We start from the raw sequence: 72,089 nt of genomic DNA on the forward strand, positions 1-72,089 counted from the left end.
GAATGTGAAACAACTAGATGTATCAAATTCTTTCTTACATGGTACTTTGGATGAAGCAGTCTTTATGATACAACCTCCTGGTTTTGAACAGAAGGGTAAGGAAAATTATGCCTGTCATCTCCACAAAGCTTTATATGGACTCAAACAGGCTCCTAGGACCTGGTTTACTAAATTTGCCACTTTTTCTACGAGTATGGATTTCAGAAGAGTAAAACAAACCACTCAATGTTTGTATATCATTCCCAATCACATATGATGGTCTTATTACTCTATGTAGATGATATAATTCTCACAGGAATCTCTAGTACTCAAATTTCTAAATTGGACTTTGATTTGAGTTTAGCATTCAAGATGAAGGACTTAGGAAATCTATCTTATTTTCTGGGTGTAGAAGTCAATAATGCATGGACTCAGTCAGGTATACTTCTTACTCAGAATAAATATACACTTCAGCTATTACAAAAAGCAAAATTATTAGGTTGCAAACCTTCAAAGCTTCCTGTGGCAAGTGGTCAGTGGGTATCTATCTTTGTTGGGGAAGAGTTTCCTTCTCCAACTGAATACAGAAGTCCAGTGGGTGCTCTTCATTATCTCACTTCAACCAGACTAGACATCTCATTTCCTGTCAATTACACAACTCAATTCATGCACAAATCAACAACAACAAATATGGTTATTGTGAAGAAAATTTTACGTTATTTGAAAGGGTCTATGGAGTCTGGAATTCAAATAGCTTATGGAGATATCTCCATCCTCACTGCCTTTTCAGACTCGGATTGGGCTGGATATCCTGATTCCAGGATATCCACCGGTGGTTACCGTGTGTTTCTAGGCTCGAGTCTACTCTCATGGAGTTCTAAGAAACATGCTACAGTAGCAAAATCATCCACTGAAGCAGAGTATAAAGCATTATCAACAACCACAACACAGTTGGTATGGTTATCTTACCTCATGGATGAGTTACAATGTGCACTAAAGCGTCCTTATGTCCTTTTTTTTGTGACAATATCAATGCAAAACATCTTGCTTCAAATCCTATTTTCCATGCTCGAACGAAACATATCAGAGTTGATTTTCACTATGTTCGGGAACTGGCTGACATCTTTACGAAGGGTTTACCCTTTAATCTATTCTCCTCTATCAGAGACAAACTGATGGTTCTTCAGTCGCCGTCACCATCAGTTTGAGGGGGGATGTTAGATCTAGGGTTTTGAAGAAATAAAAGGATTAGGGTTACATATCATCTTTTATATCACAAGACATTCGAGACAACCCAACAGAAGATATCCAAGCCCACATCCAACTTAATTGTGAAGACAAATTATACAGGCAGCCTCCTCTCTTAATACCTTAATAAAGGAATCAAGAATTAGTTAGAAGTTGTTAGAGTTAGTTAGAATTAGTTCTTAATTAATCTCTATATTTCTGTTATTAGGGTTAACTTTCTCTAACTAATAACTGTCTTCTCCTTCTCTCTCTAAAACTCTATATATTAATGTAATATAACTAGAGAGATTGATTGAAATAAAATTGAAGTGCTCTTAAGAAAACTCACAATAGGTATGTGCGAATTACACCTTTGAGAGAGTGTCCATAGCATTTCCTTATTTCAGATGATGTGCCCATGGACAGAGAGAGAGAGAGAGTTAGGTAATTCTGGTATCTGCATATTCAACCTTAGCTGAGTCTTCACTGACTTCTCTCTCACAACCCCCCTCAAATAAATATTTCAAAGTTGGGAGAAACATGAGTGTGCTTCGAATAAACTCCAAAGTAGAGAATAGAATCCGGTTTGTAAATATATCAGCAAGGTTTGCATCAAAAGTTACAAACTTCATTTCTAGTGTACTCTACAGAACTAGTATCTCTAATGAAACGAAAATGAAACTCAATATGCTTAGTTCTGGCATGATGGACAGGATTAGATGCCAAATACTTAGCCCCCATATTATCACAAAAGAGAATTATAGGCATCTTAACTGAAACACGGAGCTCCTTCAACAAATATGAAATCCATAATAACTCAGAAGTGGTTAAAGACCAAGCCCTATACTCTGTCTCAGTGGAAGACCTGGATATTTATTTAAAATGTCGTGTGTAAATATATTTCGTTTCTCATATCATATGGAGGGCTCCGATTAAAATTTTACATCGGATCACCAAAATCTCAGCCACGCCCCTGCTCTCTCACTTTTGTGTTATTTTTCTAATCTCCTTCAACTTACTATATCATTTCCCAACAACCATTGGCTGGAGTGGTAAGAGGTATAATCTTCCACCTTAGAGGTCAAGGGTTCGAGGCACACGCTGAACAATTAAAAAAAAACTTACTATGTCATTTTGAAAATAAAAAGGTGCAATCTTGTGAAAACACACTTGGGTAAAGCTTACTTTTGAGTTACACCGCTTTCAGAAAAACAGTATAGCAATAAAAGTTCGGAAGAGGAAACATATAAATAATAAGAGTTATTTCCTTTTTGGCCCTCCTTCTTGGCCCCCTATTTTTCATAAATTCAAATTTGACCCCCTATTTTCAAGTAAATGCCATAACTACCCTTCTTAATTTCAAATAAAACAATAAAAAAAGATATTAACAATATTAAAAAAAATAATAAAAAAAATCCAGGTAGTTATGGCGTTTACTTGAAAATAGATGAGGTGGAAATATCTCTTTTTTGATATTTTATTTTGAAATTAGGAAAGGTAGTTATGACATTTACTTGAAAATAGGGAGTCAAATTTGAATTTATAAAAAATAAGGGGCCAAGAAAGAAGCTGGTCACAAAGCAGGGGGCCAAAAAAGAGATAACTCAAATAGTAAAGATGGAAAAAAGAAAAAACTTGCCCTTTCCATCTATGAATCAAATATAAATGTCACGCAGTCCCTCTAAAAGCATATAGTGCTCTACTGAAGTATTTGTGCTTGGCGCCCTTGCACATCTATGCAGTAACTATTGAAAATGTATATGTTCTGTCAATTTTAATTTTGATGTTGTACGCAAATATTATGTGATTGTAGCACTTTCGAAATCAAAAAATATATTTAAACCCGAAGATAATATCCTCCTAAGTACTTAATTAGCAGCAGCCTAAAATACAGGATGCCCACCCGGTCCAGCTTGGCCAGCCCCCTGCCACTGTGCTAGAAAAATCAGTAATTTAAGTTTAGACAAGATTCAAAAATGAAGATATATGACATCAAGAAGTAATAATTTACAGGCTTGTACATCTAAAAACTAGACGCATGTTAATCTCAACAACTGTTCGAGCACAACATTATCCAAGATAACAATTCATATATCGAAGTAGTAATTTCGAGGAGCATCAACATCAAAACATCGATCTGACTAAATGAATTACCTGCAACACAAATACATATCTAACTATATTTATATTATATATATACACACACACAGAAGAAACACTTCTTCTAAGATGAATTACCCCTTCTGGCCTCTGACCCCATATTTTCATAGTTGAAAGATTATAGCTAAAATTTAGACCCTTTGGTGAAGGTTAAGCGACCCATGTCGGGGCTGTCCACCTTGAACCTGGTTTGATGACTGGGGTACCTGAGTTTGATGCTGTGGGGTTACACCAAACTGATGTGCAGCAGAGAGGACTTGTCTACGAGAGTTTCCGTGCAGCGATGGGAGTTCTCCAGCCACTAACCGAAGCCTATTTACTTCGTCCCTCAAAGTTTCATGCAGAGCTGTAATTTATCAAAAACTTCATATTTAGTGTCAAATCGGACTTCATTCTAAGTTGTTCTCGTCATTAAATAGTAGTACAATACGTCCTTTTTCCTGTTCAATTCGCTTAAGACAAGATACACTCAAAAACCTAATTTGCTGCTCCAAAATAAATTAGAGCAGGCCTAAATTTTTGAAGTAGAAAGAAGAAGAATTAATAAGAGACAAACGGACAGGAAATGTTCTCTGTTGAAATAGATATGGAACACACTTGGTATGATCAATAAATAATGAGATGTTCTAAAAATATATTTAAGCATTACAAGTTGGAAAGTATACACATACCGTCTCGAAGTTGTGCTTGTGCCTCAAAAGACTGCAAACGAAGCTTCAGTTCCTTGTTCTCATTGCTCAAACCAGTCTTGTCATTCTGCACCAACACCAAGAATGCGGAACTTGGTCAGCTTTTATTTAATCGTCTAATTATTACGATTTCATGTTAAGAAGGTAATCTAACGTTGCGATGTGAAATTGTTTGGAGAAACAACAAGCAACTACCCTGGATTTATTTCTGAAACTGGTAAGACGGAATATAATTAAGAAGCCACAATCGAATGAAGCACTATTAAACACATTACAAGATGTAGAAATCAGTTCATTCTTCTGTGCTGTCTCTTAGCAGACTCATCCTGATGTAGGCGCGGCGGAATTAAAGAAGATAATAAAAGTAAAGCGAAGAACGATTAAAGAACTGTAAATAATTGAATAAAACTGTAAACTTGATTAACTTCAAAGGGGTTTTTCTCTTCAACATGAATAACGAAGACAAACTGGACCTCCATTTAGGATATTAGACTTTCCTAGATAGACTCAAATTGGACTTTCCTAAATAATGGAAATACTGAAATAATGCAACTTCCTAAACCTAGATTCAAAACGATACTAAACTGGGACTCTTCCTAAAACCCAAATGCTATGGCCGACTGGCCTAAGTTGTCAAAACGGCCGTGAGACCCACGAACGGCGGGCCCGGCCGTGAGACCCACGAACGGCGGGCCCAGCCCAGGTGTGACTGCATCAGCCTCCCTTTCTCTCACAAGGTTCGTCCCGAACCGTTTCGATGAAGAAACCAATTTGATGCACCCGCATAAGATGAACCTTGTCATGGCAATTCGTAATTCCCACTTTGCAAGAAAGGTGCAAGAAAACCAAAAGACACCAACATGGTATATATCATCAGCTTCAATCTCATATTGCCAGGAATCTCTAAAGATCCATTGTGGGAAATAATCTTCCAACAAATTTCTACATCTCCCGTCATCTAGTAATTCGATGAAGAAGATTACACTCAACGCCATCGAAGAACCCAAATCTACACCCATCTTCTTCGCAATTTCATATGTTGTTGGAAGTCTTCCCGAACGACATAAAGTACTACTAACAACAGAGTAATTTTCTCTAGCTAACTCAACTATGTGGATATCCTTCATAGCCATGCAAATCTCTATGTCCTTCTCGACTAAACCACCATGAAGATAAGCAGAAAATTCACCAAGACCCACTAAACCTAACCCACGTTCGTTGAAGGTCCCTGAATTATGATGTCCACAACAAAATATGATACTAGGAAGAAAAATGGGCTTACCATTTGTTGAATCGAAAGTTAATGTCTCAAGTGCTACATTGTCTTCAGTGTGGGATTGATCACCATATCCATAGCAATAAATACAACTAGCTCTTGGTTCACAAGGACTAATTAGTTCTTGACATTGACGCGAGGAACATGATGTCTCTTTACATGGTAAGCATTGAATCCAAGTTAAATCAATTCCAGTATCAGCAATAGCTAGTATTTCATGCGATGGTTTTCCTAATCCAAACTTCATTAGATATTCACCATTGTTAGATATAATAATTGATCTAATAATGTTACTCTCATGAGAAGACAATAGAGAATACGAGTTTTTGAGGTAACTATGTCGATTAATTGAACGTTGAATCGATTGTTGGACTCGTTCGAACTTACTGAAATCTTCGTACACACCAAAAACTACGTCATCTTCGAACTCTTTTATCTCTGGAACAGAGATTTCAACCCCTAAATTAGCCAAATCCTTCTCATACTTACTAAAATCGTCGTGCTAACCAAAAACTAGTTTTCGACTGATATTACCAACAGATATGTTAGTTGACTCGGTCGATGGCTTTATAGATGTCTCGTGGTCACTTTGATCAGAATAGGGGACATTCTGCTGGGTTTGAGTATCATAAGAGTAGCAGGTTGAATTGTTACTATCATGAGAAAGACCTAAATTTCCGTCATAGTAGAATCTAGAAGGAGCATCGTAGTAGTAGCCAGACGCTTCATCCCATACAAACCCAGAGTGAGTTGGGGTTGAACCATCTCTTCGGACAGCAGGTTGTTTCTCATCAGGATTGTAGTCTTTTGGTGCCCAACCAACATCATCATACTGTTGGGAAAACGCGGATGCCTCCGCAGTAACTACAAACTTGCTTGGATTCATCAAGTACTCTTCAACTTTATCGGCTTTCGGGAATGAATAATCAGTAGCAACAGCAACAGAAAGAACCTTGTATGTATTGATAAACATGTGAGGAGCAACAACAAGTGTTGGGTATTAGATAGCCAAGGAGAGAGAAGTAACCATTGAGACACCAGATGCAAATTTCCCCAATAAATCTTCTTCTTTGTGGTAAAAAACTTCTTGGTTTTGTTGAAATTCTTGATTTAGATTAGGGTAAAAAGGTGGATAAGTTATGATTCTACTGTGAAAACATGAACTTGAATTGATGTTGTTAGAGAGAGAAGTAAAAGGTTACGGGTATGGTGTTGTTGGGTTTGATGATAACTTTATTTTATTACCTTTGGGACGACTGAATGCAATTAAAACAGATTGACCATTGATTTCCTTCCCGTTCCATCTCTTTCAAAGCTTTTGCTTACGAGTTTCTTCTTCTTCTTCTTCAGTTTCAAGAGAGTTTCGGAGATGGAGATTTGATAGAGAAAGAGATGATGTGGGACATCATTGATGCGGGAAAATTTTATGATTCGAAACAAGGATGTCTTCTCCCGGAATTGCATATGCATCAAATAATTCGCCTAGGCAATGGTGCTTCCGACTAGGGTTTAGGTCTAACGAAGGAAAATTACTTCTTTCTTCCTCCTCTGTCGTCGATTGAATTTTGTTCTTTGTGTCAAGAATTTCTCCTTCAATATCATCAATCACAGTGATCAAAGTAACTTTAGAGAACTGTCTTCTCGATTCAGCTTTGTTTCAATATATGACAAATAGTCATCGAGAGGAAGAAAATCATACCTAAGGATACTTTTCAATATAGCCCAATTATCTATGAATTGTTTACCTTGATCAATGAGTCTCCATTGCAGTGCATTGAATTGTTCATAGATTCTTTCGGACATATGTTGCTCAACCAAAAAAAAAAAAACTTGTCTTTGTCAAGAACATCTTGATTTATGAACCAATCTTCCATGTATTGAATCCAGAAATTTATATGGAATTGACCTTCGAAGAGTGGAATTTTAGAAACTGGATGAATTTTTCTTTCATCTTCTCGATCAATATAAAATTGAGTTGTATCTCGAATAGGATCCCAATATAAACGTGAAAAATTTTTCCAACATTCAAGAGGAGATGTATCTATAGGTATATATATATATATATATATATATATATATATATATATATTTTTATTTTTTTTGTGAGAAAAAAAAAAATCTAGAATTTTAATGGCTCTCAATACCACTTGATGCAGGCGCAGCGGAATTAAAGAAGATAATAAAAGTAAAGCGAAGAACGATTAAAGAACTGTAAAAAACTGAATAAGACTGTAAACTTGATTAAGTTCAAAGGGGTTTTTTTCTTCAACATGAATAATAAAGACAGACTGGACCTCCTTTTATAAGATATTAGACTTTCCTAGATAGACTCAAATTGGACTTTCCTAGATAATGGAATTACTGAAATACTGCAACTTCCTAAACCTAGATTCAAAACGAGACTAAACTGGGACTCTTCCTAAAGCCCTAATGTTATGGTCGACTGGCCTAAGTTGTCAAAACGGTCGTGAGGCCCACGGACGGCGTGCCCGGCCCAGGTGTTGCCTGCATCACATCCACAAGTTCTTTTCTGCATGCATCACATTTTCTCTTTTGAAACGTTGCTAACGGGGGGTTGCAAAATTTTTCAGTACAGATTTATCTCCAATTCCATTCGCTTCTAATAAACCTAAAGTAAGAACAAAATCTGTTTTTAAAGCCGTATTATCGAGGGCGACGAAGCAACAGCTCTAAAAGCCTGTTTATATTTTGGGCACGTTCTTTGTTTTGACTTTCTCTAATAGCAACAATGAAGTTAATGTTTTTCGTGGTAAAAGCAGACATTTTGCTTGGTCATTCAAACAACTACATTTTGTAATATACTTAGAGGTGGCCATCAGGCCGTGTCGCACTGAACACCGCCTGGTAAGAGAATATATCAATATGCACCAGTTATCACATAGGTAATAACTCAAGTATAAGCAAACAGTCAAGGATGAGAGGGAAAAGAAAAAAAATAGTAACAGCACCAGCTATCAGATTGGTGATGAACCGAATAGTACTGTAATTAGCACCGAACTTCTTTAACCTAAACAAATAGCAAACCCACTTCAGAATTCATACCTGCAGCATAGTAACCTTTGCTGACAAGGTAGTTGCTTCAGTCTGAAGTGTCTGCACCTTCCTTTCTAGTTCACTGGTGTATCGGGTCTTCCGCTCCTTGGACCTCGCTGCAGACTGCCTATTTGCAAGAATCCTGCAAGTCAAATATTAGTAATTTATAAGAAAAATAACAAATACTTCTCTGACTCAACTCAATCAAATTACCCTTTCACTTTGAAGACAATAAGAAACAAACACAGTTTAAATTCATAAAATATGAACAGAGTGTCTATAAGATTGGCGCGTTTAACATGTCACAACCCAGATCCAGGAAGAAAGCTTAGGATAATGGAAAAGAGTGCTTTGTTTTGAAATGTCCGGTCATTCCACATGATAACAAGGTGGCAAGTAGGAATTATACTCCTCCCTAATTTTATGATTTCTCAACTTTCAGCAGTTGAGTGATTCGTGTCTACTGCCACTTGGTCACAGCGAAGTAACCACACCTTTTTCTTTTGAGAATTTCAATTAATTGATTAAAGAGTGGGACTACACAAAGAAAAAATATGTGTTTGTCTATCCGAAGCACTCAGAAGATAGAATAAGTATCGAATAAAAAAGTAGGCAAACTCGTGAACGTTCAACCACACATCAATAATATTTGGGAAGTAAAGGAAGTTTATGGAAACTATAAAATAAAATAAAGAGAGGAAGCCAAAGTTCAAAAAGTTTGGCCATTTCCTGACTTGTGCATATCCTTTTAAAGGAAGCACGAAACAGAAGATGCAAGATTATAATCTTTGTGCATTTGACAACACCAAAATCTTTGAGGACGGATATAGACAGACTAGAAGAGTTATGAGAAGGTTTAGAGGTCCCTCTCTCTGAGCTCAAACAACGTATTTTTTTTCTTTCACTGTTGAACCAATGATTCCTTTCCTTTAGTTGTAACCAAGACCATACTTTACTTCTGAAATCACAAACTTCATAGTTTTGTACGGGAAGTTGTTTCAACTTTTTAGGAAAAAAAACTACAATTTGTTATCAATTATGGACTCATAATATATTATTTATGTCATTTGGCTGCTTGAGATAAGAGTCCCATTCGATATTTTTACAGATCTTTATGATGAATGAAACAATACGCTCAAGCACAAACCAGTTTACCTACGAATGCGTATATCACTCTGGTGCATGTACATGATATGCTACCATAGTAGTACAAAACGTTGTTCATTATGTCGTACTCCAAAGTTATATCTCTTGTTAATTTGGGCCTTCGAACGTTCCAAAAATTTTTCTTATACAATATGTATGATTTCTATGTTATGATGCATGTACTATCAAATGATTCTATCTCCATAAACTTCAAAACCTAAATTTCTTAACTAGTAATCCAAAAAATGTTGCACTTAACTAGTCACCTCGTTGACCATATGCTACATTCTAACACAAAATCGGGTTAATTGAGGCTAAAATTTTTGGTAAGCCAAATTAAGATTATTGAATCATCCAATTACCCATAACAAGAATCTTAACACTGACTCAAATGCATTTTCTTAGCATTAGTAACCATGTATGAACCACTTAATTCCATTTAAATACTACCCTTAAAAGTAAGGAAGAAAGAGTGGAACATACAAACCACAAACAAAAACAAAACCCTAATTTCACACAACCCAACAAAAGTAAGGAGTGAAAAAATCAAACCTTCTAGCTCTTTTGGGGTCAATCAAAGCCAACTCGGCAAGTCTTTCAGGTCCAGTAACCTTCTTCGAGTAATCCATGGACAAACAAGACCCTAATTCAAAAGATGAAGATGACCCATCCATTGAATTACTATGTCGATGCTTTCTCCTCTCCAAATTTCCTCCATTACCGCCTGATTCCTCCCCACCACCACCAGAACCACCACCAACTATCACCGAACTTTGAAGTCCTAACCCATCAAAAAAATCAGCATCAACCGACAAACTCCTAAAATGAGTAATCCCACCAACTCTACCACCATTATTAGATTCCACCGCCTTACCAGAATCAACAACCATCGAAACCCCACCACCACCACCACAACTATTAACACCAGAATCATCATTTTCTTCAGACATAGAAGGAATATCAAGACTAGCGAAATTAAAATCAGTTTCCATATCGAAGAAATCATCTCCCAATAGAAAATTATCCGATTGAGCTCGTCGATGATGAAATCCACGTTGTGGGGTTTCAGGCATCTTGTCGATATCGAATCTGTTAGTGTATAAACCAGAGAAAGGTTTTCCGGTGGTGGTGTTTCCGTTGGAGTAGTTGGGTTCCATTTTGATCGGAGGAGGAGAAAGTGTTTTATGTTGGTTTCAACAACTGTGACTCAAAAAGTCTTTCAAGTGTTAAACAAATGGTTTTAGGTGTAAGAAGAACGGCGTTGTGTCTGCTGTGACTGTTTAGAGAGAGAAAGTTAGAAAGAAAAAGAAAGAGAGAGACCACCACATAATTAGCAAGTGTCCTAAGTAGGATTAAACCAAAATTTAAGTGGGTTCCACCAAAATGGATGAAGTTATATTTCTTCGAATTTTATTTGGTCTTTTTAAGTGATAAATCATTCTGTCAGCAAAAAAAAAAAAGTGATAAATCATCGGCCGTCCACCTGGTGCTAATTGACCTAGAGTTTTAGTTGCTAGTTGTTCTTCTTTGTTATAGGCGCCCGCTTAGCTGAGCTAACTATGGTAAGGAAACTATTTTTTTTTTTAATTTCTTTTTGGGTTTTTTGAGCTTGCCCCCTTGTCACTCATTGGTAATTGAGTTTCCCCTCCTCAATGATGGGTAATTGAGTTTACCCTCTTAGACTTTTTTTTTAGTTGTAAACATCGTATTATTTATATAACAGAGTTTACATAATGAGAAGTAAACCTACAACGTTAGAGTGAATAATAGAGAAATAAAGTTCTAAGCACATCCTCCAACCTGTAACTTTTACAGTTGCATTTAAAGCCGTCATATAAAACTTCTCAGAACTAGCGGTCTCCCAACCAACTTGAGACCAAATCCACGATTGCTCGAAAGAAACATAAAAGTCCATAGGTGAGCAACTGCCAAGATACAACTTCAACCGTATCCACCACTTAAAAAACTGAATTAGTTCAAACCGCACCAGAAGAAATTTATGGAAAAAGAAATACATAACTTCGTAGAAGCCAAGTGATTTCTTAAATGCGAAACCTGAAGGTTCTAAAGTACCCCCATCAGAATTCTCTCAAGAGAGAAAGTATGCCCCGACACAATCTAAAGAGACCGTAACCAGACACCTTGAAACATGGGTTGATGACGAAGCCCAAGCTGAGAAGCTCGGCAAAGCCAGAATGAAGGTGCAGATAAACTGCGAATGGTGAGAGGTGAGACAAAGAACCAACATCAGTTAAAAGAATGGGCAAGGCTGAGGCCGAGATAATAGTGCTACCTAGAATGACAGCCGATAGTGTTTCCCAAAGAGTCGAAACGGTCTTATCAAGAATAAAAGGCTGTCCCATAAGGAATAGGGGTTGAGCACTACTTTGTTCTCCTGGATCTAAAGGAGTGCCCATAAGATATAACGGTGAGCCTAACCGTGTAGAGTATGACTTGATCCTGAACTAGGCAACTGGGCCCAAATAAAATGATTCCTTTTGAAGCTCAGGCCACACTGATGGCCAACTCAAGAGAGAGAACTAATCTAGGTTCAACACATGTGAAGAAAGGAAGGACAAGTGTGTCTCTCCTGATAATTGACTTGACCAAGCATAATACTGGTAGCAGATTGCCGTAGAATATGGATGTTTTTTGGCAAGAAATTCCGGCGAACAATTATGTCAGAGGAGGGGGAGGCTACTGTGCACCTTGATGGATCTAGAACACCCTCCTGGATCAAATGGCCAAGCAATAGGTTGTAAAAACCATAGGGAAGCTAATGAAGTATATACCTCATAGGTTAAGGTGAAGAAGAATAGAGTTGTATGCAACTTAGCCATGATGAGGGGATCAAAGTAGAACAAGAAAGCACAGTAACAATATAAACTACAAACAAAGATCCAGTAGCCAGAGTGAGAGATAAAATCGATTTGAGAAGAGGGAGAAAGTTTGTTGTAAAGGACGAACGCTATAAATCAGTTGAAGATCTATGCCCTGCTATTTGGTCAGGGTACCCTTATCTCCGATCACCTAGCCGGAAAGCCGGTGGTCAAGATCAAAATCCTTATCTACAAGTTCTTCTTAGAGAGATTTAGGCTAGAATCTGATTTAGCTTGAAGAATGACGATTCCCTCTTAGACTTACTATTATTGATAAAAACACAAAGGTTGTGTTTGGTGTATGCGAAATAATTGTGAGTACCAAGAGCAAAATCAATCTTTACTAATCATAGATTAGTAAAGATTGATTTTGTTTTATATTATTTAATGTATGATTTTATTATCCCATGCCAAACATGTCCTTAGTAGTTTTGATAAAAATTCTAGATTCAAGGGATTAAACTCAATTACCAATTAGTGAAGGGGATAAACTTAATTATCAATTAGTTCTGAGGGGGTAAGCTCAAAAAACATTTTTTTTCCTTTAGAGAATCGACTACGAGCTACGTTAGTCGTTATAAGGCATTGATACATCATGAAGATGTGAAGAGCACGATAACCGCCTAATTTAAACCACAATGAAAGAGGCCTAAAGCCCGACAACATGAAAGAGGCCTAAAGCCCGACAAATTATAATATTACTTACTCTATATATTGCCTAAATTAATGAAATAAATCTTGATGGCAAACTGCTTCCCCCGAGACTCGATCTCACGGTCTCATGAGCTTAAGAAGGGTGTCCAACCGCTGCACCAAAGGGTGGTGGACCATTGCAAGGAAAGGTTATGGGCGATTATATATATAATTTTTGGGTTCTTAGTCCAAAAATCTACACCTAAACACACATTTAGTACACCCCTAATATTTATATAGGGTTTTAAGCCAAAATAATAATAATAATGGATATTTAGTCTAAATTGACCCATCTCTATAGAAAAAACAAATCTCTATCGTTTCTATTTAATCATAATACCCATTATAACCTTTTGTATAAGAAAAAACCCATTTTTGAAAAACAATCCCCAAAATTCTCTTTCTTTTTTTTCTCAGATTTTTCGATTGATTAGACTTAATATCTATTTCTCAATAACATTATTTAGCAACAATTACGCATATTTCTACAACAAAACACATTTAGTATAGTTAAAGTATGTCCAGATGTCAAAGTTACAGTATTTTTTTGTTTATTGATTCTTGTTTTGTTTCACAAATAACGTGTTATTTATTGTTAAAGTTTCATACTCTTTTTCATTTTTTTATATTTGTCATACATAACACATTATGTATCAACAATGTTTCTTCCAAAAGGGAAAAAGACTAAAATCCTATTTTATGGGAAGATTGGACCTTAATCCCTATTTCAATTTTATTTTGGGTTAAAAATCCGTGGACCATTTTATATACCCTCATTATTTTTAGGCCGCGACTTTGGGTCATAAAGAAAAATCTCTAAGGAATAAAAACTATGGTCAACAAGATTTGACTTAGAGAGAATCTTCATTTTAAGTCCAAAATTGACTTTGTTATTTGTATCCCCCTAATCTTCATCTCCTCATATCCCTCACCATGGTTCTCGATTTCCCTCTCTCACCATGGTTCTCGATTGCCCTCTCTCACCATGGTTCTCGATTTCTCTCTCCCACCATGGTTCTCAATTTCTCTCTCCCACCATGGTTCTCAATTCTAAAATTTGTTTTTATAGTTCCCCTAATTTGTTCAAGTTCCAAAATCTGAGATAGTTTTATGATGTTCTTATCTAATCATTTTTTTCTTATCATCTGATTTGTTTACTTGGTGAAGGAATTGGATTGATATGGCAAACACAACATATAACTGGAGGGCATGTATAACCCTAAACCCTTTGGATCTCTAGTTCCCAAGCAAAACCGGTAACTGGAGAGCATGTTTTACCCTAAACCCTTTGGATCATTGGTTCCTACTATATTGCTTGAACACGATGAATCATGAACCATTAAAGTTTATTTAAAATCTTGTGTGGGTAATAGAGATTACCTGGAGAAAATTGATCTTTGAATATGAGATTAATGAAATTGGATTTGGAAAAGAAAACTCAGTATCCCGATAAACAACAAGAAAAAGAGAAAACTGAGTGCACAACTTTCTTGAGGGATAAGAAATCAACCAGGAAAATTTTGTTTGAATGGAACTTTCTGTGTCTAGAGTGAGATCTCTCGAAAACTTTGATGTGATGAGACTTGAGAGAGAGAGAGGTTTACATAGAAAGAGAGGTAGATAAGATCTAGAGAGAGTGGGGTAATTATTGGTACGAAATTGTGGTGGTGGGGGGATTGGTGGAGATGAAGATTAAGAGGTTAAGAGTAATGAAGTTAATTTTTGGACTAAAAAATAAATATGTCCCTTAAGTCAATCATGATTCACTAAGTCTTTATTCCCCGAAGATTTTTCTTTATGCCCCAAAGAATCCACTTATTTTTAAGTGTCACGCTCACGTTTGGGTTGACTTGTTCCATTTGTCTTGTTGACCTAGTCAAATTTCACTCACACTCACCACTAAGTCAGTATTGGCCGTCAGCACTTGATTACCCAAGTGGTTGAAAGTGTTGACATAAACTACAAAATCCTAGAGGTCCCAAATTCGATTCCCAAATGAGGTGGAATCCATGGGTACTGAATTTGGGTTATTAAAAGGTAAAAATAGTAAATTTGTCGAGCTTTAGGCCTCTTTAGTTTGTTGTTGGGGTTTAGGCTTCTTTCTTTCCTACTTTAACTTAGGCAGTTCGTGCTTATCACATCTTAATGATGTATCAATGTCATGTAATGACTAATGTAATCGTAGTCAATATTAAAAAAAAGTTAATATTGGCCAAGCTGATTAAAAACTTTTAACTTTTTTCACACCTCCCAAAACTTAGGAATTCCTCCATTAATCACACTCACTACCCCACCACCTAAAGTTTTTGTTGTTAGTGGAAACATCCTAAATTATACAATTATCTTCCTCTAAGATCATATTCAAAATATTGAATTTCTTTTACTAGTGTTCTAATGGTAAGAATCAGGAAAAAAGGAAAAACTTCACAATATTATATTGATCCAAATAAAATTATAAAGACGGAAGAATCACCAACTAAAAGGTAAAGAAACATCTGTGAATCTTCGTTTTAAGTTTTTTTTTTTTTCAATAAAATGATGTTATTCTAGAAAAGCAAATAAGTTCATGAAGGTAAACTATAGGAGACACCAGTCTGACATATTGCATTATAGGTCGACACAGAGCTAACGATATGCAATGGAACATATCAATTTTATCTTACCGATGAAAAACTTATTAAAATTTTCTTCAAAATTCAAATACCATTCCTTGTTATCTACAGTTAAGACTACCGATGCCTTATGTCACAAATCGGTTTCATCTTTCTAATAATTTGAGTATAACATTGGTTTTATCTTACCAATATAAACTTACTAAATTTTCTTTAAATGCTCCTCTCTGCTATCTGTAGGGACGACTGTACTGATGTCTTTGTCACACTCCAGTTTCATCTTTTCAAAAATTGAAGTACGACATTGGTTTCATCTTACCGACAGATATCAAAATTTTCATTGAATGATCCTTTCTGTTATCTGTCAATAGGATTAGGGGAGGTCCCACGTGGGTGCATATGGGGGCACGTGCCCCCACATGCTATAAGCTAAAAATATATCTAGAGTGCGTTAGTTTCACTTAAAGATAAACAACTATGATTAATAGTCGACAATGTGAGAGTTTTTAGTAATAAATAGTAGCCTAGTGTAGGGGTGGGAATCGGGGGGGTTCGGACGGGGTCGGGCAACTATGAGCCGGACTCGGGCGGATGGGGTTCGGATAAGCCGAGCTCGCGATAGGGAGTCGGGCGGATCGGGCCGAACCAAACACTCACTATAAGAGCCCGTAGCCCGTCCGAGCCCGCCTACTCGAGCGGCCTCGGGCCGGACGGGCTCGGGTTATTTTATTAAAGAAAATAACACCATCAAAATTTGTAATATAAAAAAACAGTATACACATCATCACCATCATTAAATCTTACATCATTACAATAATTAACACCATTTCTAAATTCTAATATACAAAATAAACAACTAATAACGAAAAGTTACATCTCTTCTTCATCAAGTTACATACCATCATCAATTCATCTTCACCACCATTAAAGCTTACACCATGAAAAAAAGTACATTTCATTACTTAAAAGATTAAGAAACTCAAGCTATTTGCAGCAACTAAATGTAATTAAATTTTGTGAGAGGATTCATTCACCAAGCTATTTTAAGCATTAAAAAGGAAAAAAGATGAACAACCCTTTATTCCTCTCATCTTTTTTAACAATGGGTTCTTGAGAAATCATTAAAAATCACATTCATCAACTTCTAATCTTCTGTTTACCAAAAAACCAATCTTCCAAAGTCAAAATGTTAAATTTCCCAATTCAACCAAAATTTTACTCACTAAGAACCCCACAAAAAGTAAACCAACCGATATTTCAGTTACTAAACTTTACCAATAAAAAATCCCTAAGACTGAAACACTAAAACCACAGGCAAGATTTTCAAGAAACTACAAAATCTTGACAACCCAATTCATTAAACCCTTTTATGAACACAACCCAGATCGAGAAATTTGATTTAAAATCAAACCCAAATTTACAGATAATCTCTGAATCTTGAATAAACCAAGTAAATAAATACCCAACTTAGCAAAAATGAGCAAAAACAGAAAAGGGAAGAAACATAATCGAAAATGCTGAAAGAATCTATAAGAAAGAGTCTATGAGATTGAAAGGTTTAACCGCGTCATTTGATCGTTAGATCATCTGCGTATACCCATTAACGATCTTTTAATCTTATCTTCAACCCACATGTAGAGATCTTAGTTGTAATTAGTAGACTAGAATCACTAGATCATAAAAATAACACCACAAATCGAAATAAGGCTTCGGTTTTCATCTTATCTTCAACCCATATGTAGAGATCATGGTTTAATGGAGTTTTGTTACCATGGTTTGATCATTGATGGAGGCAGGGAGAGATAGAGAGGCGGACACAGAGAGAGTTGGATTCGTGGAGAGAGAGAGAGAGGCTTAGGTTTAGGGTTTCTGTGAGGGGATGAGGGCTTTTATAAGAGTCGAAGGGTTAGACATTATGATCCAACGACTGAGAACGAATTTGAAGAGACGCCCTATCTCAGCCGTTGGATCTAAAGGAATTCACACGGATCGTGGGCACTCGGGCTCGGTAGCGGGCGGACTTCGTTGGGCTCGGGTAACGGACGGGTATAACGGGCCGGTACTCGAATTTGAGGTTATGTTCGAGTCCCGACCCAATAAGCCCGATTCATCGGGCCGGGTTAGCCCGACTCGGGTTGGCTACGGGCAGCGGTCTCTAACGGTCCGGGCCGAACGGGCCAGACCCGGGGTCTCGGACCGTTTTCCCAACCCTAGCCTAGTGGACTGAGGACGTGTTGTCCAACCACAAGGACATGGATTCAAGTCCACACCATTTATCAAAAGAAAAAAAAAATCATTTTTACCCCCTAGACTTTAGTTAGCTTATGTTTTAGCCTTTTAATTGTCTCTTTTCTATTTTCAATTTATTCTCATTTTTAACTTTTTTTTTTCTTTGTAAATTTAATTTGACCACGTTTATCAATAATTGCACCCAAATTTTGTTCAAACTAATTTTATTTTCTTCAACTTATTCTTGTCTTCCTTTTCTTAACTTTATTCTCTCTATTTTTTTTTCTAAAACTAATATGTTCTTTCTTTCCTTAAATTCTTTAAGAACGTAAACTGTAGTGATTTTCTTAAGACACAAATGACTCTTATTATTTTGACATATTCCTTTTATATAGTTCAAACGTGTATAAGACCTCAATTGTTCTCGTTGTTTGCACACTGAAACTATTGAGCACGCACTACTTCATTGCTCATTTGCAAGAAATATTTGATTCTATTTCAACATTATATTTACTAATATTACATTTCTAATAGAATGAATTAGTTCATGGAGGAATTAAAAGAAAAGAAGTAGAGAGTTTTTTGAGGAGAGAGAGGCTCCCAGGTGACGTAAGCCCTTCTCTCCTTTCCACTCTCATCGCCGATCGAGTCCGAGATATAGAAACCCTAATCTCCTCATCTTCGAGCACCCAGCTGCCTTGAGAATCACTCAAAATCCACCTTGAAACTCAACAAAATTAAGTGAGGCAGAGGATAATCACGATCTCAGACCGGGTGATTATCTCTCTACCCAATCGTTGCCGGCGCTACTCCCACCCACCTTATTATTACTTGCATGCAGGCGTGCTGCCCCCAAGAAGGAACCACGCTCGTTGGTGGAGCATCAACTCGAGGTTCATTCAATGCAGGTGAAGTAATTGACTCAAGAAGTAATCACTCACGCCACAGATTGAATTCATAGGTACGTCACTCAAAAACCTCTTCGTCTTCTCGGTCTTAATTGCTCTCTCTCTCTTATTCTTCTTTTGTTTGGTTCTTTAATTTGTCGTTTGGGTTTTCGATTGAGTTTTTTGAGTCATCTCTCTCTTCTCTTCTTATCTGAGTCTTTATGTCTCTCTGGATGTCTCTCGTCTTATCCGACGAGTAGACTAGACGGGTGGTAGGCGTCGGCCAATCCTTGAGCATGCACGGTGATCATTACCTCTTTTGGACTCTCTGCTTCTCGCCCTTTTTAACCCCCCTCCTTAATCTTTTCCCCCCCCACAAACATCTTCTCTAAACTCTTCACTCTATCTCCTTCTTCTTCTCACTACAGACTCTCCTTTTCCCTCTCACCCCTTACCCTAATGGCTACCCATTTTGCTATCTCTCCTCGAGGTCATCTCTCTCTCAGGTACCAAAAACCATCAATCAATCATGAACTTCAAGAGACACCACCGGGTTGGGTTGCTCGGTGGTGCTGTCCGGAAAACACCTCCCTTGCACAAATCAGGAGGATGTTGTTTCCTCTATCGGTGTTCTTCAGAGACTGTTTCTATTCTCAGGTGGAGGGGCCGGTCAATACATTCCTCATTAAACCTAAAAGCCTTTTCGTCCTAAACACCCTTAATGCAGGTCGTCCCTGGATTCTTAGGGGGAGACTATTAGTGCTTAAACAAGTGGAGCTCCCTCTCGAGGAGGAGGTGGACGATTTGTTTTTTGAACCTATGTGGTGTACACTTTACAAGCTTCCTTTAGCCATACAAAATAAGGAAGATGTGGATGTGATTTTTGAGAGTATGGGCAAAATCATCGAAATAAAACCTCGTAGTTTAGGGTTCATAAACAATAAGGTCATCAAAGTTCACTTCCTTTATGATGTGAGAACTCCATTACTGGCGGTCATAAACTTTCTGTTTGCCGATAGGGAATGCTCCATTAATATCAGTTATCAAAAATTCCCGGGTGCGATCTGCCAAACCTGTCGTATTATTGAACACCCTATCGGACCTTGCCCTGAAGTAGCTCCTGTCCCTCACTCTGACGATGGAGATGACTCAAGTTACGAGCCTATGGAGGACGACGAAGTGGACCCACAAAATTTCAGGATGGAAGAACCAATTCTAAGAGCACCCCCACCATCTCCTGTTAGAGACCATCACCAAGTTAGTCTGAGGATCAATACCACGGGCAAGAGAGTCAGACCCGGCTCATCCCACCTGTCCATCAGCTCTTCCGACGAATCCACCCAATCCCCTCGGCTTCGGGCCCGGTTGGTGGCTGATGCAGAATCCAGAAGCCTCCTAGAAGAATCCAACGTGCTGTACCAGAGCCTTGAATTGATCACTGCTCAAGGGGAGGAGGGTGCCTCTATACCACCTGTCTAGTCTTGTTTTAGTTTTGTTTTTTGGTCGTTAAGTTTGTGTTTTAGTCTTTGTCTTGTTGCTGTTTTGTTCTTGTTGGTTCCCTGGTACACCCGCAAGAGTTGGTTTTGTCCACTTGGGTGGTAGTGTGGTGGCTCGGTCCCCACCTTTTTGCTACTCTTGCCTAGTGTACCAGGTTATTTGTTGGCCCCTGTGTGGTTTTGGGGGGTTTTCTTGTGGTGTGTTCGGCGAGGGTGCCTCTAGCTAGTAGAGAGCCTTCTTTCTCTTTTCTGTTGGCTGTTCTTGGCCCGTTTCTAGTAGATACTTGTTTGGTTTATTTGTAGTGGTGCCTTTAGTTTTTATTTGTTCTTTGCTGTCTTGGTCCTGCGGGTGAACCTTGGCCTTAGCGCTTTTAGGGATGGCTACTGCCAGTCTGACTCTTGTGCGAGACCCGGGTTCTACCTTTACCAATAACCCTAACCCGAGCCCATTAGCCATTTTGGCCTGGAACGTCCGGGGGTGTGGAAGCTTTCTCAATCGGAAACACCTTTGGACGTTACTCAAAGAGCACAATCCAGATCTAATCTTTCTATCCGAGACTAAATGCATGAACATGAACATCGACAAATTGCTCAATCTCCACAAAAGCTACAAAAAGGTTACAGTTGAGCCGATAAACAAAGCGGGTGGTCTGGTTCTTTTCTGGAAAACGGATATTGACCTTACAGTGCTACAGGCCACTCAGAACATGATCCATGTGTCTTTGAATTTTGAAGATCAAAATGAAAACCTACTGCTCACTGGATTTTATGGTTGTCCCTATAACAAAGACAAACTCAAACCTTGGGGAGGCTCTTCAGAATGTCTCTACAGCCCAACACACCCCTTGGTTAGTGATCGGCGACCTGAATACCATCATGTATCCTTCTGATAAAAGTGGTTCTCCCAAACCTATTCCTCTCATGGCTAGGAAAATAGTATCCAGCATTCACGATATGGGTCTTCATGACTTAGGTTTCAGCGGTCCTCAGTTCACTTGGTCCAATCGGCAATTCCACGGTACATTGATTCAAGAGCGTCTTGACAGAGCGCTTGCAAATTTGGATTGGCTCTCCACCTATCCGTCTTCCCGCATTACACACCTCCCGGGGGTGGGATCTGATCATCTTCCTATTTTACTTTCCACCCATCCCCCATCACATCTGAGTGCCAAACCCTTCAAATTTCTTAGAACATGGATGTCCCACCCAAACTGTCAAAATTTTATCCTTGAAAACTGGAACCCGAACAACTACTTGATTCAACAAAAGCTCAACCAGCTCGCCATCAAACTGTCTCAATGGAATAGAAACGTCTTTGGTCACATTGAGAAAAAAATCAAAAACCTTACAACCCTTCTTCAGTCTTCGACAAACCCAGAGTGTTTTCTTCACTTCACATCTCAGCTGGAAGAGGCTTATAACCTTCAGGAAAGTATCTGGAAGGAAAAATCCAGAGTGGCACACGTTCAGCTGGGCGATAGAAACACTAAATTTTTCCACGCCAAGGCAATCACCAGAAATCGGAAAAATCACATATCATCCATCAAAAGAGAAGTTAACTCGTGGTGCTTGGATATCCCGAAAATTTCCAATCTCTTCACTTCAAACATTAAAAATATCTCCACCACCACCTCCCCTACCCCCACTAGCATTATCAAATCCCTGTTCACCACCCAGATTTCCGCCTCGCAAAACACCTTCCTCATTCAGGCCCCTAACGAGGAGGAAATCCGAGCATCCACTTTCTCCCTGAAACCCGAGGCCGCGCCAGGGCCGGATGGATTCCCACCCTTCTTCTACCAAACCAATTGGGATACAGTTAAGACAGATGTCCTCCAGATGGTCAAAGCCTTTTTCCTTACCGCCACCCTCCCTCCCTCCACTAACCATACTCATATTTGTCTCATCCCCAAAACCAAAGCCCCCCAATCCACAGCCGATTTCAGACCCATTAGCCTTCTCAACACAACATATAAAATCATCACCAAAATCCTGGCTAATCGCCTGAAAACTACTCTCCCGGACATCATCTCACCTTTTCAGGCCGCTTATGTCCCGGGGCGACAAATCACGGACAACATAATCATAAGCCAGGAAATATCCCACTCTTTCAAGAATAAACGCGGGTCGAAAGGCTTCTTTGGATTAAAATTGGATATGTCTAAAGCCTTCGATCGGGTAGAATGGCATTATCTGGAGGACATCATGGTTAACCTGGGGTATGACACACTTTGGATCAAAATGATTCATGCCTGTATTTCTTCTTCCTCGATGGCGGTTCTTATAAATGGTAGACCTGACCCGTCTTTTAATGTGTCTAGAGGCTTAAGGCAAGGAGACCCTCTTTCGCCTTTCCTGTTCGCTTTAGCCATGGAAGGCCTGAGTCGTCTGCTTGACTCCCCTGATAGTCCACACAAATTTCTCGGTTTCTCCACCCCTCGATCCACCTTCACAATCAATCACCTGCTGTTTGCTGACGACTGCATCATTTTTGGTAGGAATACCCTAGACAACATCACCAATCTCATCACCATCCTCTCATTATTTGGGTCGGAGTCGGGTCAAATCATCAACTACAACAAATCTACTATCTTCTTCTCAAAAAACACCCACCCCAAATTTAAAAGGTTAATCACCAAATCACTCAAAGTGCATCAAGCTTCGAGCTTAGACAAGTATCTGGGCACACATCTGTTCATAGGGGCCAAGAAACAACAGACTTTTGAGCCGTTGCTGGCTCAAATTCAGAATAAACTTTCGAAATGGCAAACAAACCTCCTCTCTCAAGTAGGCCGCACAGTAGTCATCTCGTCTATTACCGCGGCGGTTCCTCGATATCAGATGCAATGCTTTGCCATTCCTAAAGGCATCAGCAAACGCATAGAGACCATTCAACGGTCATTCTGGTGGGGAAAAACAAAATCCATTCATACAATCAACTGGGCAGCAATTTGTCGTCCTCGTAAATTCGGAGGTCTGGGACTCCGAATGCCTGCTCTTGACAATGTAGCTTTTTTATGCAAACTGGGATGGCGCCTTCTCAAATCTCCCAAAGCGCCCTGGGCCTAACTCCTAAAAGCCAAATATTTCCCAAAAACGGCAAAACCAACCTCTCCAAAACAGAATCATTCTTGGGTCTGGAAATCGTTGGCAGAACCTATCGGCAAACTTTCGAAACTTATCTTTTGGGATGTTAACAAAGGCACCAAAATCAATATATGGCAGGACTTTTGGATTCCAAACCAGGAGCCGCCACTACAAAACCAAAATAACTGCCCATTGAACACGGTGGACCAACTGATCGACAATAATACTTGGAAGACGGATCTACTCCAGAGATACTTTGATGATGAAACTTGCAATGCAATACTTAGCATAAACCTTCACCCGACAGCGGAAGATGAAATGGTATGGACTCTCACTACTTCTGGTCAATTCACAATAAAATCAATGTACAGGTATTTGAGCAATGGCACAAGGGTACCCGAAACGATGGAATGGGCGTTCATTTGGAACATTAGAACTATACCCAGAATCAAACTCTTTCTCTGGAAATGTTGCACCAACAGTCTCCCGGTCAAAGACAAAATAGGTAATTACATAGGCAACAATTACAGCTGCGCCTTCTGCGAAGAACGGGAAACCACAACCCATGGCCTTCTTCATTGCAATTTTGTCCGGGCAATTTGGTTCCATTACAACATAAGAACGGATGGAATTGGCTCGGTGATTGAGTGGATCACGAATTGGTCTTCACTGGATGACGCTACGACGGAGAATCTTGCAAAAATCATGTGGTTTATTTGGAAAGCTAGATGCGAGAAGTGTTTCGGAAAGAAAGCAATCATGCCTATGCAGCTTATTCGGCAGATTCAATGCTATGCTACAAACCTACCAGAGCAAAAGATTGCTAAAAATAACGCAGTCAAGCCCCAGTGGCTGCCACCTCCACCACCCTTTCTCAAAATAAATGTTGATGCTTCTTTCAAAACCTACACAGTCCCGGCAGGTATCGGCAACATTATCCACGATGCAAACGGCGAATTCATGATTGCTAGAGCAGAAAGCATCAGGGGACAGACAGCGGAAGAATGTGAAAGTGTAGCTATCCTGAATGCAGTCAAATGGGCGGAGGAGCTTCACCTTAACCACATCATAATTGAAAGCGACAACAACAACTTGATTATGAATATTCGGGACAGAAACAAAGCCATCAACTGGCAGTCACTACACAACATAGAACAGATCAGGGCCCGCCTAAACCATTTCGAGCAAATTCAATTTCAGTTTAGCCCGAGGAAAACGAATGGTCTGGCAGACGCTCTAGCGAAGTGGGGTAGGAAACACAGGGTCAATAGGACGTGGCGGTCTATGGACAATATGAAGTGGGATCTTAATTTGTAATTTCTTCGTTTTGGTTTCATTTCAACAAAAAAAAAAAAAAAAAAAAAGAATTAGTTCATGGAAACCGCTCCTTGAAGAAGGATATGATGTGAGAATCAACTTACAGGCAACCATATTGTGGTTCATATGGAAAGCGAGATGTGACTTCTGCTTTCAAGAAACCATAATGTCACCAACCAAGTTATTAAACAAATTTTATCCTTTCCCAAACTTAATGAAAAGATACACAGCATAGTACATACCATAAGTTATATAAATGGTCACCTCCTAAAAATCCATATATCAAGTTAAATATCGATGCATCCTTTATTCAAGTTAGTGAAATTATTGGTCTTAGCTGTATTCTTCATGATTACATGGTCCAATTTGTTACAGCTAAAACGAATACCAGTAGAGCAAGAAGTCCCGAAGAGAACGAGGCAAAGGCCATTCTACTCAGCATTCAATAAGCGATAGAGAACCAACACAATAGGCATACAATATTACGAGAAAAAAAAAAAGTAAATTCTGACTACAAAAGTATACACATGATTTGTGGACACAATGTTTTTCTCCAATTTGTTGTAATTTGTTGTCAGGCTGACAAACTTCATCTTCTTTACCTAGTTTTCTCGGGCACAGACCCAACTTCTGCCCTAACCTTTTCTATTTTCTCTTGTATTTTAGAGATAGTGAGTTTTTTGAAGAGAGAGAGGATCGAGACAGACGCAAATGAACGGAACTTGGGGAAAAGGTGAGATTTTATGTTAAGGATGATTTTTTCAGAAGGATAGATGGTATTCTACATTTAAATCTAAAGATGGAATGGGTTTTTGTGGAGTGGGTGGTTTAAGTGCCCAAAGAAACTGTGTGTGCCTTATGCAAAACTGTTTTGCCCTGAACATTTCCCAATTTTGTTGTATTTCAACACGGGAAAAGGAGGCATCTTCAACAACTATTTTTTGGATTTTATAAAATAAAATTAAAAAGTTCTAGAGTACCCCCTTCTAAAAGAAAATGATTGTCTAAAGGCCCCCTCAAAACCAGACTACTAAAGGCAAAGAAGATGAACGAATATGAAGAACATCACGCAGTTCTTCCGTGATTCTACTAGATTGATCCATGTTGGGAAAAACGGGCACTTAGGCGCAGCGGAAACAAGAGTTTTTCCCTTTGTGATAGTTACGAGGATAATACAGAAGAATATGTGAGAGCAATAAACAAAGAACTGAAAGTAAATAAGACAACGGTTTTAACGTGGAAAACCTCCTCAATGTGAGAAGTAAAAACCACGGGACTCGTAGTCCAACCAAATCAACTATAATAAGCAAAGTAGTTACAGACTACATCCACCCAAGACTCAGACCCTTCCCAAGAGAGTCAATCTCAAACACGAAGAAAACCTCACAAGCAAGAACAAAACAACCCAGAAATATTCAGTCTAAAATGACCCTAAATTCACTAGAATTCCGGCTACCAATCAACGATCCCACCGTACAAATACTAGATGAACAGGTTAAGAACACCTCTGCAAAATTTCAGCCTTAATCGGAGAAGAACTCACCGTAGGATTTTCCGAACAACGAAGACTGTGCACGCTGAAATAGATCAACCCTGCTCTTCTCGGCAACCTTCTTCTCTCTCCTTCTTCTCTTGTGCGTTTCTAATTGTGCAACTTACTTCTAATTAAGATTAAGGAAGTATTTATAGACTTCCCTTAACCCTAATCACCGACCTAAGTAACCGACCTAAGTCACCGACCCAAAGAAGCTCGACTTGGGTCCGGGTTTGGTTTCCTAATCCAAATCCAACTAGGTTTCCCCACTAGGAGGAAAACCCAACAAACTCCCCCTCTGACTAGGTGGGAGAAACAGCCAGCCCTGTTGTCCCCTTGACAGCCCTGGAAACAGCCAGCTCCGCTTTTCCTCGACAGCCCTGAATAACTGATAGGCCTAAAAATAGGTTTATTCCCCAAGTGTAGGGGTCAAGTTATAGTATTTCTAATAAGATCGAGTATCGTTCCAAAGGACAAGCTATTTTACCTAAATCTCGAATTAAACCCCCTTTCAAATTTTTAATTTGAATTGGAAACTACTTAAAGAAAGAAAACAATACTAATAGACTAATAAGAATGAAATCAAGATGAGAAAAAGGATCTAGGGATTTCGATTTCACCACATAAATGGACTACTTAAGACAAGCATTCAATCAACAAATCACTATTTGTTTATAACTCAAAACCTAGCTTAATGAACTAATTAGGTTTCAGATAATATTCTTTAATAACACAATTCAAAATCAAGAATGTTTGATTGACTATCATATAAAACTAAATTCCTACACTATCATTCATTATCTAAAAGGCATATCTCATCTAATAATTCAATAAAAGCATGAAATATCTAATTATAATGCATGAATGATAATAAGGTTATAGAATCAACATGAAATGACAATCAATAGGCATTGAAGCTCAATATAAGGATTCATTGATTTATAACATATCTCAAAATAAGCCCAAATATGGGTTTCCTCTACACCCTAGATACAAATTTAGCTACTCATGGAAACTAAAGTAATATTCATTGAATTTATAAAGTAAATGGAATTACAAAAGATTAATGGAAAGAAATCACCAAGAATGTTCAAACTCCATATTCCCATGTATCTCCATTTTATCCAAGATTTGCTCCATTTATGCTCAAGAATTTTACTCCAAGAAATCCAAGTAATAGCTATTTTATTGCCACCCAACTAAGAAAACAGAAGGAAAAGGAAGAAATTAGATGTAGAAAGAAGTTAGAAAGAAGAGATGAAATGGGATAAAGATGATAGAAGAATGTGGAAGGAAGAAGGAGAAGACTATTAATGGAAGAAAGAATAGTGGTAAGGAAGAAGATGGAAAAAGAATGGAAAAGATGGATTTAATAGAAGAGGGATTGAGTAAGAAGAGGTTTTAGGTAAGAAGAGGGATATATGAGAGGGTTTGCAAGTCTAGGTTTTAATGGAGGAGAAAGGTGCTATTTATAGATGGGTTAGGGTTTTGGTTGGGTTAAATGGTAAAAAGAATTAAAAGGAAGGGTTACTTTTGGAATTTAATGGGTTAAAAGGACAAAACCAGGTGGCTAGGGTTTTATGTTGGAAATTCGGATGTTATGGTGCTTCTCGGTCGATCAGTTGAGGTGCGGCATCAAGCTTGGACCGTTAGATGAAGGAAACACGGAGATGGAGAGATGATACAAGGCCACGTGTCCCGGAAGCATGATTTTAAGTTGTTTCGGGTGCATGGAAATATAAGAAAATGGGTCAGACGCTCAGCAGCCGTTAGATCTCGAAAACGCGGAAGGGAGCGGCTGAGATTAAAAGGTGAGATCAGGGCTACCAAATTAAGATGCGACGCGCTACATTGGATCATGCTCTTTGGGTCCTACTTCGCTGCTCAGCGGAAACATGGGATTTGGATGCACCGGCCTCCGTCCTTCGACACGTGTCGGCTATTGGTGCGGCATCAACTTCATCCGTTAGATCAAAGAAACGCGGAAGCCAACGAACCAGATTAAAACGTTGGTTCCTTTTCGATATTCAGCATAAACACGGAACCCCGATGTGACGACCTCCACATCGCGCCACGTGCCAAAAGTATACCGCGAGCCCGAAACTATGCCCGACATCGTCCCGCTAGTCAACCTGATTTGACTCCATCTTTGACTTTGCCTAGTTCGCTCATCCGAACTCCGATTTGACTTTCGTTTTCTCCTACGGGCTCGTCTCGACCTCTACTTTTCAACCACGCACTAACCTTGGCCAAATTACCAGAATGTCCTTGACTCCAAATGACCAAAATACCCTTCATGCATCTTTTCCTCGTTTTTAACCGTTTTTCACGCCTAACTCTGCAAAAGACACCTAATCAAGAAAACCAACCATTTTATTATAATAAAGACTCGAAACCGACTAACTTGTCTAAATTAAACGACTTAGATGAGACATTTTCATGACCCATCAAACATCCCCAAACTTAGATTTTGCTAGTCCTCGAGCAAAACAAAACAAAAGAAAAGACCTAACTCACTTTCGGAGGAATCCCGGTTGCATTTAGCATATGCAACAAGCCGTTAAACCCCTAGGTTGCCCTAGTGGACGAGTGTGGTCTCGTGAGGGTTTCCATAGATGACACCCACAAACATCATGGTTTCAAATACACAAGGGTCCAAAATCCAAATCATAGATAAGCATGTTCATATAGTGAAGGGTTTAAGCATGTCAAAACATAATGAATCAAGTAAACAAGTTCATGTGAAAGCTAAAGATCTCTTCACTAATGGTCTTACCCTAAAATGCAAGTGTCATACCATAATGAGCAAATCTATGTTCCGAAGTCACAAAACCTTGATTCCCAAGTTAGTACATTTCGCCTCGACTTCGGCCTCACGGACATACACTCCAAAAATGAAATCACTTAATGGTTCGCTCGTATGTGTGAGTGTGATCACTTAACTAGGACTCAACACATAAAAAGGGGTGAGGACAACATTTTGGAACAAATGATCTTCGAAAAGGAATTAGCCACTAATAGAGTGGGGAAGCTCACTCACCCTTCTCACCCATTCTACCCTCTAAAAATGCCTTCTAAAGGTTAGCGGATACTAGAGATGGATGATGATGGTAGATTCCCGAGAACGTCGAACTCTTCATGATAGAACCTCTTAAGCACTTCGACATTCGTTTCTTGCTTCGAATACTTATTCATGGACGAAAACACCAACACATATATACAATCACATCACTCACACAAAAGAGCTAATACATGCTCAAACATACACAAAAATCACTTTATTTCACTTTTTTTTTTTTCTTTCTTTTTTTCATATCACTTCTTTTTTCATTTTTTTTTTCATTCTCTTTTTTTTTTCTTTTCTTTTTCTTTTTTTCTTTTTTCATAACACAAATACAATCAACCAAAACAAAATACAACACACACAACTCTATTCTTGCAATCAATTTTTCATTTCAATACTTGCTTTTGACATTCTTCATTTTTTTATCTCATGTCTTCATTCTCGGGATATAAGATGATGGATGGTGATGGAGTATCCGCTATCCTCTAGTTGGCATTCTCATTGGGTTTCATGGACTACAAGGGCAAGGTTAATTTGCTATCCTAATGTCACTCCTAGTGGCTAAGGAAATTGAGCACACGAGATCAAATGAGCTCTTTTATAAGTTACGAGGTTGAGTAGCTCTTCATTCTACTCGGAGTTAGCGCGGAAGAGTACACTCGAATGGCAATTTAGGCTTTGAGCTCTCACATGGGTTAAGTCTCCACTAATGACTACTTTAGGTCTCTTAGAAATATTTCTTCTTCACTAAGATGTAACTCACATGGCACAACACAAATACTAAAAGACTCGACTTTCATGCAAAGGCCATTAGCAATCACAAAACTCATCAACTCGACACATATGCATCAAAATTCTTAAAACTATCACTAGAATCACATGCAAATCTACTCAAAATTTTCAAATTTTGGCTAATTTGAACCCTTTTGTCTTTCAAACCCATGGTCATGCATTGGTTATGGTCACATCCCGCATCCCCAAACTTAAAACTAACATTGTCCTCAATGTTCTAAGCATACACTCACCAAAAGATAAAGAGGCACATCAATCTAAAGAGAAGAGTGGAGAGATATTACCATAACCGAAGGAGATAAAAGATGATACTACCAAGGCTCATGTATAAAGAGGTTCCAAGTTGATGTCAAGCTCGCGCCATCCCCAAACTTGGAACAAACCACGCCTTAGAAGTAAAACATATAAGAATTGCTCCTAAAATATCAACAAATATCATAAGAATGAATCACATAAAAGACATGACCACATACAAATCTACCACTAACGTGGGTATACACGATTGCATTGAGCTATGCAATTAGCCTTTAATTCTCTTGATTTCACACAAGAACACGAGTTATGTCTCGTGGAGGGTTTCCAGAGATGATACCCACAAACATCAAGACCCATCTCAATCGGTCTAACGATCATAAAGCAAAAGACGAAAGATTTGGGGGTCAACCCAAAAAAAGCTATATACAAATGGTAATCGTCTCACAACTATGAATAAACTATAAAGTGCAAGTAAGACGATTGAAGAAAATAAGCCATCCCCAAACTTAGTGGATGCACGGTCCACTAAGTAAGCATAAATGCTAGGGGCGACGACTAAGAAGTCGTCAAAAGGATCGACATACAAGTGAAGGGCTAAGAGGTCAGTCGAAGGCAAAAAGTCATCTGGAAGCTTAGTGGATAGAACATCCACTGCGTCCATAGACGTCGGGAAGACGTCTGAAATGTCCCAAAAGGGATCAACGACCGAGTCTGAGATCACGTGAAAGGTTGAACTGGACTCTAAGGGTAAGGCAATAGGCTCAGGGACCAAGTCAAGATCCATGGTTTCCTTAGGTAAATGGTCCGACAAACTATCCAACATGTCTCTAGGTACTATGTCATCGATGTCCTCAAAGGCATCTAAAGCTTCATAATCAATTATAGCATCATGTACGGCATCTAAGACTGACTCCTTACAAGTGTCGAAAATCGGAAAGTTCAAAATAGTGTCATCCCCAAACTTGTTCATAGAGTCATCATCCTGAATCTCAAAGTCTAATATAGTCCTATCATGATGAGACGATACATGGTGAGGAAACGAGACAACAAGGTTATCAGTTTGTTCAAGCTCTTGGGTCCTCTCAGTTGATTCGTCGACATTTAACTTAGTACTACTAGTGTCATCCCCGGCAGCGGCGCCAAAAACTTGATAGGCATAAAAATAGGTCTATTCCCGCAAGTATACGGGGTCAAGTTATAGTATTTATAATAAGATCGGGAAATCGTCCCAAGGAATAGGTAGGTAACTTCGGATATTGAATGCGGGTTTAACCCAATAATCAAGATGTCAATATCTAACTTAGACTAAAAACACACACACACACCCCTCATAAAATTGATGATTGATATATAAGAAATAAGAAAACAAATGAAACTAACTAAACTATCTAAGAGAGGGAGAAGATATCTAAGGTTATAAAATCCACCACATAATTTCACTTTATAAAACAAGCACTTAATTACTTAAATCTCTTTTGTATTTACTCGGAATCCAATATAATGAACTATTTAGATTCCGGATGATATTCTAGATAAAACAATTTTATAATTATTAATTCTAATTGTCTACCGTAGAGAGATCCGGATTGCTTAACTATTATTCATCATCTAAAAAGCATACTCCATCTAACAACTTAACGAAAGTATGAAATATCTAATTATGAGGCATGAGTAGTGAAAAGAAAATCCAATCCATATAGATAAACAATCAATAGACATTAAAGCACATCTAAGGATTTAATTAATCAAGAACAAGTATTATAAAGATCCAAAATGGGTTTCATTCACAACCTTAGATTGCTAAGTTAACTATACATGGAATCTAGAATAACATTCATTGACATTGTAAAATAAATGAAGTTACTAAGAAATTAATGGAAAGAAATCACCAAGAATGTTCAAACTCCATATTCCCATGTATCTCCATTTTATCCAAGATTTACTCCATTTATGCTCAAGAATTTTACTCCAAGAAATCCAAGTAATAGATATTTTATTGCCACCCAACTAAGAAAAAAGAAGGAAAAGGAAGAAATTAGATGTAGAAAGAAGTTAGAAAGAAGAGATGAAATGGGATAAAGATGATAGAAGAATGTGGAAGGAAGAAGGAGAAGACTATTAATGGAAGAAAGAATAGTGGTAGGGAAGAAGATGGAAAAAGAATGGAAAAGATGGATTTAATAGAAGAGGGATTGAGTAAGAAGAGGTTTTAGGTAAGAAGAGGGATATATGAGAGGGTTTGCAAGTCTAGGTTTTAATGGAGGAGAAATGTGCTATTTATAGATGGGTTAGGATTTTGGTTGGGTTAAATGGTAAAAAGAATTAAAAGGAAGGGTTACTTTTGGAATTTAATGGGTTAAAAGGACAAAACCAGGTGGCTAGGGTTTTATGTTGGAAATTCGGATGTTATGGTGCTTTTCGGTCGATCAGTTGAGGTGCGGCATCAAGCTTGGACCGTTAGATGAAGGAAACACGGAGATGGAGAGATGATACAAGGCCACGTGTCCCGGAAGCATGATTTTAAGTTGTTTCGGGTGCATGGAAATATAAGAAAATGGGTCAGACGCTCAGCAGCCGTTAGATCTCGAAAACGCGGAAGGGAGCGGCTGAGATTAAAAGGTGAGATCGGGGCTACCAAATTAAGATGCGACGCGCTACATTGGATCATGCTCTTAGGGTCCTACTTCGCTGCTCAGCGGAAACACGGGATTTGGATGCACCGGCCTTCGTCCTTCGACACGTGTCGGCTATTGGTGCGGCATCAACTTCATCCGTTAGATCAAAGAAACGCGGAAGCCAACGAACCATATTAAAACGTTGGTTCCTTTTCGATATTCAGCATAAACACGGAACCCCGATGTGACGACCTCCACATCGCGCCACGTGCCAAAAGTATACCGCGAGCCCGAAACTATGCCCGACATCGTCCCGCTAGTCAACCTGATTTGACTCCATCTTTGACTTTGCCTAGTTCGCTCATCCGAACTCCGATTTGACTTCCGTTTTCTCCTACGGGCTCGTCTCGACCTCTACTTTTCAACCACGCACTAACCTTGGCCAAATTACCAGAATGTCCTTGACTCCGAATGACCAAAATACCCTTCATGCATCTTTTCCTCGTTTTTAACCGTTTTTCACACCTAACTCTGCAAAAGACACCTAATCAAGAAAACCAACCATTTTATTATAATAAAGACTCGAAACCGACTAACTTGTCTAAATTAAACGACTTAGATGAGACATTTTCATGACCCATCAACAACCAACCTTGCTTCTTCTTGACAGCCCTGGAAACATCCAGCCTTGCTATCCTCGACAGTCCTGTAATCAGCCAACCCAGTTGTCCCTTGGTGAACCTGAACAACTAGCCTCGCTATCCCTCGGCAGACGTCCAACTTCCCCTTCGGCAGAGCCTTCGTCATCATATCAGCTCCGTTATCGTCTGTATGAACTTTAACCAGCTCTAACTCCTTGAAAGCAACCACATCACGTATCCAATGATACCTCACATGGATGTGCTTCGAACGTGAATGAAACGTCGAATTCTTGCCGAGATGTATAACACTTCGACTGTCACAAAGCAATACATACTTATCTTGATTGAATCCGATCTCCTCAAGATAATTCTTCATCTATCACAACTCCTTACAAGCTTCAGTTGCGGCTATAAACTCAGCTTCAGTGGTAGAAAGTGCAACGCACTTTTGCAGCCTTGACTGCCATGCTAAAGCTCCCCCTGCAAATGTTACCAAGTAACCAGAAGTAGACTTCCTGGAATCAACATCCCCAGCCATATTAGCTTTAGTGTAACTGACCAGTAGTGGCCCATCACCTCCGAAAGTAAGCTTCAAACCAGAAGTCCCTCAAAGATATCTCAAAATCCACTTCACTGCAGCCCAATGTTCCTTTCCCGGATTAGAAAAAAACCTACTAACAGCACCAACCGCATGAGCTATGTCAGGTCTGGTACACACCATAGCATACATCAAACTACTAACTGCAGAAGCATACGGAAACCTCTCCATAGCTTCCAGCTCTGAATCTGTACTCGGACTATGTTGACTACTCAACCTTAAGTGTCCAGCAAGAGGAGTGCTGACAACTTTAGATTTGTCCATGCAAACCTTTGAAGTATCTTCTCGATGTACTTCTTTTGAGATAAGTGAATCAACTTGTTCTCTCTATCTCGAACAATTCTTATACCCAGCATCTGCTTCGCTAGGCCCAAATCTTTCATGGCGAAAAATTTGCTGAGCTGCTTCTTCAACTCCAGAATTCTCCTCAAATTCCTCCCCACAATCAACATATCATCTACGTACAACAGTAAGTTGATAAAATCACCTTCACTAAACCTCTGAACAAACACACAATGATCTGAAGTAGTCTTGTTATAACCATGCTCCCCTATAACTGACTCAAACTTCTTATACCCTTATCTCGGTGCCTGTTTCAATCCATAAAGGTTTTTCTTCAAGCGGCAAATGTAGTCCTCTTTGCCCTTCTTCACAAAGGCTTCCGATTGCATCATGTAAATATCTTCCTCCAAATCCCCATGGAGAAAAGCAGTCTTTACATCCATTTGCTCCACCTCTAGATCAAGGCTCGCTGCCATTCCAATTGCAACCCGAATGGATGACATCTTCACAACAGGAGAGAATATTTTATCGAAATCAATTCCCTTCCTTTAGCTGAATCCTTTCACAACCAACCTAGCCTTGTATCGAGGAGGCAACATGGTCTCCTCATGGTTAACTTTATATACCCACCTGTTAAGCAATGCCTTCTTACTCTTAGGTAATTCCTCCAGCTCAAAAGTATGGTTCTCCTCCAGAGAATCCATCTCTTCTCTCATGGCCTTCCACTATTCATGTTTATGTTCACCTTCCAAAGCTTCGCTAAAGCTTTCAGGTTCTCCCCCATCAGTAAGTAACACATACTCACTAGGATCATACCTTGTCGAACGTCTTAAACCTCTCTCAGATCTCCTAACAGTAGGGAGGTTCTCGATAGTTGGTGTTCCATCATGATCGTCACCATGACCACCAGTACCATCTTCTTGTGCGGGAGCATCAACACCAGGTGTATCAACTTGAACCTCAGCCTCGACATGACCATCGACAGATGTAGAAGGAGCAACCTCCAAATCAATCAAACCTTCATAACCCTGAGCTGGATTTCCGGACTTGTCAATGTCTTTAATCGTTTGATCTTCCATGAACATAACATCTCTGCTCCTGATGAGCTTCTTCTCCACTGGGTCATAGAACCTATACCCAAAATCATCCTGACCATAACCGATGAACACACACTATCGCAATTTCATCTCCAACTTCGACCTTTCATCTTTGGGAATGTGGACAGACACCTTACACCCAAAGACCTTCAGATGACCATAAGAAATATCCTTACCGGTCCATACTCTTTCTGGACTATCACCCTCCAACGGAGCACTGGGTGACACGTTCAACACATGAAAAACCGAGCTCAAAGCTTCTCCCCAGAAAGTCTGCGCCAAGCCTGACTGTGAAATCAAACACCTAACTCTCTCGACAATCGTTCTGTTCATCCTCTCAGCCAACCCATTCAGCTGTGGAGTCTTGGGTGGCGTCTTCTGATGCTGAATACCGTGTTCCCTATAGTAAGCATCAAATGGTCCAGGATACTCTCTACCATTATCACTGCGAATGAAATTCAGTTTCTTACATGTCTGCCTCTCACCCGATGCCACAAACTGCTTGAAATAACCCAAACCCTGATCTTTGGACTTCATAAGATAAACCGACAGCTTTCTAGAGTGACCATCAAAGAACGTGAAAAAATATGATGAACCACCAAGAGATTTTGTCTTTATTGGACCACATACATCTGAATGTACCAGATCAAGTATCCCAGGTTTTCTAGAAGATCCAGAAGACTTGAACGAGACTCTGTATTGTTTCCCTGCAATACAATGTTCACATTTTTATAATTGCAAACCAGAAATACCTGTAATGGCATCCCTCTTGGATAACACAGACAATCCCTTCTCACTGATGTGACCGAGTCTCTTATGCCATAACTCCATGGCATCATCATTCTCTACTGCATTAACAACATCCATGGAGACCTTAGCTTTCATCCAATAGAACGATGAAAATTTATCACCTCGAGCCACCACCATAGAACCCCGTGAAAATTTCCACTTACCCCGTCCGAATAAGCTATAGAAACCCTCATCATCAAGTCTCCCTGTAGAAATCAAATTCAATCGAATGTCTGGGACATGCTTAACTCCTTTAAGCAACAACCTAGTACCAATACTAGTCTCCAAGCAAATATCACCAATGCCAACAACCTAAGCCAAACCATCATTACCCATCTTCATCGAACCATAACTACCCGAAGTATAGGAATAGAACAAATCCCGCTGTGATGTAGCATAAGTAGTCGCTCCACTATCAATAACCCAACTGGATTTATGGCATGCAACATTAATAGCATCACCCTCACAGAGTATAAGAAACTCATCTTCAGTAACGGTTACTCTCTCTTCACTATCTCCTTACTTCTTTCCTTGCTTGCTCTCTTTCTGCAACAACCAGCAATTCTTCTTTAAGTGCCCTCTCTTATGACAGTAATGGCACTCCACATTCGCAAATTTGTTAGATTTGCTCCTGCTTATGTTCTTCTTCGACTCTCTATGTGAACTTCTCTCCCGCGACTCAGTAACCAGCACGTCTGAACTCGTAGAAATAGGATTTGACTGCCTCCTAATTTCTTCATTCAAGACACTGTTCTTCACTAAGTCCATTGAGATAACTCCTTCGGAAGTAGAGTTACAAAGAGACATCCTGAACACCTCCCAAGAATCTGGTAACGTACCAAGAAGCCATAAATCGTGAATCTCCTCATCAAAGTTTATACCCATATCAGATAGTTTATTGAGTAACCCCTGGAACACATTCAAGTGATCAGTTATGGGAGTTCCCTCTCGATATCTTAACTCGAGCAATTTTTTCATCATTTACATCTTATTGTTTCCTTTCTTCCGAGCAAACAACTGCTCTAGCTTCAACCACAACGAACGAGCATTAGTCTCATTCTCAATATGATGTAACACATTATCATCCACCCATTGTCTCATCAAACCACAAACTTGACGATTTAGCAATGTCCACTGATCATCAGTCTTCCCATCGGGTTTCTTCTCATAAAACACCGGAGCGTGAAATTTCTTCACAAAGCGTAAGTCTTCCATCTTACCCTTCCATAGATGATAATTAACACCATTCAAACTTATCATTCTACCCATAATTTCCATACTAACACAAACAAACCAATAACCAAAGTTATCACAATCAAAAGAACTCTCTAACCTGGAGCTCTGATACCACTTGTTGGGAAAAACGAGCACTTAGGTGCAGCAGAAACAAGAGTTTTACCCTTTGTGTTAGTTACGAGGATAATACAGAAGAATATGTGGGAGCAATAAACAAAGAACTGAAAGTAAATAAGACAACGATTTTAACGTGGAAAACCTCCTCAATGTGAGATTCTTGTAGCGAGCCATGCTACAACGAGTACAATTTAGAAGCTGAGATGTTTCTTTGTAATACAACATACAGTCGTTTGGGCATGCATCGATCTTTACATAGTTCAATCCCAAATCTGAAAGCAACTTCTTGCATTGGGTAAAGTTTTCTGGTAAGGTACACCCATCTGGTAAAGCATCTCTCAGTAATTGAAGTAGTAATTTGAAAGAGTTATCGCTCCATCCACCAATGCACTTATAATTCCATAGTTTGATAAAAAAGATAACATAGTCATCTTATCACAACCAGGATATAACTCTTTCTTCGATTGTTCTAACAATCTATAGAACTTATTCGACTCAAAAGAACCATCATTTTATACTCCTTCAGTTAAACCATCTATATCTACTCCGACGCCATGAACTCCACATATGTCTCGCACCATACCCTCTAAATCTTCGTCATTTTCTACCTCGTCGAAGGAGGCTTGTTCATTTGTAGCTTCCATTGGTGCATTCATATGAGTACTTGTCGGTCTAGGTTCCCCATAAAAATACCAAGTTACATAACTTCTCATCATCCCATCCCATACCAAATGTCCTTCAATTGTGTCTCTATCATAATACTTAGTATTTAAGCATTTGGCACATGGACATTTTATCTTATTTTCTTCGGTGACAAACCCGTGAGCAAATGCAAAATCTAAGAATGTATTTACACCATCTTCGTACTCTTTTGTAATCCTATTAGCACTCATTCAAGACTTGTCCATGTTCTACGCAAAAGACTTCAAAGATTCAAAGAATGAAAACTAAAATCAAATTAAAGAGGGTTGAATATCTTTAAGATGATAGATATAACATAAACATTCTAAAATCACACGTTCAAATAAAACATAGAAACCAACAAATTATAAATAGTACACCTTAAAGGATTAAGAAAAGAAAAAACTAATCTTTAGGTATATGCAGTTCCATTTAACATACAATTTAAAGGATTAAGAAAAGAAAAAAATTGTTGAAGTGTCTCTCCTAGTAAAGTGAGAGCAGAACGCTTCACTTCAAAAAGCTTGGCTATGTGGATTTGGAATGTTCATCATCATCTATCTATTCACTTCACAAAGTTGTCCTAAACCCAGAGACTGCCCATAGGTGCATATACTTTGAAGTTTAAGAAATATGTTCGTCATCATCTATCTATTCATTAGAAATTTCATGGCTAAAATCCTTCCCATTGGAAATTTCATGGCTAAAATTCTTTTTTGGAAATTTCTCTTAATCCAGGACCATTTAATATGAAAGAACATGTCCTTATATCTATATTTGCTAATGCTGGTTTTGCTTTTGGAAGTGGATCAGCTTATGCAGTTGGTATTGTTAAGATCCAAGAGAATAGAAGATAGAAAGATAACAACATAAATGATCAAACTAAAAGACTAATAGCAGCAAAAAGCCGGAGGTTGAATAAGTAGAAGAACTTACTGAAATTAGATCGGGATACTTCTTCCTGATCCGAGCTGCTTCTGCCTACCTCCTTTCTGAATAGTAGAAAAAATGACAATTTGAGACCAATAATAGCATGATTTATATGAACGCAAGATCATGAAGCAGATGACAAAAAAAGAGGGTCTTTTGAGTAGTGATGTAATAAAGTACCTATTAGAATTGAGCATAGGATACACATTATGTACCTGCCCGATATCACCTACAGTGTCTTTGAGATCTTATCGGATCTAATTGGGAAATACCTATTCGGTGCTGGACTTTATCGAATATGAAATGTAGATCCACAAACTCAAGAAGTTTGGAGGCCATTCTTAGGTTTGTTTAGTAGTTTGATTGGTGCTAATGTTTTTAATTAACACGGGCTTCTATAATTAGTTCTACATAAAGACAACATTATGAGATTTTCCATTTTCTACTACAATGTACTTTTCTTGATGATATCTTTGGCTTTATCACCTTTTCATCTTCTTCCTCCTCCGGCTCAATCAGAAAAACACAACTGGAGGAGAAGAAAAAAGAAAAGGAGAAAAAGGAAAGATCATTCATTCTTCCTAATTAGCTAAAATGAATGATTTATTCTCAAGTTCATTCAGGAAGTACACGGATTTACGACAAGTCGAACTCGATGACGTAGAAGCAGGAAAAGAAACAGTAAATCTCGATAGATTTTTCGAAGATGTAGAAAATGATATGAGAGTTGTGGAAAAACTGTATAAGAAATTACAAGATGCAAATGAAGAAATCAAATCAGCTCATAATGCGAAAACAGTCAAGGAATTACAAGATGTAGACTCTACTGTTTTTTTTTTGTAAAGATGATTATATCAAACTGAATAACCATAAAAACTTTCATGAAATCTATATATACATTCATAACTAAGCTTGAAGTCATGGTCAAGTTATCCTAAAGGCCATGACACCTAACCCTGTAGGCCACGAGAAGTTTCAAGCACTCTAGGGCACAATAACTAAACACTAAACGCCACGACAAGTACTTTTTTACTTCATTCGTATCTATATTAACTTGAATAGGAATGAAGGTAAATCATACCCCGACTATCGATTCCACAACCTCCAAGATTTTGGATGTCTATAACCCAATATAAATAACCTATATATAAGGGCAAACTAAACAAGGAATGTGCTTAACTTGACCAATAATACAAATGGATATCTCATACAGAAGAGGAATCACATTCCATAAACTCTAATTTCATTAATTTCTTCCCCAATATTTCAAACATAAACAATCTTTATGGGGGTTCAATCTATTCAGCAAAACCAAGCAACATTAACCAAACCAAGTCAAGTTTTTTTCATTACATTGAAGAAACACCCCCACAAAATAGAACATACCCAGGTTCTTGATTGTAGCTTACAATACAAAACACTCAAGGATTAAGTCAAAACAAAACTACAAAGTCGTGTTGAAACACTCAAGAATTAAGTCAAAACAAAACTAATTGAAGTGAAAGAAGGGGAACCGATTAAACCTAATGGGAGCATAGAAGTTGAAGAAGAAGATTGAGCTCACCTGTGAGTTTCACTTGATTTCTTCTTCAATCTCGGTGAGAAATTAGCAAGTTTAAGCTCGAACTCAAACACAAATTAACAAGAAACCAAAACCCTAAAAATATAAACACAAATTTCTAGAGCCCTAAAAACCTAATAGAACAAGTATGAGAAAGATACAGTAATCGTTTACCTGAGAGAGATGAAGATCTAGAGAGATGGAGAACTGAGAGAGATGGAGAACCGAGAGAGATGGAGAACTGAGAGAGATGGAGAACTGAGAGAGATGGCGAGGGAGCTGTGGAGTTCGAATCGTTTTTCTGTGGGAGCGGTTTTAGGGCAACTATTTTCGACGACCACAATCGACGAAAATAGTTTTCCCGAAAAATATTTTCGCAGAATATTTTAGCGCCATAAATCATGTCCTATTCCGACGGAGAAAACATTTCCACCATCATAATAAGGGCTTTTTTCGAGGACATGGGTGCCGCCGAAAAAAAAATATAATTTTCAATTAGCAGCTTCCGCATTAACGTCGGTTTGTCGTTAATAAATCGTCACAAATAATAACCATTTTCGACGGAGGCAGCTCTGTTCGTCGGAACTATCTATACTTCCGACGAAATTTAACTCCGCCGTCGGAAAATTAGGTCTATTACCGACCACTCTCCATTATCCGTCGGAAATGGTCCGTCTCAAATAACACGTCATTTTGTAGTGGGGAGTGCTACAATAACAAAGTTCTTGACTTAATGACTCACTTTCATTAAAAGACAGTTTTTTCAAAGCTTAACGTTAATCTAGACCATTCTTTTACCCGTGTGACTCGTCAAATCAAGGATTTTGTCAAAAATCCTTTGTACACTTAGCATTTCTCTTTAAATTATCCTCCTTTTGGATAATAGCAGATGTATCTCTTTGTGTATTCCTGTCCTTTTTAACTTCTCAATTTTAATAATCATTTAATATTAAAATAAAACTAGAAAATGGGATAGAAAAGGATTACTATCAATAGATAACCTTAAGTACTCTAATTGATTGTTGGGTATTATGGAGAAATGTTTGCATGGGTTTAGTCGTCACGCGTTGACATATTGAGGAGGTTAGTTTTCACGTCTCAATACTAGATGGGAGCTTAGTTCATAAGCAACCCAAAATGGTTACAACCGTGATACTATGCCAGACACGGAACCCCGCAGAATCTCGGTAGGATGATGTGTCGGGCTATGATTTAGAGAGAAAATTTTTCACTTTCTCTCTCTAGATCATGCCCCGAAACGTCATCCAGCCGGGATTCGGCCGGGTTCCGTATCGGGCATAGGGTCATTTCCCAAATGTTAATAATGAATCTCCATTATTAGGCCTTCCATTGGACTCTGGTATCTTTATCGTTAAATGATCATATGATGCATTTATGTAAATGCACTAATGGTACATCTTGTTATATAGGCACCAATACATGGTCTACCACGGATATAATATAATATTCCCGTTTGATGACCACTACTAACTATTGAATGATTGCATCATATAGTAATTGTTAGTAAAACTCTTGTTGGACAAAATGTGATGAAGGAAAAAAAAATGTACCATAGCAGAGACATTGAGTTCCTTTAAGCAGTGTTGGCCACGCAAAAAATGCCTCGTTAAAACATTGTCTGAAAAACCTAGAGGAAAAAAATTAGACGAAGGGAAAGAGTAAACAACGTAGACAGCAATGTAGAAAATTTCACTTGATAGTATACTTTGCGGAGAACAATAATTTTTGCATGAGTAGATGAAGTTGGGGTTATGCTATGTTTACTTTGATCGCCATGGGAAAGTTGTAATTCCGCTTACGAAAACATAACATGTATGTGAAATCCTTTTCTGCGGATTAAAGATATAACTGACATCTATGTATTCTTTCACTTGAATGAACCACTTGATGAATCATTCAAATAAATTAACCACTGTATAAGGTTCTTTTGAGATATCAAATAATTCTTGTTACCTGTACCGAATTCGCTTTGTTGGTGTTGAGATGTACCTAGCGAATAGGTATATTGCAAAAGTAATAATTGGTATACAACGTTAAGCTAAATACGATAAGACATCAATAACACTTAGATATGATACTTTTCTACCAAGGTCAACTTTATCTTCTTCCTTAGGACAAAATAGATCTTTCAGAGTATGGAAAGATCTGACGACCATTAAAGTACTAAGGGTACATGAACTTCCATGTTAAATCGCTTCAAGACTTTCACCAAATATAATTTATGATGCATAAGTATGCCTTTTGTATTTATTTCAATTTGTAATTCAAGACAAAGCTTGTTTTCCTTCCTAAGATCTCTCATCTCGAAATCTTTCTTCAAATATCTCGATGCTTTAGAAACTCTTCAATAGTCCCAATAAGGTTAGTATCATCAACATATACTGCAAACATAGAAAATTTGATTTTGACTTATACTTGGTCAAATGAAATCATTTGCGTAATCTTGTTCGATCAGATATTCACTAGGACAATTATACCACATTCATCCAGATTGTTTCAAACTGTATATAGTTCCATATCTCTTTACTGAATACCTGATACATGGGATTTTAGTGTAAACACTATAACTATATTGATCTTGCATTACTTTCGTCCTTCTTATTTTTGCTCCCTTTTTACTTCTTAATCCACCACTATTTCACGTCTCTCTCAGTCGTTTAAGTCATCGTGTAGGAATCGACCTATCAACATTCACATGTTGGAATTTACAAGAGGTCAAGAAATTAACATTATCGCAATTGTGATCTCATTCAAATTTGTATTTCAGTACTTTTAGCTATAGTTCAGGAATTTGCATAATATTTACATGTTGGATTAACAAGATGTCACAATAAATCTGCATTTTGACATAACAAGATGGCATATTAAATCATTATTCACACATTACAAATTTTCATTGAAAGATACCTGAAAATCATGTTTGAGTTCCAAACTCATAATTGAAATATTTTGACCATGTTAGATCATAATTTAAATACAGAGATACTGTTTTTTTTTAAACAATAAGATGATGCAATTGAAACAAAAAAATGATTTAAGGATTAAAGAATAGGTTAATTTGAGGTTTTTCAATCCCTTCTACTAAGTCATTGAAGAGAGAGTGAGAGAGATTGGTTACCCGGAGCAACAAAAGATGAGATCATAATACACATACTTTCGTGTTCGTTTTAAAAGAATAACAAACTAACCACATAGTGGGAGAGAATAGTTGCAAACGTTTCGGTAGGGTTTAAGCTTTTGAAACTCCTTTCCAAATTGTTCAGAAAAAGGAATGTTTTGTAGGATGTTGAAACACTTTCCAAAATTTTAGAGCATCTTCAATGCGACACTGAAACTCAAAAATTTTAAATGTTACATAGGATTTCTCAGAGTAATTTCCTTAAAAAACATTTCCAATTCAAAACTCAACTTGAATTTTTAAAATGATGTGGGCATTTATTACCGAGATCCTCAAGTGGACACTCTAAATTTAAAGTGTCATCTTGAGGATCTTCAATTGTCACTTCAGCTTGCAATTTAATTAATTTACGGCCAAAATACAAGTTTTAGAGTTTGTATTAAGTGTTGCATTAGAGAATTATATTGAAAAGAGTATCTTACCAAAAAGAAAAGAAATAATTTAGAGATCCAATTTTCACACTTGACACTTAGGACTTTTAGAAGTTTTCTTTTAAGTGTTGCATTGGAAATGTTCTTACTAGGAGAGGGAGTCTGGGTAGGTTTAGAAAACAGTTTAGGGCGTGTAAAAAATCTCAACCAAAATGGTTGAGATTTGTGCTTAGGTAAGTATGTAAATTTTTAGCAAAGGTTTGTAGGGAGAAACTAATTTCTAGATATGCTACTTGAAGATTCTATCGCATAAGCACAGAGCCTGAATATTGAAATAGGGGGGCCATGATGTTGTTCAGCTAAGTGAAGTCAATTAATTTAGTAATTAGTAATTAGTAATAAGCACTAGACGTCTCTAGTTTAGTGTTTAGTCTTTTTTGGTATTTCTTTTTTGTTTGCATTTCTTTTCCTCTTTGTTTTGAGTTTAGCTTGCTAGTTTTTGTGTCGCTCTCGGCTAGGACTGCTTCGAAAGTTTCTTTTTTTGTATAGTCCCCTACTTTAGCTAGAGGCTCTCAGTTTGTATTTACCTTCTCTGTTATCTTCAGTATTTTCTGTCTCAGTAGATTACTTCTCTAGTTTAATTTAACATGTTGTTGTTTTACTTTGGTTTTATTTAGTATATATCTTGCTGTCTTGTTTCCCCTCATCATGGACAATTGCCCTCTGAACTTAATGTCCTCTTTTGGCCACTCTGACCTTACAGTCCTCTCATGGAATGTTAGAGGTTGTGGAAAGTTTGTCAACCGCAAACACCTTTGGTCCCTCATTAAAGATAAGAACCCCGATATGATTTTTCTGTCGGAAACCAAAAGTATCAACACAAACCTTAGGAAACTTCTTAACCTCCATAACCAGTTCGACTCTTACATGGCGGATTTGATCAATAAGGCTGACATGTTTGCTCTCTTCTGAAACAAGGCCTTGAATATTGACGTCCTCCATTCAGACCAAAACATGATACATGCTTCAGACACTCATACCCATAGCAACTATTCTTTCTTATCCGCGGGCTTCTATGCATGGTTAATTGCCTTGATAAACCTAACGAAATAGAACCTTGGAGAAAGTTAATTAGTTTGGGCCAAATTATTAAGAAACCCTGGCTCATTCTCGGGGACTTCAACTGCATCTTTCACCCAGTGAAAAATCAGGAGACAACGAGGGACTCCCATCTACCTTGCACAAAATCAAATCCATCATTGTAGAGATGGGCCTTTCTGACCTCGGTTACTCTAGATGTCCTTATACCTGGTCCAACAGGCAATTGAACGGCACCCACATCCAAGAGAGACTGTGTAACATCCTAAGTTTTCAGATAACAGGAATAAAACAATAAGGTTGATGAAGGGCTATTCAGGCAATTGGGTTGGGTTAAAACAGGACTAAAAGTGAAATTTGATCATAATCAGGGAGCTTTTTGCAATCCGGACAAATCCAGGGATTAAAGTTGAAATTCTGCTGTTTTAGGGGAAAATCAGAATCGACTTTCCTTCTTTCAACCGAGTCAAGAGTAGCTTTGGAGTTTCGTTGGAGAAGAAAAATTCGATCAAGAGAGGAGTTGGGAAGAATGCAAAGGGGATTTACTTAGTTTTGTCAAATTCCAACTTCAAGAAGTGATCAAGACAGGTTTTGCCGAGAAATTGGTAAGAATTTTGGTTCTCTCTCTAGACATCCATGGTGATTTGAGTTGAATTAGTTTTAATGGAGTTCTTCATACATGCATTGTAGGGACTAGTCAATTAAGGAGGAGAACTAAACAACATAATGGTAATCTGTCATCAAAGAATTCAAGGTGAGATAGCCAATTCTTTGAGATAAATTCAAATTTAGGGTTTATGTGTATGAAATTTGGGGGTTTTAGAAGTGCATATGATTATGGGCAATTTCTTTTTTTTTTTATGAGAGGAGTCCTTTTTTTTTTTTTTGTTGAACTAACTTTCAATTAAATCAAAACGTTATTACAATATTTGCCAGCTAAGATACAAGGTACATTCTTCCACACTTTGATAATATTCTTCTTCCTCGCCCATTTTGCTAGCTTGTCTGCATTGTATTAAGTTCTCTCCTGGTGTAAGTGAATTTGATCATCTGAAATTCTTTCCTGCATTCCTGTATTTTCTTTATGTAATTGGTAGATTGCCATTGTATTGCATGTTGTGTGTCGTTCAGATGTTTGATAAGGTTGATGTTGTCACTTTCTATGATGATGAAAGTATGGTTCATATCTTTAGCCCATTCAATACCTAGTAAGATTGCAATAGCTTCGCTCTCTTCACTGTTCCTAGCTCTAGAAGATTTTACCTATGCACCGAAAAACTTCGATTCTACATTATGAGCAATTATGCTAATTCCCATATTGGATATTATATTCGTAAAAGATGCATCTACATTGATCTTAATAAAATTATTTTGAGGAGGTTGCCATTTTTCATATATAGTAGGAAGGTTATTCCCGGAAGCGATTTTTCCTGATTTATTGGAGATTCTCGGATAATTTGCAATCATATTGATTATCTTATGTAGATCATTGATTTCATGCTGAAGCAGTGGGCAATTCCTTAGTCTAGAGAAAGTAATGGTAGAAATTAAAGGTGTGATTGACGATTCATATGTGGCTAAAACCAGGGACTGCGCAACGCAGTCTGTTGTCGAACAATCTGGGCATGTTAGAGTATTCGAACAGACTTTCCCGAAACACAAAACTCGTAGCTTAGGATGTTAGCTTTCCGAAATGGTATGGTACATGTCGTTTGGAGTTCAGATAAGTGAGTTAGGGTGGTTATAGTGCACAGCACGCTGTTAGGAAATGTTGTTTCGTTGTTTTTTGTATTTTGCTATTTCGAGGACCATACACTTTATATTTGGCTGAGGCACTAATTAATAAAATGTCATAAATTGAATTAGCTTTCTAGAGATGTATGGTATGATCAACACGAATCAGAATTGGGACGGGAAAGAATCTAAGACAAAATAGAGGCACTCGGGTTCCTCAGGCGTTAATGCGAGTCAAGTCTCTTTTGTTATTTCTTTTCGTATTGTTCTTTCGGGTTATTTGTGTTAAGATTCTTGTCGAAGAATCTAAGCTTTATACTTGTCTAGGTTGTTAGAATGAAAGCTGAAACGAATGGGAGCGAGTTGGTCGAGGCAAAGCGAAGGAGGACGGATTCCTAAATCGTTAGGTAGGGGTGATCTCTTGTTTTCTTTTATATTATTGTCTAGATTCACGCTAGAAGTAGGAGATATGCATGCATCACTATCTAAAGATGGTAGGCGATCATATATGCATGATTTAAACCCTTGATTTCAATGAAAGTTGTATCGTTGTTTTGATTATTGATTATTGATGGTGTTAATGATTTAGACTCTGATTTCGATGAGATTTGTATCGTGAACGATACTTTATTGATACGATGGTTTTATATATGCAAACATGTCTTACGAATGATTTCTTGAGAAATGGTTTGTGAAACGGATTGTGATAATCGATGTTTTGAAAACATATTGATTTCGTATGCTATATGTGATTGGTGAAGTGGACTGAGACGAGTCACGAGGGTCTTGGCAGTTGTAGTGCTCCACTCTCTGGCCAGAATTCTCGTTTAGGTTGGACTCTCGGGGATCAGGGATTTGCTACCCTTGACCGCTAGATTGGACTGTAAGCCTGTTTGTTCTTACCCTCGGGGCTCAGAGGTTGTACACCTTTGACCGCCCAATTGGTTTGGTGATTGGGATCCTGATGTGGCGTGAAAATGCCACATTTAGGTCACTTAACTTTGATTAATTAGTTCTTTTCGGGTTTTATTTCTAATTATTTATGTGTTTTTATTGCTAGGTAGTTTATTTGGGCTTTGGCGTGTAATTCGGAATAAAGAGAGTGAATTATCACATTTTCATCTTATGCGGCAAAAGGGAAGAAAAGAGCACCAGGGGTATTTTGGTCATTTTGGTCAAAATTAGAAGTCAAACAACAAGTGAAGTCAATGACGAGCCCGACGGTGAAAACGGAAGTCGATTCGGAGTTCGGACGGAGAAGTTGTGAACGAAAGAAGCCGAGGTTCGGTCTTGAAACAAGGATTCTATGAAGGCACTCCCTTGCTTTAGAAAGAAGCCCAACTCAAGAGCCCAAAGAGGAAGAGAATAATAGAGTATCTATGGGCACCTTTTTGGTCCAAGTCAAAATGTCCTAAGACTTAGTCAAGTTTGACTAAGTCTAGGGTTGTGTATACACAAGTGAGAAAAAAAGGGTCAAGGGATCTATCTACTACTATTCATCTTCTTCCCCAAGCAAGAAAGAAAAAAAGAGAGAGAGGGTGGTTAGGGTTTGTGTTCTTGGTTGCTAGAGAGAGAGCTTGAAAGAGAGGGTTTTGAAAGAGCAAAGAGGGAAAGAGAGAAGGAGCCGGCCAAGCTAGGCCGGCCATCACCAAGGCCGGCCAAAGCTTGGCCGGACAAGTCGCGGGAACAGCAGCAGCCAAGTCGCGCCGGGCAAGTCGCGGGAAGCACAGCAGCTGCACGGCCGGGAAGGAGCAGCAGCACGTCCACGGGAACAGCAGCACGTTCCACGGGAGCTGCTGTTCTTCACGGGAGCTGCTGCAGACGCATCCAGCAGCAGCTCGGACGGCTTCCACCTGCTCGGACTTCACGGGACGTGCTCGGTAAACCTCATACGAAGTCACGGGACGCATCTTCATGCTCGGGACTGCCGGATCTAGCACGGGACAGCACCTCTTGGCCGGATTTTGATGACTTGGCCGGATTTGTGTTAATGCTTTGGCCGGACTTTTCTAGGGTTTCCGGTAACTTTCTCGGCCGGAAACCTTAGGGCTTTTACTCCCCATGTTGTTGGCTAGCTACCCATGTGGTTTGATTTGGTTTTTGATTAAAAGTGATTAGAGAGAGAAAGCTTGGTGAAGCTTTAATGGAGGTTGTGTTCTAAATGGAGAAGATGATGGTGGTCGCTATGGGGAACCCAGAAAATTGCTAGGGGGAGATCGGCTGCAACTAAAAACTCATAATTTCCGACGATCCTAGCCTCGAACCACATCGAAAAAGGGGGATTTCTCATCGTCTTCTTTTCATTTATTACTTATCACCATGTTTAGCTAAATCAAGTGTGTCGATTATATGGATGAAATGTGATGAATTTTATGACTATGTTTGAGATGATTTAATGAGCTTGATAATAAATTGATGTTCTCTTATTTTGATTACTTGTTTCAATCGTTTTTCATGTGTCTTATCAAGTACTTCACATAGTTAATCGATTAGGTAAAGTGATCGATATCGATCGTAGTCTAGATCCCAATTTCATGTGTCTTGTCATGCACTTCACATAGTTAGGCGACTAGACGACATTTTCGATGATTCGGTTTTAATCGTTTAGGAAGTTTGTTTGACTAAGTATTATCTCCGGATATACGTAGTGCTTATGAACGTCCACCTTAGGAATCGAGACTAGATTTACATCAATCCATTCGATTGGACCGTACATAGTTATAGGTTTATTATCATGGATTCCGGACTTCGACACTTCTCTCACTTATTTGTTGCCTCCCTACTCTTGTTCCTTCAACTCCTCTCTCGAATCTCTCTCGCCTGTTTACATTGATAATTTAGTTTGTTTTATTTGTTATCTTCTTTTGTTAGTTATTCGATTATAAAACTCCTCATTTACCTTTGTTCCCTTTTCGTCTTAGTCTAGGTTAGCTAGTAACACTTAAACCGACGAATATTACCCTTCGATATCCAAACTACCTTCCTATCCTTGGATCGACTCCGGTTTTACCGGCTACTACTTGATACCTCCGCTTGGGTGTGCAACCTTTTCGGGTGCATCAGATCCCCCTGCACGTTATGATATGACTTTTTGTTGTTCCACTTTTGTGTGATAAGATAAGTAATGTTTTAAAAAGCCTATCTCAGTCGAGGGCGTAATGGGCGAGTTCTGGATCTGCTAAGCTTGTGGGGGAATGATGTTTTCACAAGAAAAAAGTAGTATTTATGTTTTTGACACAATAAATACTTTTCCAAAACCAGAAGAAATAGTTGCATGCTAGGGTACCGATGAGAATATGCTTTTCGTCCCAACACGAATACGGGAGGGACGACCTGACTATTCGACTTCGGTGAAGCTAAAACTTATCTAGTTAAGCTAGGTGTATATATTTATCACGAGGTTAGCTTTTCAATGACTGTGGAGTCGCCTAGTGGGAGAGGGGCTTACCTACCTAGGGGTACGTCACTTTCTCGAGAGAACTTGAGTACCTTGGTTAATGCCGGTATGGGACGGTACTAGCCAAAGTACTATAGAGTTCTCTGTGTAACTCCCTGTTAATTGAGAGGCATACTATTGGTGGGAAGTTAAGTCTGCTATTGTATGTTAGTAGTAGGATTGATATATATATATATTTATATGTGTGCATGTTTACTTGCGAAAAGGGTTTTATCGTAGTGTTGTTTTGGGACTCCTGTACCAGTTTAACTCGTGTCGGTGAGTTACTGACTCCCTACCAGTTCTTAGTATGCAAGTACTTTTTTAGTAGTCTGGTGAGAATCATCTGTAGTGGCAGGGTTAGCAGATGGATTGCAGTGGTTGTGGCGGGGTGCCACTTTGGTGCTATTTCATTTCACTTTGGTTTTCTTAAGTTTTAAGTTATACTTTTATTCACGGAGAACCATTTAACATATATATGTATCACATAAATTGTATAAGGATGTATGGATTGATGCCTCACGAGTTAAGTGAGTTCTGGTGGTTTAGTTTTGAACCAGAGTTTGTTAGAGTAATTATGTTTCGTTCTAGCTTCCGTTGTGTTTGTGTATGCGAATGTATGGTTTGCATGACAGGTTACAGGTATGACCGGTTCGATTTACAGAGGAGATGCTACTGGATTTTCGGCTCTTCTGTAGGTTGTCGGGGCGTGGTCGTGTCTATTTTAGGACACGGGGCGTCACAGACTGGACCGTGGGCTTGCCAACAATCAGTGGCTTCTCTTCCACCCGCACTCTCAGATAACCCACTTGCCTCGAGTGGGATTGTATCACCATCCCATCTTACTCACCACCAAAGCCCGCCCTCATCAAGTCCACAAGTCATTCAAATTCATCCGCACCTAGATGTCCCACTCAGATGGTCCACCCGGATGGCCCTTGGTTCATTGGATGTACCTTGTCTAAATCTCCAGTGTATATTCAATCCAAACTCAACTCCTTGGCAACCAAATTAGCCAAATGGAACAAAGAGGTTTTCAGACACATTGATACTCAAATCAAGAACCTCACCTATCGGCTTCAATCTGCAAAAGATCGAGACTCTTATAATTGTATACCTCAACAATTAGAAGATCTCTATCATAAATAAGAGAGTATTTGGAAGGAGAAATAGCGAAATACTTTCATCACCTTGGGAGATAAGAACACCAAATACTTCCATTCTCTTGCGGTTAATAGAAATAGGAAAAATAACATTTTTTCAATCAAGGACAATACCGGCAATTGGACCTCAGACGAGGTGGAGATCGCTAACATCTTCTCTAGTCACCTCCTCAGCATTTCCACTTCTGCCGAAACCCATACCTCTGAAGATCTGCTTATCCTTTTCCAACCACAAATAACTATTGCACAGAATCAATCACTCACTGTTATTCCCACCGCTGGAGAGGTTCATGAGGCATCCAAAAGTCTTAAATCGGATGCAACGCCTTGTCCGGATGGCTATCCCTCCTTCTCTATCAATCCAACTGGGATAACGTTAACCAGGATATCACAAAGATGGTTCAGTCATTTTTCCATACTGCCCAACTCCCGGCGTAGTCCAATCACACTCACCTGTGTCTTATCCTTAAGACCAAAACTCCCCAAACACTAGCTGATTTCTGACCTATAAGTCTTATTAATACCACCACCTACAAAACAATAACCAAAATCATGGCTAATAGATTGAAAATGTTGTTCCCCTCTGTCATCTCCCTCTTTCAAGCTGCCTATGTCCATAGACGAAAAATTACTGATAACATTATTCCGAGCCAGGAACTAATCCACTCTTTTAAAAAGCAGAAAGGAGCCAAAAGTTGCTTTGGGCTTAAACTTGATATGTCCAAAGCCTTTGACAGAATCGAATGAGAATTTCTTCGCCCAGATTATGAGAAAACTTGGCTTCTCAACTCACTTGATCAACCTTATTGAATATTGTCGCACCACCTCATCTATGTCTGTCCTGATCAATGGTCGTCTGGGTCCCGTGTTTGCTGTCAGCAGAGGTATTCGGCAGGGAGACCCTCTCCCCCCATTCCTCTTCTCCTTGGCTATGGAAGGTCTCAGTCGACTCCTTGACTAGAAGACGCATCCCTATGATTTCATCGGTTATCCTACTCCCCACTCAGACTTAGCAGTTAAGAACCTTCTTTTTGCGGATGAATGCATTATTTTTTGTCTCAACTACCTGGACAACATCTACAATCTTAAGCGAATCCAGGACACTTTTTGCTCGGCGTCCTTTCAGATGACTAACTATGCAAAATCTATTATTTTCTTCTCTAAACACACCCACCCTAAATTCAAACGGATGCTTATGCGCAATCTTTGATTTCGACAATCGTTGTTGTATGACAATATCTAGCCACCAACCTCTTCATAGGTAAGAATAAAATCATACCCTTTTCGTCTATCCTCGATCAAATCCAACAAAAGTTTGGTAAGCGGCAAACTAATCTTGTTTCCCAAGCTGGTCGCAATATTTATTGTCCTTTCTACAATAGTCACGGTCGTTCCCGATACCAAATACAATGCTTCGCCCTTCCTAAGGGCATAAGCAAACGTATTGAGACCGCTTAAAGGTCTTTCTGGTGGGGAAAGCTAAAACTATTCACACCATTCAATGGTCCTCGATTTTCCTTCCTCGGAACTAAAGGGGCTCCGTATCCGTCTCCCTGGTCTCGATAACCAGGCCTTCCTGAGCAAATTAGCCTGGCGATTTCATACGGAACCGGTCGATCTGGGTCAAATTCCTTAAAGGAAAGTATTTTCCTAAATCCTCTGTTTCAGATTCGGCCAACGAGCCCATTTTTGGGTCTGGAAAGCCATCACTAAACATCACTCCGCCATCAAAAGCCTCATTTTCTGGGAAATACACTAAGGCACTAACATTAATATCTGAAAGACTTTTGGATCCCAGATCATCCCCCTCCTCTCCACAACTCTCATAATTTTAACCTGCGTTTCCCAACTCATCAATAACAACCAACGGGATGATGTGGTTATTTCTACTACTTTTGATTCCTGTATATGCAATCTTATCAAAACCATACCCTTACAGGAACATGGTCAAGATACAATGAAGTGGACCCTCACAGAATCTGGCAAATGCACCATCAGTTCTATGTACCGTCGCATTCGAGAGACCAAAAATCATAGTCCATAGCCGGTAATCAACTGGCCTTTCATCTAGGACCTATCTACCGCTCCTCGAATCAAACTATTTTATGGAAATGTTGCACCCATATTCTAACGGTCAAACACCGCATTGGTCACTTTATTGGTAACACTTTCAACTGCATACATTGTGATAGTTTGGAAATGATAGACCATGCTCTTGTACACTGCTCTTATGCTAGACTAATTTGGTTTTATTTTTCTATACGAACTGATAATATCAAAACTGTAAAAGATTGGATTCTATCTTGGAATGAAAACCATACTATTATGGATATGCCACAATCTACGCTATATGCCACAATACTTTGGTACATCTGGAAAACCATGTGCGAATTATGTTTCCAGAAACAGGTACAATCACCAAGCTAAGTAATTCAGAGAATCTTGGCCTTCCCGGAGGGCAAATTTCTTACCGGCAACACCCAAGCTACAACTATTAGCTCCATATGGTCCCCTTCATCAAAATTAACACATATGCCTCCTTCAAAAACATTACCAAAGTGCCAGGAATATGTGCATTGTTTATGACTCCAAATCAGTTTTCCAATCAGCTCTATCAGAGACTACCGGAGGTCGCAACGCGGAAGAATGTGGATGTAAAGCAATATTAACGGGCATCTCATGGGCCCTAGAGAAGAAAATATAATACTTCCACATCGAAAGAAACAACAAAAACATCATTGATCATCTTAGAAGAACCACCACAACTGTTTAGTGGCAATCTCAAGGCCACATCGAATCGATTTGACAATATAGTTTGCTTTTCAAAGAAATCATCTACTCGCACACTTCACACAACGTCAATCACCAGGCGGACTAACTTGTAAATGGGCTCGTAAAAATAATTGTAATCATATTTAAACTGTTTTTCCCTTTTTTTGAGTGTGAACTAGTTTGTATTATTGGATCTTTATTATTCATGATGCTTTTCAACAAAATAAAAAATAAAAAATTTCTTACTCATTTGACATTTTAAAATTTAGCTGACTTTTTCATCTACTGATTTTATTATTGTGTCATCAAATCACCAACAAAACCTAACCAGTGAAGCCTCTTCAAGATCTAGAGCAACACCATGCTACATGCCTTAACAAAATTGGTTTTGGGTTTTGAGTGGGAGGTTGTAGAGAGAGAAAAAGAAATAACTGATGATTAAGATATGTAGGAAAGGTGGTGGTTATTGTGTGGAATGCACACTCTCTCCAATATTATAATATTATTCTCCCAACATATCTTCAATTTTCCTTTCACTAAAATATGAAGTGCTTTCCCATTCACCATTCCATAATTCAATATCTATCTTTTTATTAAATCCTAGAACCTAGTTTTTTTTTTTTTTGTTGAAAGAGAACCTAGTTAAACTTCTACTTGGTTAGATGTTATTTTTCTTTATTTTAGTGGGTCAGTTTTAGAGTACCCCATGTAATATATTTAACATTATCCTTTATCCAAATTAAAATTTGTAGTAATTTTTACTTGGGTTAACAGTTTATCTAGGTTAGATGTTTCTTTTTCTTTGTTTTGTTTAGTGAGTCAATTTTGGAGTACCCCATATAATATATTTAACATAATTAGTATTCACTCCATTCCCTTTTTCAAAATTACAATTTGAAGTAATTTTTATTTGGGTTAATCGGTTAATTCAGTAGCTAATTAGAATCAAGCATATACAGTAGACAAAGATCCAAAGATCTGATAGGAATCCAAGATATTTGAAGATCCAAAAAATTGTGTTCCATTGTAATTATCTCATACAACCATTAGATAGGTATTATCTAGTTTCCTAGATTAGTTATGGATATTAAGAAACCAGGAAATCCTAATTAACCCTATAAATATGAGTTGGGTCTTAGCATTTTATTCATTTGGTTATTGTTCAACACTTCAATGTACTGAATCATCTCATAACTCGTAGCTATGGAGATTAATAAGTTGATTCGTTATTCGTTTTTGCATAAAAGTAAGTCGAGATTACGAGGGATCTTCAGCTGGACCACGTTAAATACTGGTGTTCACTATTTTTCTTTCTTATTAAAGATCATGTTGCAAAGGAGAATATGTTGGGGTTCCTCCTTATAATAAAAGGACTCCTAATTGAAATAGGATTTCTCTTATTCCTTATTTGGGGGGAAAATAGAAACTTCTATTTTTTCAAACCTAAAAAGGAATTCTTATTTCTATTGGTAAACCTCCCTATTTATCATTGTAAAAGGGAAGAGATTATTCTTAACTTTCAGAACAAAGAGAAGTCAGAGAAAGAGAGATTTCTGAAGTGGTTCTTTCAAGAGAGTTTGAAAGAGAAGAATATTGGTTTGAAGAAAAGAAGATTATTAATCTTGTGAAGCAATTTAGTTTGTGGTTATCTTCTTCAACCTCTGGTAATATAGGATTTGTTCAAATCCTAAGGAGTAAGAGATTTCTATTTCTTTGTTTAGTTTACCCACCATAGTTTTGGTGAAGAGTTGTTATCTTAGAATGTTTCTACACATCTTGAAGAATTGGTTCATCCCCTATTGCTTTAGGGAAGAATTGTGTAACCCATTATTTAATTATAGTGGAAGATTTATGGACTAGGTCCCGTGATTTTTTACCTTTTATCTTGGAGGGGTTTTTTGCCACGTTAAATTATCTTGGTGTCTCTGCTTTTACATTCACATCGTTTATCTTCATATTCCTGAATAAGTTAATTAGGTTATTTTTCCTAACAAGTGGTATCAGAGTCAGGTTAGATTTATTGTTCAGAAATATGGAAGTGAATATTAATCGCATGATTAGTTTAGATGGAGAAAACTATTTAACGTGGAAAGCAAAAATGGAAGATTTGTTATACTGCAAAGACCTAGTTGTACCCATTGAAAATCACCGTACAAAACCGATGAAGATGGATGAAGAAGATTGGAAGGTGTTAGATCGAAAGGTTGTTGGATTTATTCGACAATGGGCAGAACCCAGTGTTTTTCATCATGTATCGACGGAGACTTCCATTTTTAGTCTATGGAGGAAATTAGAAGAATTATATGATTATAAGATAGATGTCAAAAAAGCTTACTTGTTCAGAAAGCTAGGAAAATTACAATATAAAGAAGGAATCTCAATTGCTCAAAACTTGAATTAGATGAAAAGTCTAGTAAATCAGCTTTCTGCAATGATGTTAGTTTTGGATGATGAGTTGCAGGCCTTACTTCTTCTAAATTCTTTACCAGATAGTTGGAAGACATTGGTGGTGTCTCTTAGCAATTCTGCTCCTGATGGCATAATGCGTATGAACCACGTAACAGGCAGTTTGTTGTATGAAGAAACAAGAAGGAAATCGTCATTAGACGAGTCTCATTCAGTAGCACTTGTTACAAAAAGATGGGGGAGAGGGTAAAAGTAGAAAACCTCATAACCGTGATAAGTCGAGGGAAAGATCAAAACCAAAGAAAGAAACTAAATGTTTTGGTTGTGGAAAAATGGGTCATTACAAGAGTGAATGCAAGAAGCCAAAGAAGGAAATACAAAAGATGATTAAAAACAAGATAATGTTGTAGCAGTTGCATCAGGTGATGACATCATCTTACTCTCAGGTTGTGGAGACACTTGCTTAAGTATGATTGAGTCAGAACTAGAAACAACATGGTCGTTGACTCAGGTGCTTCGTATCATGCTACTCCATGTAAGGATTTCTTTAGATCTTACAGAACTGGTGACCTAGGCAAAGTCAGGATGGGAAACTTGGGTTTCTCAAAAATTGTAGGAATTGGATAAGTGAAAATTGAGACGAGCACAAGGTGTACATTGATTCTTAAGAATGTGAGGCATATATCAGATCTTCGATATAACCTAATCTCCACAGGAGTATTAGATGATGAAGGGTATCACAGTCATTTTGGTGATGGAAAGTGGAAACTCACAAAAGGGTCAATGGTGATAGCAAGAGGGAAGAAGTGTTGTACTTTATACAGGACTAAAAAAAAACTGTGTAAAGGAGAATTGCATGCAGTTGAAAAAGATTTTTCCACTGATCTTTGGCATAGAAGACTCGGGCACATGAGCGAGAAGGGACTTCAAATCCTTGCTAAACGACAAGACTTACCGAACATAAAAGGTATAAATTTAAACACGTGCTCTCATTATTTAGTAGGAAAACAACATAAAGTTTCCTTTCAAAGGAATGCATCTAAAAGAAAATCCAGTGTTTTGGAACTCGTTTATTCTGACGTTTGTGGACCTTTAAAGGTCAAAACACTTGGTGGTGCGTTGTATTTTGTTACTTTTATAGATGATGCTTCCACGAAAGTTTGGACATATGTCATAAATACCAAAGATCAGTTACTTACAGTTTTCAAGAATTTCCATAACATGGTAGAACGAGAGACAGAAAAATCATTAAAGTGCAATCGCACTGACAATGGAGGATAATACATCGGGTCGTTTGAAGAGTATTGCAAAATCCATGGTATTCGACATGAACAGACAGTTCCCAAAACTCCACAACAAAATGGTGTAGCAGAACGCATGAATCGCACTATTGTGGAGAGGATCAGATGTATGCTCTATCTAAGCTGCCTAAAAGCTTCTGGGGTGAGGCAATGCGTATTTCATGTTATCTAATCAATCTATCACCTTCAGCACCATTAGATGATGATAAAGCCAAGAAATGCATCTTTTTAGGGTATGCAGATGAGAAATTCGAGTACAGGTTATGGGATCCAGTCGATAAGAAGATTATTAGAAGTAGAGATGTGGTCTTTCTTGAAGATCAAACTATTGAGGACTTCGAGAAAGTTGAGAAACATGAGAATCATAGTAATGATCTCGTTGATCTAGATCCACATATCTCTTCTAAGGTTACACATGATAATAAATCATGAAGATGAAGCTCATAAAGATGTTCCTATGGGTGATGATGTTGAGCAAGGAATGGAAGTTCAACATGAAGCACCAGCTGAATTGAGAAGATCGACTAGAGAGAGAGCACCATCTACCAAGTATCCTCCACACAAGTATGTGATGGTTACAGATAGTGGAGAACCGTAGTGTTATGAAGAGGCCCTAGATGATGTACACAAGAAGGAGTGGTTGAAAGCTATGCAAGATGAGATTAAATCCTTGCATAAGAACAACACTTTGAAGTTGGTTGAAAAACCTAAGAACAAGAAAATTCTTAAAAATAAGTGGGTGTTCAGACCGAAGAAAGAAATTCACAACCACAATATAAGGCACGCCTAGTGGTGAAAGGATTTGGGCAGAAGAAGGGTATTGATTTTGATGAGATTTTCTCCCCGGTGGTGAAGATGTCCTCTATCCGGTTAGTATTGGGATTGGCTGCAAGTATGAACCTAGAAATTGAACAACTAGATGTCAAGACCGCTTTCCTTCATGGTGACTTGGATGAAGATGTGTTTATGGAACAACCAACATGGTTTGAAGTTAAAGGTAAGGAACACTTGGTTTGTAAGTTAGAGAAGAGTTTCTATGTGCTAAAACAAGCACCAAGACAGTGGTACAAAAAGTTTGAACCATTCATGAAGGATCAAGGGTATCACATGACGACTTCAGATCATTGTGTTTTCGTTCATAAATTTCCTGATGGAGATTTGATTACACTTCTGCTTTATGTTGATGATATGTTGATTGTTGGTCAGGATGCTAATAAAATTAGCAGGTTAAAGAAGAAACTAAACAAGTATTTCGATATGAAAGACTTTGGTCCAGCAAAGCAAATTCTTGGCATACATATTTCTCGTGATAGAAAAGCTGGAAAACTCTGGCTATCACAAGAAAGATACATTGAGAAGGTTCTAGAAAGGTTCAATATGGACAAGACAAAACCAGTGAGTTGTCCATTAGCCAGTCACTTCAAGTTTACTCGCGATCAGTGTCCATCAACTAGAAGTGAGAAAGAAGAAATGGAGAAAATTCTTTATGCTTCAGCTTTAGGAAGCTTGATGTATGCAATGGTGTGTACGAGAACGGACATTGCATTTGCAGTTGGAGTAGTAAGCAGATTTCTTGCCAATCCAGGCAAAGAGCACTGGTTAGCAATGAAGTGGATTCTGAAGTATCTTAGAGGTATGTCTAAAGCTCGTATATGTTTTGGTAATGATAAGTCAGTATTAGTCGATTACACAGATGCAGATATGGCAGGAGATGTAGACTCCAAAAGGTCCACATCAAGCTACCTATTTACATTTTCAGGGGGGAGCAGTGTCATGGCAATCTAAATTACAAAAGTGTGTAGCTTTATCTACTACAGAGGCAGAATATATTGCCATTACAGAATGTTGCAATGGAGATGTTATGGATGAAGAGGTTGTTAGAAGAACTTGGTATGAAACAGGATAATTATGTTATTCATTGCGACAGTCAAAGTGTCGTCCACCTCAATAAGTATTCTAGTTTCCATTCCAAGTCCAAGCATATAAATGTGAGATACTAGTGGATCCAAAATGTCCTTGAAGAAAAGGTGTTGAAGATCGAGAAAATCCATACTGACGACAATGGTTCAGATATGATGACAAAATCATTACCCAAAGACAAGCATGAGCTATGTAGCAGTGTTGCAGGTTTGGGGATGGTTGGTCCCTCTTCATAAGTCTGGAGGGGGAGGTTGTTGGGGTCTCTACTTTTAATAAAAGGACTCCTAATTCACAACTTTCAGAATAAAGAGAAGTCCGAGAAAGAGAGATTTATGAAGTGGTTCTTTCAAGAGAGATTCAAAGAGAAGAATATTGGTTTGAAGAAAAGAAGATTATTAATCTTGTGAAGCAATTTAGTTTGTGGTTATCTTCTTCAGCCTTTGGTAATCTAAGATTTGTTCAAAGGAGTAAGACATTTCTATTTCTTTATTTCTTTGTTTAGTTTATCCACCATAGTTTTGGTGAAGAGTTGTTATCCAAGAGTGTTTCTACACATCTTGAAGAATTGGTTAATCCCCTATTGCTTTAGAGAAGAATTTTGTAACCCATTATTTAATTATAGTGGAAGATTTCTGGACTAGGTTCCGTGATTTTTTACTTTCTATCTTGGAGGGGTTTTTTGCCACGTTAAATTATCTTGGTGTCTCTGCTTTTACATTCACATCGATTATCTTCATATTCCTAAACAAGTTAATTATGTTATTTTCCTAGCAGAATAAACCAGAGAGAAATGATCATTTAGGTATAGGATTGGATTTATGGGACTTTTTTTTAGTTACCAAATGCATTTTTTTATAGGACTATATTTATGGGGGCTCTTTTTTGCTTATCAATTACATTCTTTGTACGATAAAGTGAATCTATTTGTGAATTGGACATGTAAATTTAGCTAAACTGATGAAATTGAAAACCATTTATTCTCAACTTGGATAATTGGGGAGAGCGGAGCGTTTTCCTCCCTGGTGGCGCCGCCTCCGGTGGCGGTTACCGCCGGAAATATTGGCGAAACTGCTGCCTTCCCTTGATCTTCTTCTTCTTCCTCTTAATCTTCTTCTTCTTCTTCCTCTTGATCTCTCCCTTTCTCTTCATTGGAAAACTTGATCTTAGATCTACTTTCATCCCTTTCTCACAATCACATTCAAATCCTATTTCAACTCTCTGTAACAACAATTACAACAAGAAAATCTATTCCCACTTGCTTGAAGACAATACATAGAAAAACACACCGTTTGATCATTTAAGAAAGAAGGAGAATTATTAGGTACCCAGATTACAGGTGTGTGGGGTTTTTCTGGTCTATCCATATTTGAACTCTCTCTCAATTCCAATCGCAAGAGAATAAATTGTTGGGTTTTGGTTTGGTGTTGTTTCAATTTCAAGTTGGAGAAGATGAAACTTAAACTAAGAACAATCATGGGGGGTTTCGACATCAACACAAGTTTTAAGGTTTTCTGGTCTATCTATATTTGTATCTACTCAGGGGGGTTCCGATTTTGTTTCGGATGTGAAGCTTGAAAGGAGGAAGATAATGAAAGGAAGGAATACTGATTTATTTGAACCAAGAACAATCATGGAATCGCTTTCATTAGTAACAAAGACGAAGGAATTGACTCGTTGAGACTTGCTGAGTTAATTATGCTTTCCGATGATGACGGCGGTTATTTTTCAATGGTGGTGACGGTTTTCTGGTGATGACGACGGTTTTCCGGCGACAATGGCGGTTTTCCGGCAAGAGCGACGGGATTTAAATTAGTTTTTTTATTTTGCATTATTTAATATTTTGTATTATTATTTCTTTTTGTCGACCTTTAGGGTTTTTATTCGCGACCTTTAAGGTCTTCTCATTCACGACCTTCAGGGTCTTCTCATTCTCGACCTTTAGGGTCATTTTATTGAGTCTGTGTCTAGTCCCATTTCTTTCTCTTCATGAGGCACTTTGCATTTAAAGGTATGTAACTCTCATGAAGTTTTCATAGGAGAGAAATAAGAATGATGTATCATCCATGTAGACAATGTGATTTTGTCACTTTTAATGGAAATGGTTCCCTTGGTTTCAAAAAAAAAAAAAAAAACCATTTAAAAACCAAATTTAACTTTATTATACTTTAAAAAAGGGCATGTGATCAATTTTGAAAGAGGGTTGCAGAAATTATTAGATTTTCAACTAAACAAAATATAAAGATATGGTGTTATAACTAAATAAAATACTTCTCAACAAAAAAAAAAAAAAAAAAAACTAAATAAAATACAGATTTTTGAATATTTAACCAAACAAAATATAATTTGTCTTTCTAAGTTCAAAAAATATAACTTGGACCATCCGGCCGCTTTCCCGTAAATACATATGAGATGAAAAGATCCTTTCATTATATAAAACACTAATCCCATTGTAAATTTATATTGATTGTGGTGTATAAATAATATTAATAATTAATGCATTAGTTTTGTTTTAAAAATCAAAATTCTACTTGTAGCATGCTTGTATTTGAATGCAAAATTGATCCTAGAAAGTGATCAAAAGCCTACTCCAAATAAATTTCTTAATTTTCTATGGATCTCTTTATCAAGTTATTTTTGTTTTGTCTTATTAATGTGTTGTGTCATGCCTTACTTGTGTGGAACTCCTTTCCCTGGTTTATAACTGCCTTAGAAAGAAACTCCCCATTTTGTCTTTCTGTTTCTCTCCATTTTATTTGTCTTACTTTTTCTTCCTTTATACGTATTTGAAGATAATATAAATAATACAACTTATCTATAGTAATATTGTGACATTTTGTGAGAACAATTTCATTTTCATTACCTATGTGGATCATATTCATACTTACTCTACTTTCTGTGATTTTATCAATAAGTTTATTGTCATTTGTTATACATTGCTTTCGGTTGTTGTCTACATAATGGTAGGTGATTGCAGAGACAGAAGTAAATATTTTTACTTGAGACATACTAGAATGATGGTATTGGTGTTATGTAAGCTTTAGTAACTTTTCACTGTAATTATCAAATAGAACGTGGTCCTGAAAGACGGTAGTTCGAGACCCATTTGTAGAAGGCTAGGATTTAGTATTCCGTCTTTTACTTAGATCCAATCATTTTATTTGATAAATGTTTGTTTTGTCCATTACTTTTGGTGTCGTAGTTAGACAACTACTTCAGAACTCGGAAATCTTTGATTATATTTTCATAATTTTTAGGGTCTAAGATGTCATTGATGATGACACTTATAGAATTTTTTTTATTTCTCGATGTATCTACATATTATATATTCATGATGTATCCTGTCATGTAATGAATGTAATGATTCTTTTTTTTCGTGACAATCTATATATTTGAGTATTAACCGTTCATTTGTATGTTTGGGTTTCTAATCATTTTATTTTTACTAATTTAGCTCTCTCACGGTTGCAGTTTTAAGATAGATAGAGAATATATTAGATCGTAAATGAATCCAAGTTCAATATATATACATCCAAGATCCAACAATGTGTAAGTGGTAGATGTTTGTGTACTGATAGAGAGGAGGAGGAGCCATCGTCATCATAGGTCGATTGTCTATACAATCTTAGGAACATCTTAGTCGATCCACTTCTACTTTACCCTCAACACTTGTATATGCCTATGGTCGATTAGATTGGTTAACAACTTAACATTATTCATCTAGTTATGGCCGTACTATGTATCTGACTAAAGTAACAACTACATGCAAACTAATTAGATTATTAGACCGTATTTAAATAAGTCTGACTAAGATGATCTATATGACTCAATCTATCTGAATCATATATTGGTTAAAAAAAAATGTGAATCATAAGTGTTAGAGAACCAGATCCTTCATAAACTATTAAAATAAAAGAGAGGGAATTGGAATCAAACTTCCAATCAATTTTCATGTCAAAATTTTCTTTTAAAAGTTTACCTAATTGAGTTTCTCAAACATCCTAATCCCGAAAGTGAAAATCATCAAAACGACTCAAAATAATATTCGGCCTTTTAAAGTAAGTGCAGACGACAAAAAGTAAAATAAAAAAGCAAACGAGAGAAAATGGTAAATGAATAAAAGAAAAAGTATCTCTCCCCTTAGAAAAGCATTACCCCATTCTTGAAAATTTAATTAAATTCCCATTAACATTAATTGGTGTTTGTGTGTGGCCATCACAATCAAACTCTATCCCATTGATTCTCTCACCATAAATACCCTCTCAAGGGGCGTGTGTTCTCCACACTTCATCTTAACCTTTTCATACTCAAACCTAGCTATCTTCTTCCACCACCCTTTCCTCTCTAGCTAGCTTTTCTTCTTTTTTCTTGCTTAAATTCTATGGCTTTCCTTGAATCTCAAAAGAAAGATCAATCATCAACCACCCAGATAGTTATTAGACAACCAATAATCCCTAGTATCGATATCGAACAACCACAAAAGATAGATTCATTTGACTACACTCAAAGAGCACAATGGCTTAGAGCTGCTGTTCTTGGTGCTAATGATGGTTTACTATCAACATCTTCATTAATGATGGGAGTAGGAGCTGTTAAACAAGATGCTAAAGTTATGATTCTAACTGGTTTTGCTGGTTTAATAGCTGGTGCTTGTAGTATGGCTATAGGCGAGTTCGTCTCAGTTTATTCACAACTCGACATCGAAGTAGCTCAAATGAAACGAGAGAGAGCCATCAATAATAATATCAAAGAAGAGGAAGCCAAGAAGTTGCCAAACCCATTTCAAGCAGCAGGAGCATCAGCTGTTGCTTTCTCAGTTGGAGCTATGGTGCCCTTGTTAGCTGCAGCTTTTATAAAAGACTATAAGGTGAGGTTAGGAGCTGTTTGTGGTGCTGCAAGTTTGGCTTTGTTGGTATTTGGTGGGTTAGGGGCTTTGTTAGGGAAGGCTCCTTTAGTAAAGTCTTCTCTTAGGGTTTTGATTGGAGGATGGATAGCTATGGCTATTACTTTTGGGTTGACTAAGTCAATTGCCTCTAGGGGACTTTAGTGATCTCTTATAATGGTTTTAAGTTTTTTTTTTTCCTCAAAAGATTGTCATGGGTAAGAGAGTTCATAATGAGTGTCACACATGCCTCACACAAGTCAATTCTCTATTAGATTTAGATACGATCGCGAATACGATCCAGAAAACTATTTGTTAATCTAAGAGAACTAGACATGTACGTGGGAATCTCTACTTGTAGTAAGGAGTATATTTTGCGGTTAATTATTGTTATAGTAAGTTTTATGTGGGTAATTATTATTGTTGCTTTTTTTAAGTTGTTGTTAGTATTCCAAGTTATACTTGTTTATGTTTTACGATCGGATTTAATGTTACTAATACTATTTATGTTGCTATAAAATATAAAGTAAAGTATAAATAAATATTTTGTTTCTGATTTTAGTTATTTTATTTTTATATGTATATGTATATTTATGATTTTATTTATTTTTATCAATAACTTGAACTTCACAATCTTGTAGATCATTCAATTTTCCTCTGGAAAGAGGTAAAATTGCAAGTGGAGGTTGATTCTTCCATGGCATCCACATTGAGCTATGTAGATATGTCGACCGGCACATTTTTCTTCCTCTTTTTTGTTTCTTTCTTTTTGTTATTTTAGTTATCCTTCTTTATCCTATTTTTAGGATCTTGTTGCATCTTTTCTTTTTTCCTTCAACAACATGAACTTTCTAGGTTTTATCTTTCTTTCTCAGAACTCATGAACATAAAAAACAAAAAGACAAAGGTCTCTGATGCTACCAAATTCATTTCTTGTTATAATAGCATGAAACTATTGTTGCAGAATGTTACAATTTTGTTTTTGAAATAAACTCATCATGCACTAGTACACCTAAATATAAACAAAATAGAGAAGTTTAATTGGTTATAAGAGTGTACCTACCATCATTAGACTTTTTGGTATTGACCACAATACTTTGGAGAACATTTCCAAGACAAAATTCTTAAGTCGAATATGGTGCGCGAGAATTAAATGTGATTCCGTAACGTTATTCTTGAAAATCAGATGATTTTAGTTTCATGTTTAGTTTTATCAGGAATAGGAATTCAAATCCTGACAAATTTTTAACTTGGAGCACCCCCAATAGTTAGCACCAAAAAAACACCAAAAAGAAACCTTCACCAAATTTTTTGGTGTTTTCAAATTGTTGAACCCAAGGCAAAACACTAAAATTCCCACTAACTCACTATTCATCAGACCAAATTTCATTTTTACTAATTTTAACACTAACTAAATTTAACTAGTTGAAATTACACGACTTGAACTACAAATTAAACTAATAAGACATATTACTAAAACTACAAACCGAAACTAATATGACATTTTACTAAACTTACAAATTGAAGCTAATACGACATTTTACTAAAATTACAAATTGAAACTACTTCGTTGATACGGAGGTAAATCATCATCTCCGTAGTCACCTCCACATCCACCGCTATAGCCACCGCCATCTCCACCTCCATCTCCACCTTCATACGGACCTCCAAACGAGCTACCACTTAGTTTTTCAAAATATATTGCTTGTTGTTCTCTTCGAAAGTATGCTTGGCGTATCGGATCTGTAATTGAATTGACGTCCATATGCATAACGCTACACTCCATCTTTTTTCGTTCATTAATAACTTTCGCCACCTCAAGTTCATGGTTTTTCTCATTTCGTTCATTAATAACGTCTCTTTGCTTATCTTTCCTAGCATTCCTTTCAAGTCTTGCTGTTTCGAATATTTTAGTGATTAATTTCATTTTTCAGTTTTAGTATAATTTAATTAAGTAATCAATTTTTTATGGGACTAAACACACAAAAAGAAACACTAAAAGGATTAAAATAAAGAAAACAAAAACAAAAAAAAAGCCTCAAACTAAATGAGAAAACAAAAAAAGATAAAAAAAAATAATAGGAAAAGACCCATGGCCCACCATCCCACCATTTTGGTGGGAGTTAACAGAGTCCGACCATATTTGGTCAGACACTGTTCACGGCACGGGGGATCTTTGGTGATCTCCCATGTCGTTGGGTTAGGTGGGCACTGGGAATCACCCAGTGCCGTTGGGGATGCTCTTATTGTTTGGTTCATATAAGAATAAGAATGTAAATTTTTGTAAAAGTTTTGTTTATCCTTACTTAAACTAAATAAATTACACATCAACTTTGTCATATACTTTAATAAGTATTCTCTACACAATTTGTAAATATGAATTGAAATAGTAACGAGATACACCGAATGGTTAGTATTTAAAGATTTATTTTAAATAAATAAAAGTCATAACAAAAATTTATTTAAATTAAATTCTTTGAACCTAAAAATACTTATTATAGAAAATCCCTTAAAATGTATTAGATTAACCAACTTTTTATGCATAAGACTAATTTTTTTCAAGTAGCCTAACAACCTCAAATAGATGACATTCAGGTGGCATTGCAAAGAAAACAGCTGCTTTTGAAGAGTCACTATTGAGTATATCAACTGCTTCTAGTGTTTGTTTGTAATCAAATCTTGTTGATAACTTGGATAGTTTGGCTACCACTTTGGTTGCAGTTTCATTTTCTGGGTTATGGATAAGAGCTACAACCATTCCATCGTTTATTCACTAATTTTTTAATCGAAGTAGCAATGGTTCCCAAACTCGTTACGAACTCATTTGATTTTCGGAAATATTTCCTCTTTGTTAGGCTCTTATTGTTGGAGTTGGACTAGGGTTAGGGGTTTCTTCTTCATTAGCAAATGATGCTTCATAATAACATTCCCTATTAATTCCACCATCAAATCCATCAACACCATCGGCGAAGGAATAATTTGCATTTGCATCAATTTGTTCCTCCTCGTCAGCTGGTGTTCCTCTATCCTTTCCACTTGCCCCCTTTTTTGAAAAATATATGTAACAACGCATCATAATGTGCGAATGACTTATTTCCAAGCCCTTTCACACGATGGATGAATCTAAAAAAAATATTGAAGTAATAAATTGTGAAATAAACATGTACAATAAATTCCATAAGAATAATAATAATAATAAATTATAATAATGGACTTACCTTAACCCATTGATCAAAAACATTATTTTCACATATAACTATTTTTTTCCTCACTCCATGTAAATCCGCTTGCTTCAGTAATAATATTTGAGATAGCTAACGTTTAGTTTTTTAGTATTTTGATTTGTGATATATTCAATGTGAGTCACCCTTTTCATATCGCATCTCGATAAGTATTCTTCCATCATTTTTTCTAGATGAGAAAGATATCCTAATTGGAAACTGTTTTCCACATTCCAATATCCACCAATAGCAATTTCTGTCAGACACTCAACCATTTTGTCATCTTCTTTAGATAGTCATATATGTTTTGTTGATCTGGAGTGAGATTGTGAATTAGTAGGAGGTGTGAAATGGATGTATAAGAAACAAATATATCACATAAAATTAAAATAATTAACCAACACTAAGTAATAAACATGTCAATAAAATGGGATTATTATAACTGTTAATATTTGTTGTAATTCGAAAAAGAAAATTAGTTCTTTTATCGAAAGTGAAACATTCTCAAAACAATAGTAAGAGAAAGACATGAGATTATGCTTTCCTAGATGTCTGTCACTCATTGAACATTTTAGATACTAATTCATTCCCCTATGTAGACCACTATCGTAAAAAATTGATATATGATATTTGTGACGCCCCGTGTCCCAAAATAGACACGACCACGCTCCGACAACTCACAGACGAGACAAAAATCCGGCAGAGTCTCCTCTGTAAATCGAACCGGTCGCACCTGTAAAACATGTCATGCAAACCATACACTTGCATACGCAAAAAAATAAACTATCGAGCGGAAGCTAAACAAACTCAACTCAGTTTCGGGTCGAAACTTGAACCACAACATACAAACGCCTCATAAAACACCGATACAACTTATAAACAACTCTAAGTTTTACGTATATACATATTAGAGTTTGGTTTCTGCAATAAATACATAACTTTAAAATAACGAAAAGCCAATAAACAAAACCAAAGACAACGACATAACCCTGCTAACCTCGTCAGACAAGATCACCGGCTGAAATACACACTCCGCCTCGAGGCTACAACCAAGAACCTGCACACTAACAACTGGTAGGGGGTTAGAATACTCACCGACACGAGTTATTCTGGTAGAAGACCAATCCAAAACCCATCACGTTTTCAAAAGTTCATTTAATAAGTTGTAAACATCACGACAAAACGAGTTATCAAGTTAGTTACCATATATACTATATACAAAACCATTTTCCTTAATCTAGGAAGCAATAGCAGTGATTAGCTGCCCACCCATGGTGCGCTCCCAATAAGAGGAGAGTTCCTCAGGAGAGCCTAGAGTGCGTTAGATAGTACCAGCCCATTTATGGCACTAGCTAATGCACTACGTCTCCTCGAGAAAGAGACTTACCCCTAGCCGGTAAGTCCCTCTCCCACTAAGGGACTCCGCAATCATTGAAGAGTTTACCTCATGATACATATATACCTTAAGTATCTAAATACGTTTTAGATCACCGAGTTCGAATAAGAGAGCCGTCCCCCAATACCCATGGAAGGACCTGAACCTCATTCTCGTCAGTACCCTGTCATGCATCTAATGCAATCTTTCAAAATCAGTTTCATCCATTTATCAAAACTAATATTCATATTCAATTCATTATCTTATCAAACACGGAAGTGGAACAACCAAGAGTCATATCGCCACAAAGCAGAGGGATCCCAATCAATGTCACCTCCCAAGCGAGCGGTCAGGATGTACGGCCCTGAGCCTCGAGCTGGAGGCACGAGCACCAATGGCCAGCAAGTGAAGCACTCTACTCCCACAGGTCTCATGACTAGTGTCGCCCACCTCACCGGTCTCACACGGGTCACAACCGTGTCCACATGTCATCCTACCCTCAATGTCTACGTGCCCGTAGGTTAACATAATCCGCAGTCGGGTACATACAAGAAAATCCAAGTATTTCGCAATCATCGTAAAAACAGTTCGAAATCATTTCTCATATCACAGTTAAAACCATTCACGCATATTCAGTTCATCACTTAAAATCGAGTTTCATGCTACCTAAACTCTAGTTATAATGGCGCATATATAACTATACGACTTAGCACATTTCATTATCTATAAAATCATGTTGGATAAAAGATTCAGAACCCCTACCTCAGTCCTTGCATCACCAAAGACCTCCCGCCTACCAGACGACCTAATTCCTCCTCATTCGCATACTCTGGAATAAGGAAGAATAACCAAAAAATTCGGATAGAAACATTAGGTTCTAAACGAAGAACCTTCGTTCAATAAAGACAATATCAAAGAGAAAACGATGAAAACTTAAAACACGAAAACAATCTATAACGCCGGAAGACTTCGAATAATCGATTTGATCTCTAACTTTCATAGCCATGTCCACTGAATACTTGAAAGGCATACCAACCGACCAACCGACTTCCCATAAATTCTATTTTTCATGTTAGAGTCTTCATAAGCTGACAAATCATATAATGAATTCCATACTATAAATCTATAGCTGAAACTGTTCATTTATATGAAATATGATAAAATTCGGGTAACTATCTCTAATCCAATTTATTCCAAAAACTAGTCCAAATATGAAATTCGAGTCGTAAAATAATTCGGCAGCACCCCGTCTATATATGGTCACCCCAAAATAGTACATAACATACTAAACATGATCCTGAACATAAACCATTAAAAGAAATCGAATAATAATCTTCTAAATAGCTCCAAATTTCGATCCCAAATGAAATTAGTACAACTATACGGTATACGAAATAGCTATCATAAAACCACCAAATTAGGACGAAATTGAAAATTCTGAACGGATAGATATGTAGAACAAGTCGAATAGAATTACCTCGAAGAAGTTTCAGTGAATTCCGACAAAATATCGTGAAGAAATCGGCGAAAGAAAGTCATTAAGTTTATAACCTTAAAAACCCTTTTCGTTTCTCAGCTTCTGTGTTTGAGAATGAGTTGTGGTTTGAAGATGAATTATGAAATAAAGAAAATAGGCATTAAGGGGGTTGGTAAGTTAAACAACGTGGAGTTGCATGCAGCCAGTGACGTGGTGCACTTGAAATGAATTTAAAATTTTCAAACACTTTTGATTAAAGAATGAATAAAATATTATTAAAAGGCAACATTTTTTTTTTTTTTTTGAGAACATTCATTACTATCAAAATAGAATTACATATTAGTCCTTAAAAGAAAAACCAATAAACCTGAGGACTAAACAGCAATCAAATTTAACAGATAGGAGCAAAAGCTGAAAACCCCAACTTCACGGGCTAGAGTTGTAGTAAGCAAGATTGTGTGCCTCCAGGTTGCATTGACGAGGACAGTGAACGAGATCCACGTGTATCAATCTCAGTCTACCACGGATGTTAAAGATTGTATTTTGGAGCTGCCAAGGAACCTCATCTGGACCGTTCAAAATCAAGTTGATGGAAACCCTAGAGTCACACTCCAATATAAAGCTCTCAAGACACAGCTTCTCCCCCAAATCTAAACCTAAAGTGATTCCCATCAGTTCACTATGGAGGGCCGATTGAGGAGGATAATCAACAACTATAGAATCAATGGTGATGCCTTGATGATTTTTAGCTACAGCCGCCGCCGCTTCTCTAGAAGCCTGATAAGATCCGTCTACATTGATCTTTATGACTCCG

The 72,089-nt window shown here is 37.7% G+C and overlaps 2 protein-coding genes, 2 long non-coding RNA genes and 1 pseudogene across 5 annotated transcripts; 2 read left to right on the top strand and 3 right to left on the bottom strand.

Annotated features, from left to right (window-relative positions):
* Nucleotides 1-3,175: 3,175 nt before the first annotated feature.
* On the bottom strand, nucleotides 3,176-10,866 carry VIP1 (VIRE2-interacting protein 1). Its single transcript, XM_086653813.1, has 4 exons — nucleotides 10,084-10,866; nucleotides 8,395-8,527; nucleotides 4,038-4,122; nucleotides 3,176-3,712 (listed from the first exon to the last, which is right to left on the bottom strand). Exons 1-4 carry the CDS (start codon nucleotides 10,686-10,688, stop codon nucleotides 3,498-3,500), a joined length of 1,038 nt encoding a protein of 345 aa, XP_086509939.1. The 5' UTR covers nucleotides 10,689-10,866; the 3' UTR covers nucleotides 3,176-3,497.
* Nucleotides 10,867-24,119: 13,253 nt separating this feature from the next.
* LOC147567201 (uncharacterized) lies at nucleotides 24,120-25,187 on the top strand. Its single transcript, XM_086657376.1, has 2 exons — nucleotides 24,120-24,677; nucleotides 25,107-25,187. The coding sequence occupies exons 1-2, from the start codon at nucleotides 24,120-24,122 to the stop codon at nucleotides 25,185-25,187; spliced, it is 639 nt and encodes a 212-aa protein (XP_086513502.1).
* A 13,800-nt stretch (nucleotides 25,188-38,987) lies between these two features.
* Nucleotides 38,988-41,197, bottom strand: LOC147567202 (uncharacterized). The gene is made up of 3 exons (XR_015237587.1): nucleotides 41,098-41,197; nucleotides 39,369-39,424; nucleotides 38,988-39,079 (listed from the first exon to the last, which is right to left on the bottom strand). It is a non-coding gene; the product is annotated as an uncharacterized LOC147567202 (long non-coding RNA).
* A 23,387-nt stretch (nucleotides 41,198-64,584) lies between these two features.
* LOC147567203 (vacuolar iron transporter homolog 3 pseudogene) lies at nucleotides 64,585-65,763 on the top strand (annotated as a pseudogene). The gene has a single exon (XR_015230717.1). The product of XR_015230717.1 is annotated as a vacuolar iron transporter homolog 3 pseudogene (transcript).
* Nucleotides 65,764-69,262: 3,499 nt separating this feature from the next.
* On the bottom strand, nucleotides 69,263-71,398 carry LOC147567204 (uncharacterized). Its single transcript, XR_015237591.1, has 3 exons — nucleotides 71,276-71,398; nucleotides 70,561-70,627; nucleotides 69,263-69,494 (listed from the first exon to the last, which is right to left on the bottom strand). It is a non-coding gene; the product is annotated as an uncharacterized LOC147567204 (long non-coding RNA).
* Between the last annotated feature and the right edge of the window lie 691 nt (nucleotides 71,399-72,089).

This window comes from Eschscholzia californica, unplaced genomic scaffold, assembly GCF_041429995.1.
Source record: "Eschscholzia californica isolate CP2 unplaced genomic scaffold, dmEscCali1.0.p SCAF_1, whole genome shotgun sequence".
Lineage (NCBI taxonomy): Eukaryota > Viridiplantae > Streptophyta > Magnoliopsida > Ranunculales > Papaveraceae > Eschscholzia > Eschscholzia californica.

What these genes read in the sequence shown, in the direction of transcription:
- VIP1 (XM_086653813.1), bottom strand. Translation starts at nt 10,688, where the DNA reads ATGGAACCCAACTACTCCAACGGAAACACCACCACCGGAAAACCTTTC. An exon ending in GACCCCAAAAGAGCTAGAAG is followed by an intron (nt 8,528 to 10,083) that starts GTTTGATTTTTT and finishes TTTGACTTGCAG; the next exon opens with GATTCTTGCAAATAGGCAGT. An exon ending in ACAAGCACAACTTCGAGACG is followed by an intron (nt 3,713 to 4,037) that starts GTATGTGTATAC and finishes GATAAATTACAG; the next exon opens with CTCTGCATGAAACTTTGAGG.
- LOC147567201 (XM_086657376.1), top strand. Translation starts at nt 24,120, where the DNA reads ATGTGGTTTATTTGGAAAGCTAGATGCGAGAAGTGTTTCGGAAAGAAA. An exon ending in AGTGGGGTAGGAAACACAGG is followed by an intron (nt 24,678 to 25,106) that starts GTCAATAGGACG and finishes AATTTGTTACAG; the next exon opens with CTAAAACGAATACCAGTAGA.